Source organism: Triticum urartu, chromosome 4A (assembly GCF_056163025.1).
Source record: "Triticum urartu cultivar PI428250 chromosome 4A, HENAU_Tu73, whole genome shotgun sequence".
Lineage (NCBI taxonomy): Eukaryota > Viridiplantae > Streptophyta > Magnoliopsida > Poales > Poaceae > Triticum > Triticum urartu.
The window spans coordinates 345,140,677-345,212,765 of NC_141876.1; the positions used below are offsets into that span (position 1 = coordinate 345,140,677).

At 46.5% G+C, this 72,089-nt stretch overlaps 3 pseudogenes across 1 annotated transcript; 1 reads left to right on the forward strand and 2 right to left on the reverse strand.

Moving 5' to 3' along the window:
• The first annotated feature begins 19,232 nt into the window (after window positions 1-19,232).
• Window positions 19,233-22,446, forward strand: LOC147975800 (uncharacterized; annotated as a pseudogene).
• Window positions 22,447-27,442: 4,996 nt separating this feature from the next.
• LOC147975801 (uncharacterized) lies at window positions 27,443-28,259 on the reverse strand (annotated as a pseudogene).
• Window positions 28,260-28,419: 160 nt separating this feature from the next.
• On the reverse strand, window positions 28,420-32,425 carry LOC147975802 (uncharacterized; annotated as a pseudogene). The gene is made up of 5 exons (XR_015602077.1): window positions 32,305-32,425; window positions 32,159-32,223; window positions 32,010-32,060; window positions 28,923-30,831; window positions 28,420-28,832 (listed from the first exon to the last, which is right to left on the reverse strand). The product of XR_015602077.1 is annotated as an uncharacterized LOC147975802 (transcript).
• Window positions 32,426-72,089: the final 39,664 nt, after the last annotated feature.

Consider the following 72,089-nt stretch of genomic DNA (forward strand, 5'->3'; position numbering starts at 1 on the left):
TTTACGTTACTCTTACATGTGATTTACCTCTGTTATAAATCCTCGAGTACTGTGTGTGTCAGCATACCGATCCAGGGATGACACTTAAGCACAGAGACTTGACCCATTCGGGTCGGGTCGCTACAAGATGGTATCAGAGCACATGTTGACTGTAGGACGTGACCCTAGAAACTGGCAAGCCCATAACAAAGATTTTTCTCTACAACTTCCCCCTTTCAAAAAGATCTTTTACCTCTCTTCTCTTCTGAGCTTATTCAAAAATTCTCTTTAGTGAGACTATACCCTTTTCCCTTTTGACCACACGAAGGATTCCACTGATGAGACCACTCCAAGAAGTATAGGATATCAGACAAGTAAGACCATTCAGAATGAAGAGGATTTTACCATACAATATGATAATGGAAACTACAGCTGTTGAAGACTCTGAAGACTAGGAGAATTGGAGGCTCTGTAGAATTTCCAGATTTGTATGACCTAGGAAGGCTACCCTGATGGAACTTAACAGGGAAGTTGTCAATACCCGAGATCAAGGTGTGTTGGAGAAAGACCGGAGCATGTAGAGTTAAGAACTCAAGGATTTGTCAAGGAAAACCCTAAGGCAGGAGATATCAACTAGGGAATGATAGCTCACGGGAATGACAAGAGCAGAAACACGGTTATCCGTGATGTCATCGCCCGCTGATGCTATTGTCACCATGCTGAGTTAAGGATGCAGTTTTAACCTTAGCTGGTGTATCACCAGGATCTGGAGTAGTACATCAAGAAGTTTAAAATGGAGCTCCAGGAAGTCGTATTAGACAAGGAAGTATTTCATGAGGAACTCAGGATCCTGAAGATGAGAGTAGCCAAGCTGGAGGAGCTACAACCTCGAGATACCGGAGAATTGTCAAGAACTGAAGGACAGTAGGACCATGGTTCATGCCAAGGATAATGAAACCCAGAAGTTTGAAATGCAACTCCGGAATATTAAAGGATGTCACGAGAGATTTCACGTCAACAGAGATGATCTAGCAAAGGAACTTGAGAAAGACAAGCATGATCGGAAGAAGCCATTGGAGGCATGAACAAGGCTTGAAGAGTTTGGAGATGTTGAAGGTTTATTGACCTTTAGAAGACCAAACCCCTATTATATACCTACGTTAGATGCGACGTTTGTGAGCTGTCATTTGTTTGATGTTTTTCGACAGCCACAACAAAAATCTGTCTTTTCAAAACTTTTGTTTGTATTGTGTGTCCCTCTCCCTCTCTCTTATCTCACCCCAAAACCCATGGACCCAATAGAGGATGAATGGAGATGAGCTTGTATTTTCGGGACCAATGAGTCAGTTGGAGACAGACCGATGGATTCAGAACATGGAGGATCACATGGAGAATAACCCTATAGTTGGACATGATATGATCCAGCATGCTCTTCTGTGCTTTGAAAGAGGTGCTGCTACTTGGTGGAGGATGTACCAAACCATGAATGGATGGCAAGGAGTAACCACTTGGAAAGAATTTAAATTGACTTTGCCAAAGTCTCGGTTTGTGTCCCAGAAGTTGAAACCTTATGGAAAGGATATGAAGAAACATGGTGCATGCAAGATTTGTGGAGAAATCGGACACACCCATAAAGAACACAAGGATGAATGCCCTAATTGTGAAGGAAGTCACCCAGTTGAAGAATTCCCATATAGGCATATTACTTGTTTCTTGTGTGAAGGGATTTCCCACTATCCTACTCAGTGTCACATTTACCCCATGGTATGAAGGACCGTACAACAGAATAAAGAAGTAATGAAAGGAGCCCTTATGGAAAGTTTAGAAGAACTCGTGATGAAGGAAGATGTGGAGGACACACCTAAAAGGGACCCGAGTAAACCCTGCACTAAGTCTTGCTATTCATGTGGAGAAGAAGGACACATCTCCCAAAATTGTTTGAATGGGGATCTAGTAGAATTCCTGACAGAGGAAGTAGAATATGACCCACAAGAAATAGAAGCCATGATTGGCATGGTAAGGTCCAGGAAGAGAAGTAGATTGGATTCCAGGAAGGATCTGAGTCATGTCACTTGTTATAAGTGCAAGGAGTCAGGGCACTACCTCAACAGTTGCCCAAAAAGGAAACCTCGATACTTGTCAGAAGTAATATGTTTTAGTTGTAATGGAGCTGGGCACTTTGCCAGAGAATGCCCCAAGGAGAAGGAAACTTGCGCTAGATAGTTGAGTTTGCAACAAAAGAAATGGAGTAGTAGAAGTGAGAACATTTTATTTTATATTGAGGTGTTGAGTTGAGACATGTAATGGAGAAGCGAGAGATTGAAATCATTTGAGAATGAATAAAGTAGCATCGTTGGTACTGATATGGATTTTATGAGTTGTTACTCTATGAAGAAGGATTTTGACCATTTTTGAGGATAAGAGAAATATGGTCTATGGAAGGTTTGTGCATTTTAAGGGTGGTAGTACCCTGTAAGAACCATTGACCCCCGGAAAAGATAAGGATACTCCACTAAGTGGATTTCGGACAAAAATGAATACGAGTTTTGTCCCGATATGTGTGATGCCCCAAGAGTATGTGGGATGAAGTTGGAGACCGTCAGTTGTTTGGAACAAAGGTGATCAAAGGAGTCAGAAGAGAATGTTAAGTTGATTCGAGATAGACTGAAGGTAGCTCAGTCCAGGCAGAAGAGTTATGTAGACTCATAAACTCAAGGAGGTAGTCTATGAAATTGGAGACAGAGCATGTCTTCATGTGTTCCCTCTGCGAGGAGTTAAACGAATTGGAGTTAAGGTAAAAGTTAGCCCCGAGATTTGTAGGACCATACCAAGTTTTGGAGCGTATAAGAGAAGTGGCCTACAAGTTTGAGTTACCCGAAGGACTGTCATGAGTTCAAGATGTGTTTCACGTTTCCCAGTTGAAGAAGTGCCATGCAGAGATGGCCAATATTCCCTTGTAAGGACGCTTGACCGCGGAAAGGATAATGATGTTCCATGAAGTGGAATATGCACTTCATAAGTATAAGTTTTTATCTCGGTATGAGGGATATCCCATGAGGATGAAGAGAAGAATTACTATTAGATATAAAGGAGGTATGATGTTGGTAATATGGAGCAATGGCAACCCCATGACAAGTCTGAGTACTCACGTCTTGGTTTGGTGCCAATAGAAGGAAGGAAGACAGTACAATTGGATGGATTTAAGAATACTAGGAAGTTGGAACAATGATCAGTTGCCCGATGATAAGTTCAAGGACTACAAGTGATGAGATGGGCCATAACCCACAGGCCCCAGGACCTGCCAAGAAGCAAGCACATTCTTGCTGAAGGAAAAACCCTGGAAGTGGATATACCTTTGTCGACAGACGATTTTATAGGAGTTTATGCAAAACCTGAGAGTTGTGAAGGAACGATAGATGTTTGTCTGGCTTGCAGAATCAATGGATTACTCCGAACTTGGTTCGTCGACGAGAGAAATTCTGCAATGCTTGTGAGGATGACCGAGTGTTACAATGCGAGATTCGCTAAACCGTATACAACGTAATGATTTGGGTGCGGGATGGATTGATCACCATACCGACTTACTCTTATTGTTCGCCTTGCTATATGGAATGGTAAATCTGAGTGGCTTGCCTATAGTAGAGAGACGACGATATTAAACATTGTTAAACCTTAGAATGGTATAAGAATTTTTCCCTTGTACACGGCAGCTTTTGCCAACCGTAGGTTATACGGTGAGGATCACCCAGACCCATTTCCTGCAGGAGAAACCACAAATTGTTGACCACCATGAGATATCGATAGTTGTTTAGTTTTGGCGCCAGACCCGTTAGCTAAGAAGACCCAATCTCGGAATAACCTTACCAAGATGAAAGGACAGAAGAATTGAGGAAAAGGTTATGCCACTACCGGAAGAGCCGGATAAGGAATTATCCTGAAGATCTGAGAAGACCGACACTGTCAAGAATAAGGATGGAGTATATGAGTATTGATGGAACAGTAACCATGCTTCTAAGGGTGGTAGCACCCCAGACCCCGTGTGATGATCCATGGATTTTGAGGAGACCCCCAAACCCTAACCTATTTCTTTCTAGCCTCTCCGAATCTCGAGGACGAGATTCATTTGAAGGGTGGTAGGTTTGTAACATCCCAAAATTCTAAATTTTGGAATGTTATAATAAATAGATAGAATTAATTGATTGTTTGATTGATTGCGTGAAATTGAGTGAAATTCGAATCCTTTTTGAAAGTTAAATGAGAGGGAATAAAAGGACTTTCCCAAACTTTCATATTTGCTTTCTGATCTCCATGAATTCAAATTCTTTTCAAATACAAAACCCTTGAGTGAAGATGATATGACTTCTTCCATTTAAATTAAATGAAAGGGTATTTGAAAATAATTGGATTTCATTTGGAAATATTTCAATTCATAAACTTCATGCAGCTCAATGATTTTCATGAGAGAAGATAAAAGGACTTCTTCAAATTATATGAAATATGAGTTGGGAGTTTCAAAGAATTAAATTCAAAGTTCTTTTGAATTTATTTTCAATTTGGAGTTATTTGAGTTTTATTGAAATTATTTTTCTCCAAAAATAAAATATATGGAAATTAGGGTAACATGATTCCCTACAATAGAAAATTGGAGAAAAATTAATTTGAAATCATTTTGGTATTTTTAAAATGATTTTTGTTGGATTTTAATTGACCAGTAGCACTCTTTGAATTATTAGAATTTGTGTGTATTTTATTTAATGCTAGAAAAATGTGCACGTCGTAGAAAATCTTTTTCTGAAAATTTTGATATATAATATGCCTATATAAAGTTTTATTTTATTTTCGTTTTTCAGTTTATCGCATTCTTTTTAAAAAAAAAACTACGCGCGCGCCTGAAGCTAACTGTGGCCCACGTGCGCATCAAAGTACCAGCGGGCGCCCTAATTTTTTCTTTATCCTATATGGGCCAGGCCAGCCAGTCTTTTCAGCTTTTGTTTTCTTAGGCCCAATTTTCCAAAAAAAACTGCACCGCGCACGCTGCGGCCGGCCGAAGGCCTTTAGGCCCATCCGTCTCTTTTCTTCTCTGTTTCGTATATTTTCGTCTACGTTTAGTCCCACATTGCCTAGCCTTTGACCTCTAAACCTCTTTTTCACCAATAAATATAGACCCATAGAGCCTCCAAAAATCATCTGATTCGGGTTAAATCAATATTTTGGTTTGACTAGATTCATTTAGGAAAAATATATTTCTACTCTCCGGCGCGACTTCTAGAAATTTTCTCTTCTCTCCAAAGTCATCTTTTGTCTGCCTTATAAAGGTATCTTTCTTTATTTATTTTTCTTCTTATACTTTCGTAGTTTTTTATTTTTAGACTAATACGATAGAATAATTAGATTATCAATTAGTCTACGTATTTATACATTAGACCCTAGCCTGTATCTATTTTTTTTTCTTCCGTAAAACAACTTGGCCTTGATTTTTCAAATACCCATAACTTTTTACTCATTTGCCCAAATCCAACGAAACCAATGCCCACGTCTTCGTTATGATCTCCTCTATCCAGTAATCCAACCCAAACATGTTTTTGAAAATTTTAAAATTTGAATTAGATCATATTTGAATTCAAACTTCTTTTGATCATATCTTTTTATCCGTAACTCCGTTTGAGTTGATTCTTTTTGCAAATCGAAGCTCTTGACCTAAACATTCTAATAAGGCCAAATTCACATAATTTTGGTAATGTTAGAAATTGTTTTATGTTGCAAGAGTTATTTGCTTGGTTTTGATGTTTCCGAATCGTCTTCTTCGATCTTTCTGATCTTTTGAGTGATTGCTTATGTGTGGTTAGTATTGCTTGCTTACGATAGATTGACCGGAGTGTGACGAGTAGATCTATCAAGAGTTTTGAGTGTGAATCATCTTCATCAACATTGCAGGCAAGTTCACACTTTGATCATATCCCCTTCCATACCCAGTTTTTTTTGCATTAGATGAATCTTCACACATTGCATGATTAGGATCTAATTAAACTGTGGGATGGGAAGTAGATGAGGTAGTACCTATTGCCCTGTTATATCAAACCCTTGGGAGTTACTTCTGCGCGTTGCTTATATTGCCATGCTATGCTAGTAGACGTGGATTGGGTGAGTGATATCCATGACAGATGTGAGATTGTTAATTAATGGTTTATCTAAGGTGGCAACTTAAACACACATCTGGGTGGATTGAGCCACCTGGGGTTTCCAGGACTTGCCTGTTTTATTTTGGACCGCCACCCAGGCTCAAAGGGATCATGAGATTATTCATACTAGAAACTTCCGTGTGCAGCCACAAGCCATTATGGGCTCTGGCATAGTTGACTAAGTTGTGCGTACTCTTACAGTGGTAGACTAGCAGATGTAGGGGATGTAGGTGGTACGGTCTACCCGATCGTAAGGTGCTAGCGCTTCTGAAAGACTATGTCTCGGTCATCCGTCTTCTCAAACACCCTGTAGTGCGAGAAACCAAACAGAGGCGATCGAGTCTTGTGGGGAAAAGTGCGCAAACCTCTGCAGAGTGTATAAACTAATCATGATTAGCCGTGTCCCCGGTTATGGACATCTTGAGTATCTAGTTCTTGGATTATCCCGTTGATCTCATCACGTTACTTTAAATGAATATTGTTGGGTTTTAATGATGTTACTTAATTGGGATTGAGAATGCTGTCAACCATTCTCAATGTTTAACAACCACCATGATAGTAATTAATCTTATCCCTTTGCAGTAGGGAAAAATTGGCTTTACGCAAAAACCTTATAACCATAGAGCTTTTCCACCAGCCAAATATGCATGTAGTGATAGCCTTTATTCATCATTCTCTATGGTGTGAATTTGCCAGTACATTCAATGTACTGACCCTCTGTGGCTGCAACGTCTCATGTTGCAGGATTATCTTACGACGAGTAAGTGATACGTTATGGTTACGATTTCTACACTCAACTTTGCCGTTGGTGTTGATGGGAATCCACAACCTTGTTACTTCCGCTATTTTGGATTTGAGGTAATAGTATTTACGTTACTTTTACATGTGATTTACCTCTGTTATAAATCCTCGAGTACTGTGTGTCAGCATACCGATCCAGGGATGACACTTAAGCACAGAGACTTGACCCATTCGGGTCGGGTCGCTACATACAGAGATTCCACAGGAGGTCGTGTGATTACCTGGGATGATTTCCGCCGAGACTTTAAAGCTCACCACATTGCTCAAAGTGTTGCTGACAGTAAGCGCGAGGAGTTCCGCAATCTCAAGCAAGGCAGCATGTATGTTTACCAATACAACATCCTGTTTTAGAGGCTCGCTCGCTTCGCTAAACAAGACGTCCCTGATGAGAAGAACATGATTTATCAATTCAGAGGTGGCCTCAGAGAAGATCTAAAACTAGCTCTCGTGCTTTTTGAGCCGACCATGTATGATGAATTCTACAACATGGCATTAAAGCAAGAAGCTTCTCAGATCAAGTGTGATGCTTCTAAGAAGAGAGTCAGGGATGCAACTCAATCGCCTTCTTCAACTCAAGTGGCAGCTAAGCAACAGAAGTTCTGGCTGCCTCCTCCTCCTCCGTTCCGTCAGCCTTATTAGCAGAAGAGTAAAGGTGGCAATGGATCTTCCCACCCACCCAACCCATGCTATCATAACAAAGCTCCGTCTCATGCTCCAAGGTCAAGTGCTCCTTATCACCGTCCGCTCTCAGAGGTTACTTGCAAAAAGTGTCAGCAGAAAGGGCACTATGCAGACAAATGCTTCAACCAAAGGCGCCTTCCGCCTCCTCCTCCTGTGAGATCTGCCAGCAATGCAGCGGTCAAGCATAATCCCAAGCATGGCAAGGTCAAAATGATGAACGCGGCTCAGGCAGAGGACTCTTCAGAAGTGATCATTGGTAACCTTCCAGTTAACTCCATTCCTGCCAAAGTTCTCTTTGATACTGGTGCATCGCATTGTTTCATTTCAAAACCTTTTGCATCAAAGTATGAGTGTGATTATCAAGAATTGCCTAGAACTTTATCAATTGTGTCCCCGGGCAAGCAAATGTCAGCTAATATTTGCGTCCCGGATGTTTCTATCGAGATGGGCGACTACAAATTTCTGGCTTCTCCAATTGTTCTTAGTGACTCGGATATTGATCAAATTCTCAGGATGGACTGGCTTTCTAAGTACAAGGCTAAGCTTGATTGTGCTGCCAGGCAGATTCAATTGACACACTCGTCTGAGGATATGATCATCTATGCCGCTCATGACGAAACCATTCGGTTTTTTTCTCTCAATGAGAAGGGTGAGTTGAATGCCATCTCTTAGATTCCAGTCGTTTGTGAATATCAAGACGTCCTTCCAGAAGAGCTTCCAGGAATGCCTCCTCACTGGCCAGTTGAATTCGTCATCGATCTTGAGCCTGGCACGGAACCTGTTTGCAAACGTCCTTACAAGCTTGGACCAAAGGAATTGAAAGAATTGAAGAAACAGCTCGATGAACAAGAGCGTCTGGGTCTGATCAGACCGAGTTCTTCTCCATGGGGTTGTGGTGTTCTTTTTGTCCAGAAGAAGGATGGCACAGACCGAATTTTTGTGGACTACCGCCCATTGAACAAGAAGACAATAAAGAACAAGTACCCACTTCCCAATATCAATGAGATTTTCGAACAACTCAAAGGTGCTCAAGTTTTCTCCAAGCTTGACCTCTATATGGGTTATCATCAGATTCGCATTTGTGAACCAGATATCCCCAAGACAGCATTTAGAACAAGCTATGGTTCTTATGAATATACTGTCATGTCTTTCGGCCTTGTCAATGCTCCTCCAATGTTCTCTCGCATGATGAACTTCATATTCAACCCTTACACAAATGATTTCGTCTTGGTGTATCTCGATGATATTTTGGTCTTTTCTAAGAATAAGGAGGATCATGCCAAGCACTTGAGATTGGTGCTGGACAAACTCAGAGAACATCAATTCTATGCGAAGTTTTCGAAGTGTGAGTTTTGGCTTGATGAGGTTCTCTACCTTGGGCATATCATCTCCGCCAAAGGCATTGTGAATTGGGAACCGCCTTAGAATGTGAAGCAGCTCTGCAATTTCCTTGGGCTTGCAAGCTATTGTCGAAGATTCGTTGAGAATTTCTCTAAGACTGCAAAGCCTTTTTCCAACCTTCTCTAGAAGCACGTCAAGTATGTCTGGACGCCTAAATGTGACATCGCCTTCAACACCCTCAAAGAGAAGTTAATCATAGCTGATGTTTTGACTCCTCCTGATGAATCCAAACCATTCGAAGTTTTTTGTGATGCCTCCCTGCAAGGTCTCGGTGTTGTGTTAATGCAAGAGAAGAAAGTTGTGGCCTATACCTCTCACCAGTTGAAGCCCAACGAAAAGAACTACCCCACTCATGACCTCGAGCTGGCGGCAGTTGTCCATGCTCTTTTAACATGGAGACATCTCTTGTTGGGAAGAAAGTGGACATCTTCACTGATCATAAGAGCCTCAAGTACATCTTCACTCAACCCAACCTCAACCTCAGGCAGACTCGTTGGGTCAAAATGATTCAAGAGTATAATCCAAGTATTGAATATACTCCAGGCAAGGCCAATGTCATTGCAGACGTGTTGAGCAGGAAGGCTTACTGCAACAGCTTAATTCTCAAGCCCTTCCAACTGGACCTTTGTGAAGCTTTCCGCAAGCTTAATCTCCAAGTTGTTCCTCAAGGATTTCTGGCAAACCTCCAAGTCTCTCCTACTTTGGAAGATCAAATTCGTGAGGCACAACTTCTTGATGCAATGGTAAAGAAGGTGAAAAATGGGATTGCCAAGAGCCAACCCAAGTACAAGTGCTATCTCCTTGATGAGAAAGATACTCTATTCTTCGAGGATCGAATTGTGGTTCCTAAGGGTGATCTACGTAAAGTCATTATGAACGAGGCTCACAATTCCCTCCTATCCATTCATCCTGGAAGTACAAAGATGTACCATGACCTCAAGCAGTCGTATTGGTGGACTCGAATGAAGCGGGAAATTGCTCAGTTCATGAATGAATGTGATGTCTGCAGAAGAGTGAAAGCAGAACACCAATGGCCAGCTGGTCTCCTCCAACCTCTTGCCATTCCAGAATGGAAGTTTGACCATATTGAGATGGACTTCGTGACTGTTTTTCCCAAGTCCAAGCGTGGCAATGATGTTATCTTTGTTGTCATCGACAAGCTTACTAAAGTGGCTCATTTCCTTCCTATCAAATAATCTATCACAGTAGATCAGTTGGCAGAGCTATACACCTCCAGGATTGTCTCCTTGCACGGCATTCCGCAATTGATATCTTCAAATCGTGGAAGCTTCTTTACTTCTAAGTTCTAGGACTGCTTTCAGAAGGCCATGGGCACCAACATTCGCTTCAGCACAGCCTTCCACGTCAAACTAGTGGCCAAGTCGAGCGAGTAAATCAAATCCTTGAAGATATGCTCAGGACTTGTGTCATTTCCTTCGGTATGAAGTGGGAAGATTGTCTTCCATATGCCGAGTTCTCCTACAACAAAAGCTTCCAAGCGAGTTCGGGTAAGGCCCCATTCGAGATTCTCTATGGCAAAAAGTGTCGTACTCCTCTTAATTGGTTAGAGACTGGTGAACGCCAACTTCTTGGCAATGACTTGATCACAGAGGCTGAAGAAATGTGTAAATTTATTCGTGAAAATCTCAAAGCCGCGCAATCGCGCCAGAAGAGTTACTATGATAGTAAGCATCATGACTTGTATTTCGAGATCGGAGACCATGTCTACCTCCGCGTCTCTCCAATGAAAGGTACTCGTCGCTTCGATATCGAAGGGAAGCTTGCCCCTAGATACGTGGGTCCTCTCAAGATCATTGGCAAAAGAGGCGATCTTGCCTATCAACTTGAGCTTCCGTCCAAGTTTGCAAATGTGCACGACGTGTTTCACGTGTCTCAGCTTCGCAAGTGTTTCAAGACTCCTGACCGCACCATCAACGTCGAAGAGATTGATCTCCAAGAAGACATGTCTTATCATGAGCATCCCGTTGCTATTCTTGAGGAACTCGAGCGCAAGACTCGCAACAAGTCTATCAAATTCCTGAAAGTGACGTGGTCACACCATTCCAACTGAGAAGCCACCTGGGAACGCGAGGACCACCTCCATTCCGAATATCCGGAGTTCTTTCAGTCCTAGATCTCGGGATGAGATCTTTTCGTAGTGGTGGAGTGTTGTAACGCCCCGGATGTAACCTGCCATATTTGTACTCCAACTCTTACCATCATCGACTCTAAGTTATGAGTTTCCCTTCGTGGTTGGGTTTGTCTTCGTTTTGCATTTTGTCCATGTCATGCATTTCATATCATGTCATCATGTGCATCGCATTTGCATACATGTTCGTCTCATGCATCCGAGCATTTTCCCCGTTGTTCGTTTTGCAATCCGACACTCCTACGTCCTCCGGCGCCCCCTTTTGTCTCTTTTCTTGAGCGGGTGTTAAACGTTCTTGGAATGGACCGAGATTTGCCAAGCAGCCTTGGTACACCACCGGTAGACCGCCCGTCAAGTTTCGTGCCATTTGGAGTCCGTTTGATACTCCAACGGTTAATCGGGGAACCGTAAAGGCCTCGTGTGTGTTGCAGCCCAACACCCCTCTAAAGTGGCCCAATAACCCATACAAACCCCCTCCATCCTCTCGGCCGTTCAATCACGATCGCATGGTCGAAAACCGCACCTCATTTGGACACTCCCACCTCCTTCTAGGTATAAATATGTCCTCCCCGTCCAAAATCCAAGACGAAACCCTAACCTCGCTCCCTCTTCGCCGCCGGACACGTCCGGTCCGCACCGGACAAAATCCGCCGCTGCACCCACACCAACCAGGGGCTGCTATGTGGGCTCCGCCACCTCCCACCGCGGCGGCCCGCCTGGTCCATGGTCGGCCCTTCCGGCCCGCTCGCGCGCCGCCCATCGCGCCGCCTCCGTGCACGCCGCGCCTCCCAGCGCCGACCGCCGCCGCCGTGTTCCAGCGCCACCGCCTGCGCCGACGACCGTCCGCCGCCACCTGTCGCCGGGGCGCGCCGCCGTCGCCTCCTCGCGGGAAGCCGCATCTCAGCTCACCGGCGTCCCAGATCTGGAGCCCCACGCTTCCTCCGGAGCCGCCCCGCATCCTTCTCCGGCCACCGCGGCAAGTCTCCGACGAGCTCGCGCCCATCTCGACTTCTGTGCCAAGAAGAACCCTAGATCTAAGAATTTTTCAGAGGTTGTTTTCGTTGCTAAGTCCTTTCCCCTCATATTTTAATGCTATGTTCTTCATGCAATAATGTCATCACCGTAGCTCCGTTTCATGCACATAATATATCAAAATGTTCATCATGATGTGCTCTTCATTTTGTTCCATTGTGACATGTTTGTTTGAGTCCATCTTGATGCCCAAATCGTTGATGCAGGAGTGCTATAAATTGTTAGGTGCTGATTCTTATTAGAGTATGAGGATTTGTCTTTTTTTCTACATTTGTTGTGTGCTGCATATGGGCATGAGCTCTACATGTGTTTTGATCTATGTCATGCCATCTTTAAAGGGGTGTATGCCATGTATTGTTGTGATCTTTGTGGTGACTATCACAAGCATGCAAAGTAGCTCTCGTGATATTGCTGATTTTAGAGACTTAGAATTTCACTAAGTCATTGCTCTGCTATTATTTTTATGCCATGTATTCATGATGCTACACTGAGATCCATGCTTCTTTTGAGTATCTTCAGTAAGGATGATTTGGACATATGGTTGTGTTATATCCATCCATGTCCCTGTTTGCATTTATGGAGTGCCCTAGCATGACTTAATCTTGCTCTAATTTGCTATAAAATGTTCCTGGCAGATTGTTTACCTGTTAATCAATTTTGCCATGGTTGTTGTACTTGATCCAAGCATGCTAGAAACTTGTACTTGCCATGGTTAGCCTTATGATCGTATCTTCTTGCTGGTGCTATGCTTATCTTGTCATGCAATTCCTTGTGTTGAGTGAATCGAGCTCACAAAGATGCCTTCATAACTCTGTTTTGCCATGCTCAGTTTTCTGCTAAGTCTGAATCTGTTAACGAAACTTGCTATGTTTACATGGGTGCCATCATATTTTCTGTGCCCTTTGGGCTCATGGTCAATAAGGTACTTTTGTTCTATGCTTTGAGTAGATTCATGCCAGGCCTTGTTTTGGTATGATATGTTCCTGTAGCATGTTGTTATCTTGCTCTAAACATGTCTTCCTGATGTTAATTCCTGGCATGTTATTTTCACCAAGTCTGTGATGTTGATATCTTTTGCACTTTTGCCATGCTTGTTTGAACCTGCTATTGTGTGATTTAGCTGTAGCTCACTGTTCATATTTTGTCAAGCATCTTGAGTAGATCACTTCCATGTGTTTTTTTTGCTATGTTAGTGTGCAGTAGCTTAGTTTCTTGTTGCATTCTAGTTGGCATCGTGTTGTTAATCGCAGAATTGTGCCATTCTTGTTTTGCTTGCCATTTGCAAACCGTGCATCCGATTTCGGTGATCTTTATATCGATTTCGACCGAAATCAACTCATCTTTCCAGCGGCACACTTGGTTTGCCAAGTTGAGGCCTGGTTCAATCTTTCCCTTCCGAAGCATGCATATGCATTGCATATCACATTCCGCATGTCGTGTCATGTTTTGCATCATGTTGCTTGCGCATTGCACCGTGGTTGATTGTGGTTTCCATTGATTGTGTTTTTGCCTTGGGTAGAGCCGGGAGACGAGTACATGATCGAGGAACCCGTTGAGTATGCTTACGAGGGTCAAGCTTTCGTCAACTCGGAGAACTTTGCAGGCAAGATGACCATACCCTCGAAATCACTTCTATCTTTGCTTGCTAGTTGTTCGCTCTTTTGCTATGCGGCGATACCTACCACCTGCCATATCATGTCCCCCATATTGCCATGTCAAGCCTCTAACCCACCTTTCCTAGCAAACCGTTGTGTGGCTATATTACCGCTTTTGCTCAGCCCCTCTTATAACGTTGCTAGTTGCAGGTGAAGATGAAGTTTGTTCCATGTTGGAACATGGATATTGTTGGGATATCATTATTACCTCTTATTTACTTTAATGCATCTATATACTTGGTAAAGGGTGCAAGGCTCGGCCTTTTTCCTGGTGTTTTGTTCCACTCTTGCCGCCCTAGTTTCCGTCATACCGGTGTTATGTTCCTTGCTTTTGCGTTCCTTACGCGATTGGGTGTTATGGGAACCCCTTGACAGCTCGCTTTGAATAAAACTCCTCCAGCAAGGCCCAAACTTGGCTTTACCATTTGCCTACCTACCACCATATACCTTCCCTTGGGTTCTGCAAACTCAATGGTCATCTTTATTTTAAGCCCCCCCCCCCCGGGCCAGTGCTCTTCTGAGTGTTGGTCCCAACTAGAGTCCTTTGCAGCGCCACCTCGGGGAAACTTGAGGTTTGGTTTTAGTTGTACAAAGCGCTCATCCGGTGTGCCCAGAGAACGAGATACGTGCGACTCCTATCGGGATTTGTCGGCACATCGGGCGGCTTTGCTGGTCTTGTTTTACCATTGTTGAAATGTCTTGTAACCGGGATTCCGAGACTGATCGGGTCTTCTCGGAAGAAGGAATGTCCTTCGTTGACCGTGAGAGCTTTTGGTGGGCTAAGTTGGGCACCCCTGCAGGGTTTTGAACTTTCGAAAGTCGTGCCCGCGGTTATGGGCAGATGGGAATTTGTTAATGTCCGGTTGTAGAGAACATAACACTTAACTTAATTAAAATGAATCAACCGCGTGTGTAGCCGTGATTGTCTCTTTTCGGCGGAGTCCAGGAAGAGAACACGGTCTCGTGTTATACTTGAACGTAAGTAGCTTCAGGATCACTTCTTGATCATTATTAGCTTCTCGACCGTGCTTTGCTTCTCTTCTCGCTCTCTTTTGCGTAAGTGAGCCACATATATGCTAGTGCTTGCTGGAGCTCCACCTCACTACCCTTTTCCTTCCTTTAAGGTTAAATAATCTTGATCGCGAGGGTGTGAGATTGCTGAGTCCCGGTGACTCACAGATACTTCCAAAGCAGATGCAGGTGCCGATGATGCCAGTGCAGGGGACGCTACCGAACTCAAGTGGGAGTTCGACGAGGATTCGGGGCGTTACTATGGTTCGTTTCCGGATGATCAGTAGAGGAGCCCAGTTGGGGCGATCGGGGATCTAGCATTTGGGGTTGTCTTTTATTTATGTTGGTTCGTAGTCGGACCTTGATTGTATTCTGGATGATGTATGCTATATTAATGTATTGTGTGAAGTGGCAATTGTAAGCCAACTCTTTATCCCTTCCTTATTCAGTAAATGGGATGTGTAAAGATTACCCCTCTTGCGACATGCCTACCATGCGGTTATGCCTCTAAGTCATGCCCCGACAAGTGGGAGATATAGCCGCATCGTGGGTGTTACAAGTTGGTAATCGGACCCAGGTTCCCTGACTTAGGAGCCCCTTGCTTGATCGAATCGCTGACGTTGTTGAGTCTAGAAAAATGTTTTGAGTCTTATAGGATTATATATATCGGAGAGTAGGATTCTTTTTACTCCTCAGTGTTGACATAAATTTTGACCAAGATAAAATAAAATCCATGACCCACATAAAATATATATTCAAGACGGCAAAAATTCGTTTTATAATGAGAAGGGTCACTTAAAAATATAATCAGTATCTCAAAGTGACGATAGACAAAATAGGCATCTGATATATTTTTTTGTCGACAGTGCACACATTAAACCGACAATTTTAAAATACGACGAAACTCGTCAAGTTTTGAAGAAAATATGAAGAGCACATGGCTCACACACATGCGCGCTGCTACTAACGGCGAAAATAAAAAAATTTGTCATGAGGGATGCTAATATCGCCAAAATGGCGACTATATGATAAATGTTCGACTTTGTTCCATCAGCAAAATGAAACATTTAAACAACGCATAAAAAAATATTGTCCCGATGAAATATACGCAGTATACTTGGTCAAATATTCATCTGACTATAGACCTTGAGTTGCATAAAAAAATTAGCGTGCACACCCTAAATTTTAATAAGCCATTAGTAGCTAATCATGCTTAGCCCATAAAAAAAGGCCACAAATGCATGGCCGTACTCTCCATAAAGTTGACATGCATGCATGCGAACAGTGTGGGGAAGGCCCACATGTTACTTAAAAAGAAAAAGTGCCGGCCCATAATGACTAATCACGTAATGGAGCTAGCTATTGGTCAACCTTACGTGGATCAATTAGTAATCAATGGAATAAAAAAAGAAAACAGCCCATGTTCTCACTTTCCGCACGATCACACGATGTGAGACGTGGGTGGACACGCCCTATAGCCAACGAGCGTTGCTCCTTCCTAGCCACTATAAATACCAGGCAGATGCACTGCTCTAGGGTCGGTCCTGGATTCGTTTTCTCCCTAGTACTAAATCTCTCTCACACACAGCATATACAGAAAAGGAAGGAGGACGCAGGAGACTTTCTTGCTGAGGTTTGAAGATGAGATTCATGGCTCTTCCCTAGCCCCTGATTTGGCCATTGTGGTACAGACCAGGGAGCTTTCTTCTTCCCCCTCTCTCAAAACTCTAGCCCTTAGTTCGGCCATCGTGGTACAAATCAAGGAGCATGTTTCATCTCTCTAAAATTCTAGCCCTTCGTTCGGCCATCGTGGTACAAATCAAGGAGAATGTTTCATCTCTCCAAAATTCTCGTCCTTAGTCCGGCCATCGTGGTACAAATCAAGGAGCATGCTTCATCTCTCTAAAATTCTAGCCCTTGGTTCGTCCATTGTGGTACAAATCAAGGAGAATGTTTCATCTCTCCAAAATTCTCGTCCTTAGTCCGGCCATCGTGGTACAGACTAAGGTGCATGTTTAATCCATCTCAAATTTTTGTCCTTGGTTCGGCCATCGCGGTACAAACCAAGGGACATGTTATATACACCCCAAATTGTTGCCTTTGGTTCGGCCATCATGGTACAAATCAAGGAGCATGATATATCTATCCCAAACTTTCGCCTTCGGCTCGGCCATCGTGGTACGAGTCAAGGAACATGCATGGTTCTTGTAAGCACGGTTCCTTTAAAAGTTGCATGCGCTTCGTCCTATTGATCTCCGTCTTGGTTCGGTCCCTTTAGCGATACAATCCAAAATGAACGCCTCGTTCCTTGGTTTGGTCTCTATACATGGATACAAATCAAGAGAGTGTCATAGGTGCGAAAACTTCATAAAAAGTTGACTTAATTTGGTCATCATAAAAAAATGGATATGACTAAGTTGGAATGAAATCACGAATATGCTAAACTGAATTTGTTCTTGGCCGGTTACGCTACGGACTTTATGTGTTGTGTTAGTTGTAATACGAACAAGAATATACAAAATATTCCTTCACTTGGTTACGCTACACGAGGGCATTATCTTAATGCTACTTGGTGTTAGTAGTAATACGAGCAGGGCAAGACTTAATTAAAAATGTGTTCACGATACACACCTAGAAACCAAAATCATGCAAGATGAATTATAAAACATGTTGCATCATAAAAACCAATCTTACTTGGTTACGCTACACGCGGACATTATCTTAATGCTATGCGCTGTTAGCAGTAATACATGTGAGAGAGAAGTAAACAGAATATTCAGGCCACATATTTGGTCCAAAGTCAAATAAAATATGGCATGAAATTCGTCAAATATTTGGTCCAAAGTCAAATATTTGGTCCAAAGTCCAAAGTTAAAACTACACGTCATAAACCAATTTTACTTGGTTACGCTACACGCGGACAAGATATTCGTGTTACGCGGTGTTATTAGTAATACAAGTAAGACAAATCTAAATAAAACATCCATGCCACATATTTTGGCCAAAGTCATATAAAAGATGTTGCAAACAGGCTCCAATGCTATAAGAGCCTAAACTATTAGCATCGTCATAAATGGATATCACAAACTCACTTTACTTGGGTTACGCTACACACGAGCGCCAATGAAATGACGCTATGTGGAGTTAGTGCTAATACCATGTAAGGTACAAACATAAACAAAAATGATAGATGTCATATAACTCATGCAACCATAATGGCTCCACAAACCTTTGCTTGGTTACGCTGCATGCGGGCATTATCTTAGTGCCACGCGGTGTTAGTAGTAATACAGGTAAAGCAGAACTTAATAAAAAATAAGTTCACTCCACATCAACATATGCATACAAAATTCATGCAAAATACATGATAAGGCATATTTCATGTAGCCCACATAGGCTTTAAACAAATAAAAAATATCATAAACAAACTCCATTCGGGTCAAGCTATACGTGTGTGTCATATCATTGCACCGCGTGGTTAGTTTTGATACCGTGTGAAGTCAAAGTCAACAAAATATGGCACATATCATATGCACTATAAAAGCATCAAAATTGTGTCAGAAAGCTTCAGTCCATTACGCTACACACGGGCACCATATCAGTGTCGCGCGGTGATAGTAGTAATGTGATGATGCAAAACTTATTGAAATTGGCATGTCACATGTATCCATGCCACCAAAACCAAAGATGTCGTATAAAATTCCCAAAGAAAAATATATACATATCCTATATGCTAAACGTAGGATAAAACTAAGCCTAGTCAAACCAACCTTCATTCTGCACCATCATATAAATGAGGTTGACCACAATTAAACATGTTAGGAAAATATATACTCCAACATATCAAACATGAAATTATGGAGAAGTACTTGCATGAAAGCAAACTTCAAGTACCCAAGCAGGAGTGCATCGACGATCGCGAGGAGGAATTTTCTTGTAGCATATTGTAATAGGAATGTGTTGCAATCTTATGTAATAGATATGTTGGAATTCTTAATCAGGGGTTTTCTCTTCGGAGATGTAATTAACAGAATTTTTATGAAAATGTAAGAGTTCTGGAAATAAAGTACCTGCAATGTTTGATCCTATTTTTATTGTATGCATCTATCGTATTTAAATTATTAACTCTGTATCAATGACGTGGACGCGTGTCTCACACCCGCCATTTTCCCGTCATCAGATTTTGGCACGCCCGGTGGGACATATTTCTCCCCTCATCTTCGAATTCCAACATAGGATTGCAACATATGAATTTCCATAGTACATAAAGCATAAAACATTATGTACGCATATACAAAAAATAGATGAAGAAAACTAATATATGGTTTTCTTTATTTTCAAGGTATGGAGGGACAGGTCCAGCAATTTGTCACTCTCCGCTTTGGTGACCTCTGGCTGGATGTGCCAATTGGTCCGCTTGTGGCTGCAGTTAGCAAGAGTTTGGAAACAACAGCTGCATCCCCAGCTAAGCAAGAAGAAAAGGAAGTCTCCTCTGCACTGAAGGAGGGGTTTACTCCTGTGCTCACAAAGTCAGCAAAGAGAAGGATGCGTGCAGCTGCAAGAGAATCTAAGGATCAGCATGTACGCGAAGCTTCTTCATCTAGTTTAGTTCCTCCTGGTTTCACAAAGATGTCACCTACCAAGGTCATAAGCCATGAGGTACCAGCAAAGGTTGTTCGCATGACACCCGAAGAGTGGCCCGTTCTTGCAAAACGGACAGGATCACTAAAGGCGGCATCGCCAAAACAATCTGCTTCAACTACGTCGACCAAAGTCGCAGTGCCCCTTACACCTTCAAAACTTAGGGTGGGCGCACACGAAGGGTCAGGAGAAAGCTCACATAAGCTAACCCAAGCAATGTAGGGGCAGCACAAAGGGCTTGCTCCGCGGACAAAGGAAAGGGTGTAATGGCTAAGGACACTGAATCTTCCTCACATGAAGGACCGGCTCGCCCAAGAAACCAATTGCGTGTTGATGCACCTAAATTTATCCCCACCATGGGCTATAATCCCATCGGACCATGCCTAGTGGGAGAGCCAAGCAATAGACGCTCGCTCCAGTGGCAGGGGGTGTTTGTCACTTCAGATGACTTCCAAGATGGTCATGTGGATCCAACTGCTACAATATCAGATCCTTTGTCCTCATCAGTGCCAGCACCAAGACCATCATTTGAAGGCTCAGTTGATCTAGCACGTCGTCGTCGACGGCAGAGGGCTCACCATGCATGGCTTGATTTCCCAGTGGCAACTGATGCAAACATAACCAATCAACAGCGGAAGCAAGTGGCATATCCCATCAGAAATAGAGAAAGGAAGATCAATGCAAGGATCCGTGGGGGGAGCCATGCTAGCTTCCATGCCATCATGACACAGAATGTTTGCCAAGCTTTGAAGGAAATACTTCCAGGATGCTCTATCTCTGCTGATAATGTTGGTGGCGCCATCATGCGGCGTGTAGAAACTCTATCGAAGTGGCCAGAATATGAAGAATTTGTGAAGGAAGATCCACGACGACAAGAGTATGTGAAGCAGGTTGCTCATGCACGCAAAAAGCGGGCTGCCCTGAAACAAAGAGAGATGGTAGTACGAGCCGATTCGGGTTATAGCAGAATACAAGGAAGAAATTATCCATCAACAAGCCAAGTCAGTGGAGGAAATAGGGCAAAACAAATGGCAAGTACAAAAAACAAGACTACCAGAACTCTCGCTCCATGGCCAACTCGTAAGAAGGTCTCAGGCAATTCATTTGAAGTATTCAACGCAATGCCAGTTGGTGTTAAAGGGGTGACAGACAATAGTAGGGAGACCTCCTCAGCATCAATACACTTCAAGAGGAAGAAGGCACGTAAGACTGTTGTAGAAGGTCCTCACCGCACGACACGGAGCCAGAAGGGTTCAGATCATGAAGAACTTGGGTTAAGCAATGGGGGGTCTTACAATCCCCTATCAGATAGCACTCCTTGTCCTTCTGAGAATGAGATAGAACTTCACCATGGTGCAAAGCATACAGAACAAGTCCTAGCTGCGAATGAAACTCGTCCCGTTGAGGAGCAATTAGCCAACCTTACGGCAGCACTTCAGCAAAAGGAAGACGAGCTAGCAGCCCTTCAAATTCATATGAGCAATAGCCAGAGCAAAGGAAATGAAGGGGATGGTGGCGCAAGTGCTAGCAGCCAACATGGAGGAGTAGGGCTTAACCTTGAGGCGATCCAAAGAATGATCGCTGAAGGGGTAAAGTCGCAATTAATGCAAACTCAGTACTCGATGCGGCCAGGGTATGTTAAGTCGTACCCACCTGATGTGGACCTAGTTCCTTTCCCAACAAATTATAGGCAGCCGCAGTTTAGTAAGTTCAACGGGGGTGGATCTCCCCATGAGCACATAGCACACTTTCTTGCTGCTTGTCAGGATACAGCTAACAACGGAGCACTTCTCCTTAGGCAATTTGTACAGACATTGTCTGGGCCTGCCTTCACTTGGTACAGCAAGTTGCCTCCAAGCTCTATAAAACCGTGGGAACAAATGCAAAACTCATTCCTCGAGAGGTTTTATAGCACGCAGAGGACGGTGGGCATAACTGAGTTGACCCAAACTGAACAAGGGTTCAACGAGAGGGTGGCTGATTTCATAAATAGATGGAGAAACCTAAGTCTTCATTGCCCACAGCCAATCACTGAGCTAGAAGCAGTGCTCATGTGCATGAACAATCTCCGCTCAGAAGTGGTTGTCCAGTTAAAAGGAGTGAGGCCCCTCAAGTTTGAAGAGTTAGCTTCAAAATCCACGGATATAGAAAATTTTATGCAGCTTGTCGCTCGTCGAACAAAAACGACATTCAACAAGCCTATATACAAAGGTGGTCAGCATGAAAAGTTGTCGATGAAACCCAAGTCTGCACAAGCCATGGAGACAATGACGGTAAAACCTCAATCCCAGCCCAGAAGAGCACCTATAGGGAATCAAGGGCAGCGAGATGCACAGGTCAGTAGGAGGCCAACTCTCAGCGAGCGACAAACACAGGGAGTATTCTTTTCCGGTAGAAGAAATTGATGACCTTTTTAATGGTTTAAAGAAGTTGAGTCTTATAGAACTTCCCAAGCCTAAAAGGCCAGAAGAAGCTTCAAAATTTCATGACCCAAATTTTTGTCACTACCATCGCATTTTGGGCCATACACTCAAAGATTGCTTTGTTGTGAAGAATATCATACAGAATATGATCGATGAGGGGACCATTGATACTGATCTCCTCAAAAGCTTAAAGAAAGGAAAGAAGATGGCTACAGCAAATGTTGTCACTCTTCAAGATAGCTCGGTGAGTTGCGCATCTTCAAATATGAGGCCAACTTATGATGATATGATTTTTACATCAGGATATGAATTTACCCCAATTATCTCTTCAGGCTTCCTCCCAAACCTCGGCCATAGGACCACGTCCCAAGGTCAGCGTAAAAGAGAGGCTCACGTTCCCTGCAGCCGTGATGGATGGCCCAGTGTACCAGCTTCTCAAGAACCCCAAGACTGGAGGGAACAGCGGCCAAAACGCCGTGTACTACCCCAAGTGATGGAAGATGTCGCTCCTCTGCGCTTCGTACCAAAGAAATATCAGCATCTGGTGAAGCGCATGAAGGTCCCTCCTGGTGAAGAATTCAACGTTCTCACTATAGGTGTGTTTGAGGATGATAGCGAGTCTCTTCACTTCCCCGAAGAAGATGCGCCAGAAGTGGATCAGGTCCACCTTAGATCAGGTCGCCAGTTAGCTGACCCACATCCTCCACCTAGAAAGGAGCCTAGGAACAAAGATGTAACTGAGAATGAGACAATTGATCCGCCTTCTAAGGTGTCGGTCAAGTATGATGTAATCTCTCATTTGAAGAAAATACCAGCTATGCTTTTTGTGTATGATGCTTTGTCTCTTTCCTCGGATTTACGTAAGGCACTAGTTACAGCATTGTCATTTCCTGAAGATTATAGAGTGGAAGTCTCACAGACTGAAGCCCAATTAAATGATGTGTTAAATATTACATTCACGGATGAGGACATGTTGTTAGGAGCAAAGAAGCATAACAGACTTGCCAACAAATCGCATAATGATAGATGGTGGATCCGCCATAAATTTGTTGCCTCTGCGTACTTTGAAAAGGATTGGATATTCCCCTAAGGATTTGAGTCGGTCAAATGTGGTCATTCACGGTTTTAACCAGTCAGGTCAATAGGCCATGGGTACCATTTCCTTGATACTAAAAATGGAAGCATTATCTACATACGTGAGATTCCATGTGATTGATGCAGCAACATCTTACAATGCACTATTGGGCCGACCATGGTTGCATGAAAATCAGGTTGTGCCATCTACACTCCATCAGTGTGTCAAGTACAAAGAGCAATATGGAGAAACAATAAGAATATTTGCAGATAAGAGACCATTCACCGTAGTTGAATCTTTTTACGCCGATGCTAAATTCTACTTTGAGCCTGTTGAAAAAGTACACAAGCCAAGGCCTGTAGTAGTACCTAAATCAAATATGGTAAAAAAATGCTACAGAATCCTCATCTGGCCGAAAGATTTATCAGTATATACCAAGTGACCAAAGGAAAGAGGGTGACCCAATATTCCGTGTCATCGATAAATCATCTGTTAAAAGAGGTACCAAAATGCCTATCATAAGTTCAAAGAGAAGAAAGAGGAATATCATAAGTTCCTTTCTGCGAAGTCGCATGATAAAGAGAAGTCGCATGATTGTGAAAATAAAAATAAAAATGTGGTTCATATCACCTTGGAAAATAAAGATGATGAGTCATTGCCTATTTCTCTGTACGATAACCGAGTTTTGTATATGATGCAGAGAATGGGATATGATACTCTCACTGGCCCGTCATTGTGCGATGGCCGAGGGCAGCGAGCGCCATTTAAAAAGGCGTTGTCCTGAGAACAACTCGAAGCTCTACATGAGGGCCAGCCTTTGAAAGAAAAAAGACATGGGCTGGGCTATGAGGTTTGCATGACCTCGACACATGGGCTGGGCTATGAGGTCGGCATGACCTCAACTGAATTTGTAGACCCAACTGAGGCATCCCCACAAATGGAGGATGGTAATCAACAAACTATTGATGACTTGGAAGAAATAAATATTGGGACAGTCGAGGATCCGCGACCAATTTTTATTGGCGCACGTCTGTCCAAAGAGAAGAAAGAGGAATATCATAAGTTCCTTTCTGCGAACAAAGATGTCTTCGCCTGGACTTATGAGGAAATGCCAGGCTTGGATCCGTAAGTGGTGGTGCATCGACTTGCCGTGCAAGACGATGTTCCCCCAGTGAAACAAACACAAAGGAGATTTCGACCCGAGCTACTCCCCAAGATAGAAGCTGAGGTCGACAAACTCATAGCCGCTGGATTCATTAGGGAAGTCAAATATCCTAAGTGGCTTTCCAATATTGTACCAGTCAAAAGAAGAATGGTCAAATCCGTGTGTGTGTAGACTTTAGGGACTTAAATAAAGCATGCCCTAAAGATGATTTTCCTATACCTATATCTGAAATACTCGTTGATGCTACCATGAATCATGAAATATTTTCTTTTATGGATGGATATTCTGGATATAATCAAATAAAAATGGCGCCAGAAGATGAAGAGCTAATAGCTTTCAGGACACCCAAAGGCATATTCTGTTATAAGGTCATGCCATTTGGATTAAAAAATGCAGGGGCGACATATCAGCGAGCCATGACCACATTTTTAGATGGGTTGTTATATGTAATCGTTGAATGTTATATAGATGACATAGTAGTAAATTCAAAACGTGAAGAGGACCATATGAAACATCTTCCAATGGTTTTCGAGTGTCTGAGGGAACATAACTGGGACATTAAAAAATACCTTATACACCCACCTATCCTGGGTGCACCAGTTAAGGAACGTCCTCTGATCCTATATACGGCAGCCATGCCTATGTCGTTGGGAGCTCTTTTAGCACAGAATAATGAGTCCGGAAAGGAAATGTCCCTATATTACCTTAGTCGCACCCTCGTGGGGGCTGAGTGCAACTATCCGGACATGGAAAAAATATGTCTCGCATTGGTGTTTGCAGCACAAAAATTGCGCCATTACATGTTAGAGCATACTATACACCTCGTATCGAGAGCTGACCCTCTCAGGTAGATCTTAAATAGAATGGTGCTTTCAGGTAGACTGGCTAAGTGAGCGATGTTTTTGTCGCAATTTGATATAAAGTTTGTGCCACAAAAGGCCATGAAGGGGCAGGCGTTAGCTAACTTCCTAGCCACACATCCAATACCCGATGATTTCCCCATAGATGATGACTTGCCAGATGAAGAGGTGTTCACCACATCATTTGCTAGTACATGTTGGCAAATGTACTTCGATGGCGCATGTCGACGATCAGGGGCAGGTGCTGGAGTCATCTTTGTGACGCCAAGCGAAGGGATAATCCCGTACTCGTTCACCCTATCTTCAGCGGTTTCAAATAATTTGGCTGAATATGAGGCTTTGATAATTGGGCTTGAATTAGCTCCGAATATGGGGTTAGATTCACTCACTGTTTATGGTGACTCTCAGTTAGTGATCAACCAACTACTGGGAACTTACATGGTAAAGAAAGAAGAATTAAGGCCTTACTTCCAACGAGCCAAAGTGCTCATGTCCATGTTTGCTGATCTAAATATTCAGCATGTTATAATAAGTCAGAATGAAATGGCTGACGCCTTAGCAGGTTTAGCTGCTAGTATGTCATTAACTTCACATCAAATGATGGACGTTCGTGTTGAAGAATGCAGAATCCTACCTATACTCGCCGAGGAGGAGGAGACGACGACGTCGGTTGCAATGACTGCAGATGTCTACGAGATTGAAGTTGGAGACTGGCGAAGCCCTTTCCTGGAATACTTGCTCCATGGATATTTACCTCTAGACTCGGCAGAAAGGTCAAGAGTTTAGAAAAGGTTAGTTCACTATACATGTATAAATGATACCCTATATAGGCGTTCCTTCGATGGCATCCTCCTCCGTTGTCTAGCACGGAATGAAATTGTGGAAGCCTTAAATGAAGTGCACGCCAGGGTGTGTGGGGCGCATCAATCTGGCCCTAAGTTATATTATCAACTGCGACATCTTGGTTACTATTGGTCTACCATGTTTGACGACGCCATGAAATTTGCAAAAAGATGCTACGAGTGCCAGGTACATGGTAATTTCATACACCAACCCCATGAGTCGTTGCATCCCACAAATATTGCATGGCCGTTTGAAATGTGGGGAATGGACATAGTAGGACCATAAATTTATCCTGGCTGCCACCGATTACTTCTCTAAGTGGGCCGAGCTTATACCATTAAAAGAGGATAAGGGAGAACACGTGGAACAATTCATAAGAACACAACTCATATATCGCTTTGGAGTTCCTTCTCGTATCATGTCTGATAACGGAGGGCCGTTCAAAAATAAACATGTTGATAAGTTATGTTCGAAATTCAAGATAATTCATAACTATTCCACGGCTTATAATCCAGCAGCTAATGGACAAGCAGAAGCTTTTAATAAGACCCTCTGCAAATTGTTAAAGAAAGTCGTGTCAAGAAATAAGCGTGAGTGGCATGAAAAACTTCTTGAGGCCTTGTGGGCTTATAGAACCACGACACGTACACCAACTGAGATGACACCATACTCCCTTGTGTTTGGAGGAGAAGCAGTTCTACCATTAGAAGTACAAATTACTTCACTTGGAGTGGCTATTCAAGAGAAACTTTCGGAAGAGGAGGCCATAAAATTACGCATCGGTGAACTCGAAATCCTTGAGGGGAAACGCCTTCAAGCATTACAAAATTTGGAAGCTTATCAGGCTAGAATGTCTCGTGCCTTTGACAAGCGCGTTAAAAGGAGATCATTCAAGCAAGGAGACCTAGTGCTCGCCGTCATTCGTCCAATGAATGTTACACGACAGATGGGAGGAAAGTTCGAGCCAAAATGGGAGGGTCCCTACATCATAAAAGAGGTCTACTCTAGTGGTGCATACAGGATAATTTCCCCTGACGGCGAGTATTGCCCACCACCGATAAATGGAAAATTCCTTAAGCGCTACTATGCTTGAGTAAAAAAAATGACACTCCATACCCTCATGAGTGTAAACTGGGGCACAAACAAAAAGACTCCAACGACTTACGAGTATAAACTGTGATGGAAAAACAATCGAATCATCATGCTTACTTCATACCCTCATGAGTGTAAACTGGGGCACACAAAAAAAAGATACTCCAACAACTTACGAGTATAAACTGTGATGAAAAAAAGGGATCATCCAAAATACTCCACACCCTTACGAGTATAAACTGGGGCACAAAAAAAACTCCAATGACTTACGAGTATAAACTGTGACGTAAAAAAAGAGGGTAATAAAAAATGTATAAACATCAAGCAGGCTCCAGATTTCATCATAAGCTTAAACGTCGTACAAAAATGGTACGTACATGCATTTATATAAAAAAATAGAATAAAAAATAAGGCTTCAGGCCATACACAACGATAGTGTAAATAAATAAGGATGCTTCAACGTCAAAGCTGGCGTACTAGCACATCATGCATAAAATTCGGAGTTCCCAGGTGAATAAACAAATTACTGCTACATTTGAAGTGAAACTAAGTATTGAGCCTAAAATGATTCAAAGGGAAACGATAAATTGAAACGGCTAAATAAAAAAAACTAAGCGAAGTCTAGGCCTTCTCAAGGAGCTCGCCAGTTCTGCAGGCTGTTCAACAACTGACTTGCTTCAATCTTTAATTTTGCCGTCTTTTGTTCAAATTTAGCAAGCCTTGTACGCTTGCCGGCGTTGGTGTCCTGTAGACTCTTCACCAAGTCCTTCAGTTTAGATTGGTGAGCATTATGTGCTTGTCGGCGCTGTTCCCTCTCTAGTTTAAGCTTCTGCAAACTGGCGGTAGCCTCCTCAAGCTGCACCTTAAGCGCCGCTTCCTGCACCTCCATTTCAGCACACTTCTTGTCTAGGTTAGATAAGTCCCCAATCGCAGCCTTGGAAACTTCATGATCGGACTTAATTTTAAGCTCGACTTCAGCAGCAGCATGTTCATCTCGCTCGGATCCCTTTGTGAGCTCAGTCTGGCCAACCTGCAATTTCTTGGAAAGGTCAATAAGCCCGACCAACATGGCATGCACCTTAGCTACCTCAGGTACTTGCGTGGGCAGCGTCTGAGAAACGCTCTCAAGCATGATGTGTCGCTTGGGATCACCAAGGGTAGAGTCGTTCAGTCCTTCGAGGGCTTGTTTCACCACAGTATCTGTGGCATCTATAAATGTGTCTTTGACAAAGCTGCAGTCCATCTGTGCGCCTTCCCTGATACAACCGTCATTACAGGGTCTTGCGAATGGTAACTTTCTTGTTCGCAACCTAAAAAAATAAGTGAAGAGTCGTGAAAATTTGATGATAATGATGGTTCGTAGATACGGCAAATTAAATAAATGCATAAGTAAATAAACTACCAGGTAAAGTTGACAAGAAATCAAGAGCACTAGGGGTAGGGAGCACAGTTTCAGCCACACCAGGGCTGGAGGGTAGACGACTTGTGCCACACTCGCCAAAGGTACAATCCTCGACGGATAAATCGAAGAGGTCACCAAGGCCATGGTCCTTTTCTCCTGTGAGAACATGGCTAAAATCTTCATCACTAACAAAGTTACTGAATTCAACATCTAAGGACGGACCATCCAATGTTATTGGTTCAGAAAAATTGGATGCTTGGGCCAAATCAAGTTTACGCATCAAAGGCAGCCTTGCTTCCTGTTCCACATGAGACGGTGTAGATTGTCTGCGTCTCTTTCCGCTAGCGGATGGGGTAGTGTCTGAGATATCATTATCCACTGATAGCGGATGAGCGGAGGAGCCCAGCTATGGCATTCTGTTTCAGTACATTACCTCGCCGTAGCTGCAAAAAAAACCAAAAAGATAACTCAAGTTAGTACTAAATAGTACGTGAGACATAATGGAATATGGACACACATGTGTTTGAGCTCACCTCTTTAGACTTCACCGGTTGAGCAGCAACAACATCATTTAAATAATTGTAGAGGACCAGTCTCCATTGATCTGTAATAGGCGTTTTTGCCTTCTCAAGGGACTGAACATGTTGGTCACGGTGCTCCATAGATACTCTCCTCACCACCATAAAATCTTTATCAGACAATGGGCGAGGCCTGATATTGTGTTGTAGTGCACGCTTATTTTTTATCCTTACATCATAAGGGGTCTTCCTAGTCATGTTGCCATTGCAAAGTTGGTCCAGAATGTCGGCGAAAGGCTTTAGAAATTTTTTCCACCAATTAGCCCATGCTACAGAGGAGTTCCCAACTCGATCATCGTCAGGAAAATAGTGGAATTCTTCAGGGGCCAAGGATAATAGGTGTGACCAAAAAGCATAGGCAATTCCAATTTCGTCTTGAGTATACAGGCTCGCTAGAGGAGAAAAGGGTACAACTTGGTCAAGACGAAACTGTCGTTCCACTCGATCCGGGTGATATGGTTCAGCTATACACACATCGGCGGTGATAGTACCACGCCTCCACGGCAGCATGCCTCGACGAATAGAAATTAAGAAAGCCCTCTTGGGTTTGAACACACCTTCCATAGTGAGAGAATAGGAGTTCCAAACAATATTCTTAGAGTCACCGAGGAAAGTTGTGCCTCTTTAGGAGTAAAATGACGTGGCGTCTTAAACATGGTGTTCACCATATTAGGTTGTACCGCCAAAATTCTGAAGCTCAGGAAATTTGGCGTTTTTGCTCTGTTTCCATAGGGTTTCTTGAGGTACACGCCCATCCATCCAGCAAGGTAGTGAACCGGCCAAATCCTATGTATGAATGAGGGGCCAATCGGATGAGTACAAATCCGCCGAAGTGAGTAATAAAGGGAGCAAAGAGCAGGTGGGCCCAAAGAGATGCGTCGTCCTAGGGAAATCCATGCCGCCATCACTAATACCCCAGGGCGAATATATGGCCCACCACCAACAACGACGTAGCGGCAAAGCCATATGGCAAGGAAAGCCGCGGTGTACACGCGCTAGTCTTCTAAGCTCTTGGTAGCAAAGGAGTTTACTCCACTATTGTGAAAGAAATCACACCATTCCTTGAAACCTACTTTGCCACCCACAGCAAGCTTGGTCCAAATTTCTAGGAGCCGAGGCAGGAAGTTGGGGTACAAAAGAGTCGAAGGATCCAACTCATCAGCTAGGGGAACATATTCTTCATAAGGTTCACCATCAAGGGGCAACCCCGCAATCTGATGCATATCAAGAAGTGTGACTGTACGCTCGCCAGACGAGAACAAAAACGTGTTGGTGTTGGGAGAAGGGGAGACAAAATAGTCGCCTAAAGAGCAATAAATGGCTCCATAGACATAATCCACACCTTCCTCACTCCCCTTCAGATGGGTATGCTATTTCTTCAAGACATTAGTACCCCATTCAAGATACCCAAGAGGCATTGGAGCTAATTCAACCTCATGATTCTTCCAGCCTAAACCTTTGGATATCATATGTGTCCCAAGGGTTGAAGCTTCATCAAGTCTGGGCCCAGGTGCAGGAGGTTGATAACAACGAGCTGAGAAAGATGGCCCTGCCGTCCATCCACGTGGTCCAAGCTCAGGATGGCCGTGTGGTACGCCTAACTTCGTAATCACTGGATTGGCTAGCTCACTAGTATCAGGTTCAAATAGGTGTTTTTTGGCCAACTGTGATAAAGGCATTCTACATGATTCAGACGAAGATGGTGTCGTGGCTTCCTCCATCTATATGCAAGGAAAATATGCATGTCGATATACGTATGAAATTACAGGAAGTTAAGAATAGTACATGAAAGTGCAAGATTAAATATCATACCAAGGTGGAAGAGATGATCCCGAGGTACGCAGTCTGCAACGAGAGATAGTATCTACAATAAAAAACATTTCAATATTTGAATTTGATGCATAAAAAAAAGGGAATATGAGAAACACGAAACAGGCGCGCCTGATTGAAAATATTCCTCATCCCCCAAAAAACAGTAACATCGCCGTCGAACGACGGACCAAGCCCATATATAGGCTTGCCAGAACACCGACGGTGATCGAGTCATCAAACTCATACATATATGGCAAATAAAAAAAAATCACCGTCGAACGACGGACCAAGCCCATATATAGGCTTGCCGGAACGCCGCCGGTGATCGAAAATCACTGTCGAACGACAGACCAAGCCCATATATATGCTTTCCGGAACGCCGACGGTGATCGAGTCATCAAACTCATACATATATGGCAAATAAAAAAACCACTGTCGAACGACGGACCAAGCCCATATATAGGCTTGCCCGAACGCCGACGATGATCAAATCATCAAACTCATACATATATGGCAAATAAAAAAAATCACCGTCGAACGACGGACCAAGCCCATATATAGGCTTGTCGGAACGCCGACGATGATCGAATCATCAAACTCATACATATATGGCAAATAAAAAAAATCATCACCGTCGAACGACGGACCAAGCCCATATATAGGCTTGCCGGAACACCGACGGTGATCGAAAATCACCGTCGAACGACGGACCAAGCCCATATATATGCTTGCCGGAACGCCGACGGTGATCGAGTCATCAAACTCATATATATATATATATGGCAAATATAAAAAATCACCGTCGAACGCCGGACCAAGCCCATATATAGGCTTGCCGGAACGCCGACGATGATCAAATCATCAAACTCATACATATATGGCAATAAAAAAATCACCGTCGAACGACGGACCAAGTCCACATATAGGCTTCTCGGAACGCCGACAGTGAGCGATTCATTATTTCATGCATATATAAAAAAATCACGAGTTGAACGACGGACCAAGCCTAAATAGCCTTCCCGGAATGCCAAATGCGAGATCAAAATTCCGATGAACAAGTAGATATGGATCAAAAACATCCGGCAACTAGGACCATATATATCAACTCACAAGATATAGGGCCTTGTACAACTCTGCATGCGTTCAAAGCGTTATATCCTGGACACTTCTAGTAATGGGAGAGATGCACAACAAACAAACGTAATCAGATAATTTGGAAAAGCAGATTACCTAAGAAAGATTCGATCCAAACCGTATCCTAGTGTCCCTGTCTCTCTGCACCTATATGATGAGAAAATGGAATAGTGATTAAAAGCAGCACCCAAGATGTTAAAGGATAGATCGTTCCTTGATAATGACAGGATAAAAAGGAGGCATACCGAAGCTGGACGAATCAACACTTGCCTAAGCGGAAGTGCATCTCATGAGGGATTGAGAAAATAGTCTGCCACAACGGAAACAGTCCGCCAATCAGACAAACGAAATCTAGATGCAACAACGCAAGGGAAACAGAAGGCCGAGGCACCTGGGATTACGGCCGGCCGGATGGAATTAGACCTCGTCTCCAACGTCTTCTAGTTGGTCCAAGAAAAAGAGAAGAAAGAGGCTGGCGTTTAAGAGAGTTGAGGGAGTCTGTTAGCCGGATGACGTTTGTTGGCCGGATAGCCTCGAGTGTGTCCTGGTTTCTAGCTCCCACGGTTGCGGAATAGACTAGCACCATGTGGGGTAAAAAAAAGGGAAAGAGTTGCATATCCACACGTAGCTGGTATACGATTGACTAAAATCATAAACCCATATACTCAAAGAAAGCGCTTTAAACAAAATATGTATAGCCAAGTTTCGAGCACTGGGCCCGAGTCAAAAAAAAAAATTCGAACCCAGACCTCGAGGGGCATATGTTGACATAAATTTTGACCAAGATAAAATAAAATCCATGACCCACATAAAATATATATTCAAAACGGCAAAAATCCGTTTTATAATGAGAAGGATCACTTAAAAAATATAATCAATATCTCAAAGTGACGATAGACAAAATAGGCGTCTGATATTTATTTTTTTGTCGACAGTGCACACATTAAACTGACAATTTTAAAATACGACGAAACTCGTCAAGTTTTGAAGAAAATATGGAGAGCACATGGCTCGCACACATGCGCGCTGCTACTAACGGCGAAAATAAAAAAAATTGTCATGAGGGATGCTAATATCGCCAAAATGGCGACTATATGATAAATGTTCGACTTTGTTCCATCGGCAAAATGAAATATTTAAACAACGCATAAAAAATATTGTCCCGATGAAATATACGCAGTATACTTGGTCAAATATTCATCTGATTATAGACCTTGAGTTGCATAAAAAAATTAGCGTGCACACCCTAAATTTTAATAAGCCATTAGTAGCTAATCATGCTTAGCCCATAAAAAAGGCCACAAATGCATAGCCGTACTCTCCATAAAGTTGACATGCATGCATGCAAACAGTGTGGGGAAGGCCCACATGTTACTTAAAAAGAAAAAGTGCTAGCCCATAATGACTAATCACGTAATGGAGCTAGCTATTGGTCAACCTTACGTGGATCAATTAGTAATCAATGGAATAAAAAAAGAAAACAGCCCACGTTCTCACGTTCCGCACGATCACACGATATGAGACGTGGGTGGGCGCGCCCTACAGCCAACGAGCGCTGCTCCTTTCTAGCCACTATAAATACCAGGCAGATGCACTGCTCTAGGGTCGGTCCTGGATTCGTTTTCTTCCCAGTACTAAATCTCTCTCACATACAACATATACAGAAAAGGAAGGAGGACGCAGGAGACTTGCTTGCTGAGGTTTGAAGGTGAGATTCATGGCTCTTCCCTAGCCCCTGATTTGGCCATTGTGGTACAGATCAGGGAGCTTTCTTCTTCCCCCTCTCTTAAAACTCTAGCCCTTAGTTCGGCCATCGTGGTACAAATCAAGGAGCATGTTTCATCTCTCTAAAATTCTAGCCCTTGGTTCGGCCATCGTGGTACAAATCAAGGAGAATGTTTCATCTCTCCAAAATTCTCGTCCTTAGTCCGGCCATCGTGGTACAAATCAAGGAGCATGTTTCATCTCTCTAAAATTCTAGCCCTTGGTTCGGCCATCGTGGTACAAAATAAGGAGAATGTTTCATCTCTCCAAAATTCTCGTCCTTAGTCCGGCCGTCGTGGTACAGACTAAGGTGCATGTTTAATCCATCTCAAATTTTTGTCCTTGGTTCGGCCATCGCGGTACAAACCAAGGGACATGTTATATACACCCCAAATTGTTGCCTTTGGTTCGGCCATCATGGTACAAATCAAGGAGCATGATATATCTATCCCAAACTTTCGCCTTCGGCTCGGCCATCGCGGTACGAGTCAAGGAACATGCATAGTTCTTGTAAGCACGGTTCCTTTAAAAGTTGCATGTGCTTCGTCCTATTGATCTCCGTCTTGGTTCGGTCCCTTTAGCAATACAATCCAAGATGAACGCTTCGTTCCTTGATTTGGTCTCTATACATGGATACAAATCAAGAGAGTGTCATAGGTGCAAAAACCTCATAAAAAGTTGACTTAATTTGGTCATCATAAAAATAATGGATATGACTAAGTTGGAATGAAATCACGAATATGCTAAACTGAATTTGTTCTTGGCCGGTTACGCTACGGACCTTATGTGTCGCGTTAGTTGTAATACGAACAAGAATATACAAAATATTCCTTCACTTGGTTACGCTACACGAGGGCATTATCTTAATGCTACTTAGTGTTAGTAGTACTACGAGCAGGGCAAGACTTAATTAAAAAATGTGTTCACGATACACACCTAGAAACCAAAATCATGAAAGATGAATTATAAAACATGTTGCATCATAAAAATCAATCTTACTTGGTTACGCTACACGCGGACATTATCTTAATGCTACGCGCTGTTAGTAGTAATACAAGTAAGACAAATCTAAATAAAACATCAATGCCACATATTTTGGACAAAGTCATATAAAGGATATTGCAAACATGCTCCAATGCTATAAGAGCCTAAACTATTAGCATCGTCATAAATGGATATCACAAACTCACTTTACTTGGGTTACGCTACACACGAGCGCCAATGAAATGACGCTATGTGGAGTTAGTGCTAATACCATGTAAGGTACAAACATAAACAAAAATGATAGATGTCATATAACTCATGCAACCATAATGGCTCCATAAACCTTTGCTTGGTTACGCTGCATGCGGGCATTATCTTAGTGCCACGCGGTGTTAGTAGTAATACAGGTAAAGCAGAACTTAATAAAAAATAAGTTCACTCCACATCCACATATGCATACAAAATTCATGCAAAATACATGATAAGGCATATTTCATGTAGCCCACATAGGCTTTAAACAAATAAAAAATATCATAAACAAACTCCATTCGGGTCAAGCTATACGTGTGTGTCATATCATTGCACCGCGTGGTTAGTTTTGATACCGTGTGAAGTCAATGTCAACAAAATATGGCACATATCATATGCACTATAATAAGCATCAAAATTGTGTCAGAAAGCTTTAGTCCATTACGCTACACACGGGCACCATATCAGTGTCGTGCGGTGATAGTAGTAATGTGATGATGCAAAACTTATTAAAATTGGCATGTCACATGTATCCATGCCACCAAAACCAAAGATGTCGTATAAAATTCCCAAAGAAAAATATATACGTATCCTATATGCCAAACGTAGGATAAAACTAAGCCTAGTCAAAAGCAACCTTCATTCTGCACCATCATATAAATGAGGTTGACCACAATTAAACATGTTAGGAAAATATATACTCCAACATATCAAGCATGGAATTATGGAGAAGTACTTGCATGAAAGCAAACTTCAAGTACCCAAGCAGGAGTGCATCGACGATCGCGAGGAGGAATTTTCTTGTAGCATATTGTAATAGGAATGTGTTGCAATCTTATGTAATAGATATTTTGGAATTCTTAATCAGGGGTTTTCTCTTCGGAGATGTAATTAACAGAATTTTTATGTAATGTAAGAGTTCTGGAAATAAATTACTTGCAATGTTTGATCCTATTTTTATTGTATGCATCTACGTATTTAAATTATTAACTCTGTATCAATGACGTGGACGCGTGTCTCACGCCCGCCATTTTCCCGTCATCCCTCAGTCCCTTTGTCGCTCTGGTGTGGCCTCCTAACGTAGAGTTTTGACTCTTCTCTTCTCAAATTTCATGAAAAAAATTAGGATCACGCGGGTATCTTGGAATCGTTCCAATGGTTTTGTGATGAGAACATTGTTCTTGGTGCCTCCTGACATTTAGGGGTTATGGCAGTGTCTCGGGGAGTTGAGCTCCGAGGTGTTGTCATCACAATTTTATCGTTGTAGTTCTGGAATACTTGAGTTCGCCGACATCAAAAATCTACTTTATGCAGTTTTTGGTGAGATAACCTCGACGCCACCCAGTACTGGGCCGGGAGTTTGGGAGTATTGCCATAACTCCTATAATGAATGCTTTTCGAAGGTTGAGGTAAATGATTTTCGAAGGTTTCTTGGTTATGTGTTGAAGGATGGATACAGCTGGATGTAGGATTTGCTAGTTTAGGGTGAGATATTATGCTTCCCCTGTATCCCCAACACCTGATTGTATAACCAGAAAGTTTCGGGAGTTTTATAGGTGGGAATTTATGTAGCTCTAGTATTTCTTCCCGCGGGTATTTGGTTTGTGATTGGGTAATCCTTACCAATTATTTGTTCATATCCGTACCTTGTTGATTTTATTAATCTACCTGTTGTCTAAGTGGCTTCTCAACTTATGGAAGTGTGATGATTTACTTTGGAATTCATTCGTTCATTCTTGTTCGAATGTTAAGGCAACATGTTGCAATTTTAATCCATTGATTCAGCTTGAATATATGTCTTTCAAGATGCTAATGGATGTCAACCTCTTCAGGATGGCTCCTCCAACGCGTCAGAATCCGGAACCTCCGCCACCACCTCCACCTCCGGAGGCATGGCAAGCTGTCATGGCCACCACCAACGCCAACACTCAGATACTTTTGCAACTCTTGCAAGAGCGCAATCAAGGAAATCAAGGCCAAGGCAACAATCAAGCTCAGTTTGCTACCCTCAATCAGTTCCTCGCAAACCAGTCAAAGTCCTTCAGTAACTGTGTCGAGCCCACAGACGCCGACGACTGGCTCGTGGATATCTGCAAACATTTTGAGTGTAGCAATGTCAGGCCTGATGACTTTGTCAAGTTTCTTCATTTCAACTCAAAGACCAAGCTGCTGAGTGGTATGAACAATACAGAGATTCCACAGGAGGTCATGTGATTACCTGGTATGATTTCCGCTGAGACTTCAAAGCTCACCACATTCCTCAAAGTGTTGTTGACAGTAAGCGCGAGGAGTTCCGCAATATCAAGCAAGGCAGCATGTCTGTTTACCAATACAACATCCTGTTTCAGAGGATCGCTCGCTTCGCTAAGCAAGACGTCCCTGATGAGAAGAGCATGATTTATCAATTCAGAGGTGGCCTCAGAGAAGATCTGCAACTAGCTCTCGTGCTTTTTGAGCCGACCAAGTATGATGAATTCTACAACATGGCATTAAAGCAAGAAGCTGCTCAACTCAAGTGCGATGCTTCTAAGAAGAGAGTCAGGGATGCAACTCAATCGTCTTCTTCAACTCAAGTGGCATCTAAGCAACAGAAGTTCTGGTTGCCTCCTCATCCTCCGTTCCGTCAGCCTTATCATAAGAAGAGTAAAGGTGGCAAAGGATCTTCCCACCCACCCAACCCAGGCTATCAGAACAAAGCTCCGTCTCATGCTCCAAGGTCAATTGCTCCCTATCACCGTCCGCTCTCAGAGGTTACCTGCAACAAGTGTCAGCGGAAAGGGCACTATGCAAACAAATGCTTCAACCAAAGGCGCCTTTCGCCTCCTCCTCCTGTGAGATCTGCCAGCAACGCAGTGGTCAAGCATAATCCCAAGCATGACAAGGTCAACATGATGAACATAGCTCAGGCAGAGGACTCTTCAGAAGTGATCATGGGTAACCTTCTAGTTAACTCCATTCCTGCCAAAGTTCTCTTTGATACTGGTGCATCGCATTATTTTGTTTCAAAACCTTTTGCATCAAAGTATGAGTGTGATTATCAAGAATTTCCTAGAACTTTATCAATTGTGTCCCCGGGCAAGGAAATGTCAGCTAATATTTGCGTCCCGGATGTTTCTATTGAGATGGACGACTACAAATTTCTGGCTTCTCCAATTGTTCTTGGTGACTCGGATATTGATCTAATTCTCGGGATGGACTGGCTTTCTAAGCACAAGGCTAAACTTGATTGTGCTGCCAGGCATATTCAATTGACACACTCGTCTGAGGATGTGATCATCTATGCCGCTCGTGATGAAACCATTCGGTTGTTTTCTCTCAATGAGAAGGGTGAGTTGAATGCCATCTCTTAGATTCCAGTCGTTTGTGAATATCAAGACGTCCTTCCAGAAGAGCTTCCAGGAATGCCTCCTCACTGGCCAGTTGAATTCGTCATCGATCTTGAGCCTGGCACGGAACCTATTTGCAAACGTCCTTACAAGCTTGGACCAAAGGAATTGAAAGAATTGAAGAAACAACTCGATGAACAAGAGCGTCTGGGTCTGATCAGACCGAGTTCTTCTCCATGGGGTTGTGGTGTTCTTTTTGTCGAGAAGAAGGATGCATGGACCGACTTTGTGTCGACCACCGCCCATTGAACAAGAAGACAATAAAGAACAAGTACCCACTTCCAAATATCAATGAGCTTTTCGAACAACTCAAAGGTGCTCAAGTTTTCTCCAAGCTTGACCTCCATATGGGTTATCATCAGATTCGCATTCGTGAACAAGATATCCCCAAGATAGCATTCAGAACAAGCTATGGTTCTTATGAATATACTATCATGTCTTTCGTCCTTGTCAATGCTCCTCCAATGTTCTCTCGCATGATGAACTTCATCTTCAACCCTTACACAAATGATTTCGCCTTGGTGTATCTCCATGATATTTTGGTCTTTTCTAAGAACAAGGAAGATCATGCCAAGCACTTGAGATTGGTGCTGGACAAACTCAGAGAACATCAATTCTATGCGAAGTTTTAAAGTGCGAGTTTTGGATCGATGAGGTTCTCTACCTTGGGCATATAATCTCCGCCAAAGGCATAGCTGTTAATCCTGAGAAGGTGTCTGCAATTGTGAATTGGGAACCGCCTCAGAATGTGAAGCAGCTCCGCAGTTTCCTTGGGCTTGCAAGCTATTGTCGAAGATTCGTTGAGAATTTCTTTAAGATTGCAAAGCCTCTTTCCAACCTTCTCCAGAAGCACGTCAAGTATGTCTGGATGCCTGAATGTGACATCGCCTTCAACACCCTCAAAGAGAAGTTAGTCGCAGCTCGTGTTTTTGACTCCTCCTGATGAATCCAAACCATTCGAAGTTTCCTGTGATGTCTCCCTGCAAGGTCTCGGTGTTGTGTTAATGCAAGAGAAGAAAGTTATGGCCTATACCTCTCGCCAGTTGAAGCCCAACGAAAAGAACTACACCACTCATGACCTCGAGCTGGCGGTAGTTGTCCATGCTCTTTTAACATGGAGACATCTCTTATTGGGAAGGAAAGTGGACATCTTCACTGATCATAAGAGCCTCAAGTACATCTTCACTCAACCCAACCTCAACCTCAGGCAGACTCTTGGGTCTAAATGCTTCAAGAGTATAATCCGAGTATTGAATATACTCCAGGCAAGGCCAATGTCATTGCAGACGCGTTGAGCAGGAAGGCTTACTGCAACAGCTTAATTCTCAAGCCCTTCCAACCGGAACTTTCTGAAGCTTTCCGCAAGCTTAATCTCCAAGTTGTTCCTCAAGGATTTCTGGCAAACCTCCAAGTCTCTCCTATGTTGGAAGATCAAATTTTTGAGGCACAACTTCTTGATGCAATGGTGAAGAAGGTGAAAAATGGGATTGCCAATTGCCAACCCAAGTACAAGTGCTATCGCCTTGATTAGAAAGATACTCTATTCTTCGAGGATCGAATTGTGGTTCCTAAGGGTGATCTACGTAAAGTCATTATGAATGAGGCTCACAATTCCCTCCTATCCATTCATCCTGGAAGTACAAAGATGTACCATGACCTCAAGCAGTCGTATTGGTGGACTCGAATGAAGCGCGAAATTGCTTAGTTCATGAATGAATGTGATGTCTGCAGAAGAGTGAAAGCAGAACACTAACGGCTAGCTGATCTCCTCCAACCTCTTGCCATTCCAGAATGGAAGTTTGACCATATTGAGATGGACTTCGTGACTGGTTTTCCCAAGTCCAAGCGTGGCAATGATGCTATCTTTATTGTCATCGACAAGCTTACTAAAGTGGCTCATTTCCTTCCCTAGGAGGAGAACCCTGGATGGGGGCGCAGCCCCTCCCCTCCCCCTATATATCGGGGGATTTTGGGGCTGCCAGAGACATGACTCTCCCTCTCTCTTGACGCAGCCCTACACATCTCCCTCCTTGTCTCTCACAGTGCTTGGTGAAGCCCTGCTGGAGTGCCACGCTCCTCCACCACCACCACGCCGTCGTTCTGTTGCTAGACGGAGTCTTCCCCAACCTCTCCCTCTCTCCTTGCTGGATCAAGGCACGGGTGACATCACCGGGCTGCACGTGTGTTGAACGCGGAGGCACCGTTGTTCGGTGCTTGGATAGGATTCGACCGTGATCTGAATCACTTCGTGTATGACTCCACCGACCGCATTCTTGCAACGTTTCCGTTTTGCGATCTTCAAGGGTATGAATATGCACTCCCCTCTCTCTCGTTGCTAGTCTCTCCATAGATTGATCTTGGTGATGTGAAGAAATTTTTTAATTTCTGCAACGATCCCCAACACGGCTTTCGAAAGTTTAAGCCCTACAGGGGCGTCCCTCTCTCACGATCAACAAAGGATATTCCTTCTCCCGGAACAACCCGATCAGACTCGGAATCCCGGTTACAAGATGTTTAGACAATTGTAAAACAAGACCAGCAAGACTGCCCGAATGTGCCGACAAATCCTGATAGGAGCTGCACATATCTCGTTCTCAGGGCACACCAGATGAACACTACGTACAGCTAAAACCAGCCCTCAGGTTTCCTCAGGTGGCGCTGCAAGTGGTTCTAGGTTGGACCAACACTCGGAGGAGAACTGGCCCGGGGGGTAAAATAAGATGACCCTCGGGCTCCGAAAACCCAAGGGAAAAAGGCTTAGGTTGTTAGGCAAATGTAAAACCAAGGTTGGGCCTTGCTCGAGGAGTTTTATTCAAACGAACTGTCGAGGGGGTCCCATAACCCCAACCGCTTTAGAAACGCAAAATCAAGGAACATAACACCAGTATGACGGAAACTAGGGCGGCAAGAGTGGAACAAAACACCAGCCATAAGGCCGAGCCTTCCACCCTTTACCAAGTATATAGATGCATTAATTAAACAATAGATATAGTGACATCCCAACATATCCATGTTCCAACAAGGAGCAAACTTCACCTGCAACTAGCAACGCTATAAGAAGGGCTGAGCAAAAGCGGTAACTTAGCCAAACAACGGTTTTCTAGGATGGTTGAAAAAGGTTAGAGGCTATCATGGAAATTTGGGAGGCTTGATAAACAAGTGGTAGGTAGCGCGACATAGTGATAGAGAGAACATCTAGCAAGTAAAGATAGAAGTGATATCGAGGGTATGGTCATCTTGCCTGAGACCCCGCAAGGAGAACGAGTCTGTGAAGAAGACAAACGGATGGAGCCGAACGAATACTCACAACTCCGGAACAAAACCGAAGCTAACGAGAGAAGCAACCTGGAAAGAAGCAAGCAACATAGTAAACAACCATCACATAAACTATTAAATGTTGTTAAACATGGCAAGACGTTAAGCATATGAAAACTACACATTTAAGCAAGTTTAAATGAGGCCGGAAACAACAACAACAATTCCGGAAAATCCTCATATGCATATTTTGAATTAGCTACTGTTCTGCCCTAAACATAATTCTAGAGTTGTTAAACATGCAAAGTAAGTACACCATGTTAATCTATGCATTTTTCTGCCCCATTTACATATAAAGTTTATTTAAATCCGAGCTACGGTTATTTAGTTATGAAATAAATCATTTTAGCATGGCATATGAGCAAATTTAATCAAACATCACGTTTAAACATTTTAAACATGGATGGAAGTTGCAAATTATGAACCTAGACAAAATTATAACCATTTTACATGTTTACATCATTTTAATCTGATGCACTATTTGTGAGTTATTAAATGCATGGAGTTTAGGGGCTATTCTGCAAATCTGTTTTTTCTGTGGATAATAGGTAAAATCGCAAACAGGGAAAAAACTACACTGGGACGAATCTAGCTGGCCCAACAATGCACAGGACAGGGGCTGGGCGCGTGCTCACCCATGGGCCTTGGCCCGGCCGATGGAGAGAGGCCGAAAAGGGGCGCGCTGGGCCGGCCTGCCTATGGCCCACGCAGGCGCTGGAGCTGGGCCAGGGGCGCTGCATCTGGGCCTGGTGCGGCCTCGGTCAACGCAGGCAGGAGGGCGTGGCGAGGCTACCCTAAATGAGGCAGGACGACGACGGTGGTTTAGCGCGACTCCGGCGAGGTCCAAGGCGCGGGACGGGTGGATCCGAAGTGGTAGAGGCCGGATCTGGCTCCAGGGACCCATTCCCAGCGACAACGAGGGCTGGTGAAGCTCTAACGAGCTCTAGGCCCTCTCTGGCTAGAGCGGTGGCGACGGGTCCCTGTGGGGAAAAGGAGGGAGCGAGGTGACGGGGGACCGAGGGGAGGAAGGAGGAGAAGGGCCGCGGCGGCGCACTGCTCACCGGCGGCGGGGATCCGGCGTGGCGGGGTTCTGGTGAGGCGGCGGCGATGCTAGGCGCTAGAGGCGCTGCTTGGGAGCCGGGCAGCGCGAGCAGGGAGGCTCGGGGCAACTCGCAGCGCTTGGCCCGGTTTGCCCAGCGGCAGGCCGCGGATGGGCCTCGGGCGGGCCTGGCGGCGGAGTGGAGGGGCTGGGGACAAATGGCGGCAGGGGAGTGGTGGAGGGCGGCCCTGGGGATGAGTTGGCGCGCGCTGGTTTGCTGAAGGGGCGTGGCGGCGCTGCCAAGTGGTGGGTGATGAAGCTATGTACCTAGGGTAGGGTCATGGATCTTTCCGACATACCCTCCCCAAGGACATCTCTACAAAGAATCAGAAGCAGTCGAAGAGAAACCATCATCCACTCGACCATGAAGATGTGCTCACTCGACCACCTTGAAGACACTCGACCACCTTGAAGACATTCGACCACCAGAGGATGAGAAGCCATCCACTCTGTAATGGTCAGGACATAAACCGTAGCTTTATGGACATTTACACCACTTTATTGCAGACGTTACCAGTAACGCTCCTCCTTTATGTACATTGAATCCTATGTAACGGAGGAGAGCTGGGGTCCTGGCGCACTCTATATAAGCCACCCCCCTCCTCTGGGACAAGGGTTCGCACTTTCTGTAATTCACACACATATATATTCAGTCGACCACTCCAGGGCTCCGAGACGTAGGGCTGTTACTTCCTCCCAGAAGGGCCTGAACTCGTAAACTCATGTATACAACTCCTCCATAGCTAGGATCTTGCCTCTACATTCCTACCCCCCTATTCTACTGTCAGTCTTAGAACCACGACAGTTGGCGCCCACCTTGGGGCAGGTGTCTTAGCGACTTATTGGAGAAGTTGCAATTTTTCCGATCCCCTTCATCATGGTTCCAGGCGGAGATTTGGCTGAGGGCCGCGAGATCTGTCTCGGCGCACTCGTGTTTGTCGCCGACGACTCCGCTTGGCTTTAGGAGGCACCACTCGACGCCGACGCGCCCCCTGCCCGCGGGGCGGTGCATTTTCGCGCGTGCGTCCGCGGCGTCCTCCTGTGGCAACCGTCGACCCAATACCAGTTGACTCTAGCAGCTTTCCCCCTCCCTGCGACCTGCCGGAGCAAGCGCACCGGTCGATCGAGGCTTCAGCGGTGGGTGAAGCATGCGGTGGCCCGCCAATCGGCCACCCCTCAAGTCACGACAATCGAGCCCGACGAATCTCTCTACGGCCTGTTCGATCTGTCGACTGGCTCCGTAGAGACCGCATCCGAGTGCGGCAGCAGTGACTCAGCGGCGGAAGTCCTGATGGTTAATGGACCACGCAGTCCTCCTGGCTTCAACCGTGAAGACGGAGGTGACGGGAACGGCGATCCGTCGCACGTTCAGGAGGAGTACCGCCCCGAACCTCTCTCTTCGCAGTAGAGGGAAGAACTTCATCGCCGGAACATGGATGCCCTGCATACTCCTATAGTTGGAGAAACCCCCGAGGCCCAGGCCTTGGAGCAGGCGCGCTTGGCCAATCTGGCTGAGCGCACTCGACTGGAGAACCTCCAGCGCGCACTCGACGATCGCGCTCGACAACGTGCTCCTGAGGCCAGTCGACGCCAACTTTTTCCACCTCCAACTCAGGTATACCGAACCCTGATCCAGAATCTAGCTGCTGCTGCCCGGATAGCGGAGTCGATCCAACCCTCCCAGTCAGAAGCTGGTCGAGGTCTGGTGCAGATCTGAGCCTTGCTCCGGGTGGCGGGAGAGCAGAATACGGTTGTATCTCAGTCGCGGGATAGGATCCACAGCAGATCCGTGATGGAAGACACAGTTCAGTCGGCCCATAGCCTAAGATCGCCTCCGAGGCGTGAGGGACGTGGGGATCGACGAGATCAGTACAGAAACCGAGAGCAGTATGATCGCTGAGTCGATCGTGATGATCGCCGTCGAGTGCCAATGCCTCCCCCGAGGAGCGGGTCGTACGTGCCTTGGCAGCATGAAGACAGACGCCCTCACAGTGTTGGACGAGGTATTCCAATCGATCCCAAGGAGCCAGCTTTGATGCGAGATCTATTCATGTTGGGGATATTACTACTGGGCGTAAACCGGCCTATCTGGGCCGGGTTAACTTCATTAGTAGTTAAGTATGTTAAAGCCCATGAAGGTAGATGAGGGCTCAAGACCCATAATCGGTTGAGAGCCTGTAGCCATAAACCGGTGTCAATATGTAACTTGTATTGTAAGCTAGGAATAAGTAGAGACCAAACCGGACACATCTATGAGCCGGTGTTGGGACTCTGTAAACCGACGGGCGTCACCCATGTATATAACGGGACGACCCGGCGGCGGTTCAAGGACGACAGACAACAACTCGAGACAAAGGCGAAGCTTGTTTGCTCCCTAGTTATCGAAACACCCATCAATTCCATCACAACTAGACGTAGGCTTTTACATTCATCGAAGGGGCCGAACTAGTATAAACTCTCTTGCGTCCTTGTGTCCGTTTTAACCCCTTCAAGCTAACCCGTCGCGATGGCTCCACGACTAAGTCCTTTCTCTAGGACATCTGCCGTGACAAAACCACGATAGTTGGCGCCCACCGTGGGGCTATTGCACGATGGTTTCCGGTTCTTGGAGGGCCGCTTTGAAGGACTCGAGGGCTACGCTGTAGGCCGGATGACTAAGAGTCATCGCGGCAAGCTCTACATCGACGACGCAGGCTGGGTCCCCGAGGCCGGCTCAATTGAGTACGGGTACCGAGTCCCCTTTGGTAGCATTCATGTTTTCATTGGCAAGATCGGTGAACCGGGCCCTGAGCCGGACATCTGCACCGACCTCGTCGAGACGGCTCAGCGTGCGCAATCCGCCCGGGTTAAACCGGCCATGAAGCGTGCCTTCGTGGGAGTGATCCATGGAGGAAGTTATGAGGATGGATCGGAGTTTCGCGGGGCGACTGTCGTTTGTTCCGGTGACGAATCTTCGACCGGAGAAACCGAATCTCTTTATCATCTACAAGATGGCCGGATTGAGAGCTGTTCCGATGGCGACAGTATTGCGGACCCCTCTGTCTGCCTAACCGGGTTGGAATATTCATGACCGGAACACAAGCAGCGCTTCATTCTTTGACAGCCGCGGCAATGATCTCCGGTTCAGCAGCGGTGACGGCTGCCGGGGCAGGAGGCCCTGTGCGCCCGCCGGCTCAGGTTCTATCAGAACTATTTGATGCGTTGGCTGTGCTTATGGCGGAAGTTAATCTGCCAGATCAGGACATTCACAACACGGAGATTGCAAAGGTAAAGGAACAAATCACCCAGGCCAAGACGGATCTGGCGGCTGAGGACACCAGGATGGCCGCAGAGCGGGCCGCTTTAGACGCACAGGCCTACAGGCTTATGTTGGACCAGAGAGCGTCGCATGAAGTTATGAGGAGGAAACATTGATCCCGCTTACCTCCGGTTTTCGAGGCCAGAGACCTTTTCAACACTCCAGGACCAAGAGCCGGCAATCCGCTGGAGGGGAACCGGGCAGAAGCCCCTGGGACCGGTGCACCAGTTCAGCCTCGTCAGATGGACCCGCCTCGTCAAAACACCGTTATACCTCAGGATGCTTTAACACCTCCGGGTCACTACTCCAACCCAATGGACAATCTTGTTGCCGCTGCTGCACGGCTGGAGGCCATTCCAATTGAAGGTGACTCGCCGCAGGCAGTAGAGACGCGACGGGTCAAGGAACTTCTGAGGATAGCTTTGGCCCAACAGGAAGCGTACTCGTACAGCCGCGACTGGATCCACTCGACCCCCCGTCCATGCCGGAGCTATAGAAGACATATGGATGAACCAGCAGTGTCGAGTAATGAACGACGTGGAGCACCCCGTGGCAACAACCCGACGGGTGGTGCTGATGACGCTCAGGAAGTGGTGAACTGGGCCCGAGCGTGCAGGGAGGCCAAGTTAGCCGCACAGCATCAGGCTCGGCAGCTCACGCCGGTTCGTCCAACCATCTCGATCGAACCTGGTGTTACTTCTAGTTCTTTGGGGGTGCCTTGCCTTATCCCCGCTTTACGCAACGTGCGCCTGCCCAAGGATTTCAAAGGCCCGCGCAAGGTACCAAATTACACGGCAGATCAACCTCCAGAGACATGGGTGGAGAGCTATGAGATGGCCATGGAGATGCTTGATGTGGATGACACGGCGTGTGCGAAATACTTCACCATGATGCTTGAAGGAACGGCCCGTACTTGGTTAAAAAGCTTGCCAGCTAATTCTATCAGTTCATGGGCCCAATTACGAGCCCGGTTTACCAGCAATTTCAAGGATACCTATAAACAGCCTATGTCGATAGTGGACTTAGCTGCATGCGTCCAGGAGGAAGGAGAATCAACGACTCATTGGGTGCGCCGGGTTTCACAAGTGTTGCACTCCTCAGACCGCATCAACGCTGACACCGCAGTATTAACCCTGGAAGGCAACTGCCGGTTTGGGCCCCTGAAGTTGAAATTGGGACGGATGAAGCGTCATTGCACCGACATGGGGACCCTCATGGCCGCTTTGGTAAAATATGCTGATTCTGATAGTACCAAGGATCCCGAATCTAATGATGACAAGACAGGGAAAGGGAAGAAGAATAGCAGCTCAAAAGGTCAGCAGCATCACTGGGTAGGCAATGGCGGAGGAGGCAAGCGTAAAGCGGATGGTAACATGGATTTTGTGGCTAATACCAACGCACAGGACAATGGCCAACGACGCAAGGGTAGGCCAAAAAATCGTAGTGGAGCGCCCAACCCTAACCCAAACCGCCTAAACTTCTGCTAAGCCAGCCCTGTCCAAGACATGGGATGAAGGAGGAGCCAGCAAACCACCTTTGGAAGGATTGCTTTATTATGCAGGAGTTCAAATTTTTTAATAATTTCCGGTATGATCACGGATCTGGCGGTGGCTTAGGGTCCGGGCTGGGTTACAGTGGAGGAAGTTCCGGTTCAGGATTTAATGGTAATCCGGGCGGACATAATGGTCAAAATAGTCAGAACAACTAGGGTGGTTACAACCAACAGCAGCAACAGTCAGGTTACCAGAGCAACCCAAAGCAGTTGAGTAGTGGGCAGTACCATGTCTTTACCACTAGCTTGGACAACCGAGACTGGAAGGTTCAGAGGCGGGCAGTCAACTCTGTTGAACCGGCCATACCCCGTTATCTACGTTGGTCTGAACAACCAATCATATGGAGCAGAGAGGATCACCCACCCCAGGTCGATAATCCGGGTCAGTTGGCTCTGGTGGTGGCGCCTCAGGTGGGAGGTTATAAGTTCACCAAGGTGCTCATGGATGGAGGGAGCAGCATTAACATCCTGTACTATGAGACCTTCCGTCGTATGGGACTAACAGATAAAAATCTCAAACCGTCTAATACAGTATTCCATGGTGTAGTGCCTGGCAGATCAGCATATCCCGTTGGTAAGATAGCTCTCTAAGTGGCCTTTGGGGATGATCATGATTCCAGGTTGGAGACATTGACGTTTGAAGTGGTGAAAATCCAAAGTCCATATCATGCCCTGTTTGGGCGACCGGCATACGCCAAGTTTATGGCTCGGCCCTGTTATGTGTATTTGCAGCTCAAGATGCCGGGTCACAAGGGGACAATAACGGTTCACGGAAGCCGCAAAATCGCTTTGGAATGCGAGGAAGGAGATGCGGCTTATGCAGAGTCGGTTTGTGCCACCGAGGAGTTGAAGTACTATAAAGACAATGTTGATCCGGCGGACATGACTCCGTTGAAGAAGCCAACTAAGGAGCATGATCCGGCCCTGTAGTTCAAATCGGCAGCAGAAACTAAGCTTCTTGACTTCGTACCTGGCGATTCGTCCAAGCAGTTCAGCATCAGTGCCAACTTGGATCCGAAATAGGAAAGCGCGCTCATCGAGTTCATCCGTGAGAATCGGGACATTTTTGCATGGAAGCCCTCCAACATGCCAGGTGTACCGAGGCAACTCGTTGAGCACACACTTAATGTGGATCCTCAATATAAACCGGTGAAACAGTTCCTCCGCCGGTTTAACGAAGAAAGACGCAAGGCGATTGGAGAAGAGGTAGCCAGGCTCTTAGCAGCTGGCTTTATTGTTGAAGTTTTTCACCCCGAGTGGCTTGCCAATCCGGTGCTGGTCCTCAAGAAAAACGGCACCTGGCGCATGTGTGTGGATTACACAGATCTTAATAAAGCTTGTCCAGCAGATCCTTTTGCCCTCCCCCGTATTGATCAAATTATTGATGCCATGGCGGGTTGTGAGCGTTTAAGTTTTTTGGATGCGTATTCTGGCTATCATCAGATCAAAATGGCAGTTAATGACCAGGAGAAGACATCATTTATAACTCCCTTTGGAGCCTTCTGCTATGTGTATATGCCCTTCGGGCTCAAGAGTGCCCAGGCAACTTACCAACGGTGTGTACAAAATTGTCTTCACAAGCAGATTGGCTGTAACATACATGCTTACGTGGATGATATCATGGTTAAATCCAGGGAGAAGGAGACTCTGATTGATGATTTGAAGGGAACCTTTGATAACCTGAGAACATACAAGATGATGCTTAATCTGGACAAGTGTGTCTTTGGTGTACCGGTGGGCAAGCTATTGGGTTTTCTAGTGTCCAACAGGGGAATTGAGGCTAATCCGGAGAAGATCATGGCTATCACCTCACTGGCTAAACCGAAGTGTATCAACGATGTTCAACGCCTGGCAGGCCGGATTGCTGTGCTAAGCCGGTTTATCAGTCGCCTGGGTGAGAAGGCAATCCCTTTGTATCAGATGTTGAAAAAGATGGATCAGTTTATCTGGAGTTCTGCTGCTAATGAAGCATTTGAGGACTTAAAGCGGCAATTTGCCAATCCGCCTATGCTCGCCGCTCCTGTTGACAAGGAGCCGTTACTGCTATATGTTGCTGCTAATGTTCGGGCGGTCAGCGTAGCTATTGTGGTGGAGCGAAAAGAGGCAGGTAAGGAGCATCTGGTTCAACGTCCGGTCTATTATATCAGCGAGGTGCTCATTGAGTCCAAGCAAAGGTATCCGCATTGGCAGAAGCTGATGTATGGAGTTTTTATGGCAAGCCGGAAGCTTAAACAATATTTCCAAGGGCACTCAATTACGGTAGTCAGTTCTGCTCCTTTGGGAGATATCATCCAGAACCGGGAAGCAACTGGCCGGATTGCAAAGTGGGCCATAGAGCTGGGGCCGTACGGTTTGAAGTATGTGCCTCGGACAGCGGTTAAGTCTCAAGCACTTGTTGATTTCATCAATGATTGGACGGAAATGCAAGCACCTGAAGAAAAGCCGGATCATACGTATTGGACCATCCATTTTGACGGATCTAGACAGTTGGAAGGCTCGGGGGCTGGAGTCGTATTAACTTCCCCACGAGGAGATAAGTTTTGTTATGTTCTCCGTTTAATGTTCCCTTGTACTAACAATGCAGCTGAGTATGAAGCCTTGCTCCATGGTCTCCGGATGGCTAAGGAGATGAATCTAAGTCGAGTTAAGTGCTTCAGTGACTCGGACCTTGTGGCTCAGCAAGTGTCTGGCACTTGGGATTCCAAGGACCCACTCATGGCAGCATATCGTCGTGAGGTGGATATTGTTGCAGGTTATTTCAGAGGCTATCAGGTGGACCTTGTGGACCGGTGGAAAAATGAAGCGGCGGACGCTTTAAGCCGGCTGGGCTCTCAGCGCAAACCGGTCCCGCCTAATGTTTTCCTGGATGTGCTGCACAACCCGTCGGTGAAGATCCCTGGTGAAGAGGATTTGGCTATTCCTAATCCGGAGGCTCAATTGGTGGCAGTTCTTCATGTTATTCCGGATTGGACGCTTCCTTACCTGGCGTACAAGAACCGGGGCGAGTTGCCAGAGGATGAGATTCTGGCCCGGCAGATAATCCGGCGATCCAAGTCCATGGCTATCATCAACGGCGAGTTGCATCATTGCAGTGTATCAGGAGCTTTTCGACGTTGCGTGTCTCCTGAAGAAGGCCGGGAAATTTTGCGTGAGATCCACAAAGGAGATTGTGGTCACCACGCCGGTTCAAAGTCTCTGGTGGCTAAAGCGTTTCGCCATGGCTTCTATTGGCTAACTGCTCATGCTGATGCGGAGGATCTGGTCAGACGATGTGATGGTTGCCAAAGGTTTTCAAGACGTGCTCATGTACCGGCTCAAGAATTGAGAATGATTCCAATTACTTGGCCGTTTGCGACTTGGGGGATGGATATGGTTGGGCCTTTCAAAAGGTCCAAAGATAAGAAGACCCACCTCCTGGTGGCGGTTGACAAGTTTACAAAGTGGGTGGAGGCAGAACCTGTTAGCAAGTGTGATGCGGCCACGACGGTTCAGTTCATCAAAAAGGTGATTTTCCGGTTTGGCTTTCCGCACAGTATTATCACAGATAATGGTACCAATTTGTCCAAAGGTACTATGAAGGAGTTCTACGAACGGGAGCACATCCGGCTCGACGTTTCATCAGTGGCACATCCATAGTCCAATGGTCAAGCAGAAAGAGCTAATCAAGAGATCTTGAGAGGCATCAAGCCCCGGCTCATGGTTCCTTTGCAGAGAACGCCGGGTTGTTGGGTAGAAGAATTACCATCTGTGTTATGGAGCATCAATACAACACCCAACAGATCAATAGGATACACACCGTTCTTCATGGTTTATGGAGCGGAGGCGGTTCTCCCCAGTGATATCCGTCATGATTCACCTCGTGTCACGGCTTATATTGAAGCGGACAACGAGACAGCACGGCAAGATGCTTTGGACCGGTTGGATGAAGAGCGTGACATCGCAGCCGCCCGATCGGCGATTTACCAGCAGGATCTTCGTCGTTATCACAGTCGCCGGGTCAGAACCAGAGCCTTTCAGGAAGGAGATTTGGTGCTTCGGCTCATCCAAGATCAGACCGATATGCATAAGCTATCCCCACCTTGGGAGGGGCCTTTCGTGGTCAACAAGAATCTGCACAACAGGTCGTACTATCTGATCGATATTCGAGAACATAAGGACTCACGTACATCAGAGGAGGAGACTAACAGGCCGTGGAATATAGCTCATCTTCGGCCTTACTATACCTGAGCCATTGGCTATACTTATGTACATATTAAGACAATGTATATATTATGATTAAATATAATAAACCGGAACCTCAGCTAAAGCGGGGTATCTGTTTCTTTTACATCATGTGAGGTTACATGGAGTTGCTCTAAAGCGGCCTCTGGTTTACCCCTTGAGTTCGCTTTGCTAAAAGCATCATGTTATATCACTTGGAGGATTGGTCATGTCCGAACCAATACCATGCCTCTTGATAGGCGAGAGCCACTAGATCACTTGGGGACTTGGTCATGTCTGAACCAGTCATGCCTTGATCAGCCTAAGGCCACAGAATCACTTGGGGGCTTGGTCGAACCCGAACCATGACCACGCCATTTGGTCGGCATAAATGCCACAGAATCACTTGGGGACCTGGCTGACTAGAACCATAGTTACACCTAACGGGAGCTTGGTCGTGTTTGGCCATGGTAACGCCATTTGATCAGCTTAAATAAATCTTTTTTGGCAAACGTTTTTGTCGTTGCTTTTGCTTCACACTTTTCTTTAAAGGGGGGTTTTTGCTTTCCATTGTGTTTTTTAAACCGACAAAGTTTTTTAACCAATCAATTGACGGAACATAGTTCACGTCAATCCGGAGACTATTTGTCCGGTTTGATCCTTGTTGTTAACATCCTTTTATGGAGTAACACGGTGTTTATTATAACCCGGCACGGTTTACATGGTAACCAGCGTCATATATATATACAGGAGCTGTTATTTCCTCCAACAGTGTGGGTTTGCAAAACTCCGCTTCAAGGTTGGCCAAGCCAACTTCACACTCAACGATGGCAGGTATTATGTATCTCAAAAATTTGATCATATACTTAAAATTTTATTTTGGATGTTTTGATTTCATATATACAGACATCATATTCCGCCTGACGGTACAACCGCGGTGGCACTTGACGGATTTCTTATTTCAGAAAGTGTTTTGGAAAGTTCATTACCACAGGAAGAACAAGTTATGCACGAAGGCATATCAACATCAAAGGTATCAACTAGCCTATTACAAGGCAACATGGTGCCCATAATAACATAATTGTTTTTCACAAAGGAGAGGCAGTTTTAAAACTGGCTTCCGGTTTAATCTTGGCCACCAGCCTGGCCTGATGGTTGTGGGTCATCCTGCGCCACTTCAGCTTCCATTTCTCTACCCAGTGGCTGGAAATCCACAGTTGTCCAGTCGATTCCCATTAATGCTTGAAAAACAGCTTCATCATGGATCAGCAATGACGGGTCAATATCGGGAGCGTAAGTATGCTTACGAATTGGAGGGATCAGATTTTCCGATTCATGGATTGGTGCAGCTATTCGCTTGTTCTGACTGTCATATTGGGCTTGATAATGAGACAAGTCTGCTTCCTCAGCCAGTTGACAAGCTAGCGGACGTACCTCCCGGTTTATTGCTCGCAAATCCACTTCACCAAATTCTGACCCGTCTTCCTTCAAGCTGGGATAGCCCTGAGCCGCTTCAATAGGATCAAAATCCGGCACCCGGGCTTTTGCCCGGATTAAGGCGTTGATTGCACCGGTTCGAGCAGCAGATTTCTTTAGCTCTTCAACCCGGGTAGGAAGCACTGACAGTTTCATCAGAGTATCTTGAATCAAAGTGGGCGCCGGTTTGTTATGAGACGCGGTACAGATGATCCGCTGGGCACCAGTATACAATTGTTCAACCAATGTATAGGCGGCTTTCAATTTCTTCCGCACATCTGACTCCAAGTGACCAATGTGTGTCCCTGAAATACCATAAAGGGTTAATAAACCGGTGACTCTATAAGAAGGCAGAGCCAATTCAGAAGGCAAGCTGGCTTACCAAAGATAGCAGTGGTCATGGCATGAACGTGCCGCTTATGCTGGTCAGTTCATCCGTCACTGGTTTTAGTGCAGCCTCGGCATCCTCTGCTCGTTTGATCAAAGCGGACTTTTCAGTGGCCCAATCCGCCCGTTTCTTCTTGAAGTTCTCCTTAAGTTATTCCATGGCGCTTAAAGCACTGGCCAATTCCTCTTTTGCTTTGGAGGTTTCAGCCTATTGGGTTTTCAGGTTTTCTTGAAGATCGATGACTTGGTATTCTTTCGTCTTCAGCTCCGCCTGCAGGCATACAGATATATGTTTCAACAAATCGGTAGAAGGATTCAAGTACCAACCACATAACAAGTTATGCGCTTAGCACTTGGGGGCTAATGCATATTCGATCTTCATCTTTCAATTGTTTACAAAGTCCCAAGATCAATACAAGCATTCAACTTGGCACTTGGGGGCTAATGGCTATTTGATCATATATATTCTGATGCGGCAGTTTCAATTACTTAAAGTACCGGTTTAACTACGCTAAGTTGAATTGGCCCTTGGGGGCTACATCAGCAAATTTCAAAGCATCAAGATTTATATTATTAAGTCCCGGTTTGAAAGAATATTTCAAACCGGCCCTTGGGGGCTAGGAGAGTCAGCAAGAATGGAAGCATACAAGCAGGAAGGAGCATATGGAAGTTACCTCATATTTATCTTTCATCATATTAACCAGACCGGCTTCATAGTCACGGCTGGTATACAGCCGGTTCAGATAGCCAGAATGGATATCTTGGGCGTTCAGAGCAGCGTAAGTCATCAGATCAGCGTTCCACCTGCCTTTGCCAAAAGTAGCAAATTCTTCCTTGGCAGAATGTTTGGATAAAGCGGCAGGATTGCTTGGCTCAGTATGGCCAGTGCCAGTAATGACAACCTCATCATCCTTGGTACCGCCGGTTTGCACTAGAGCTGTTGGCTTGTCAGTAGGTTTTGCTGGACCGGTGGAGCTTTCAATCCGGATGGAACCTGTGGGCTGATGGATAGGACCTAAGGTATCAGTAGGTCTCTCTTCAGCAATAAGATCATCGTCTGGCTACGGTGGATCATTGGGAATATCCTTAGGAATAGCCGCTTCAAGATTGGGTGTCTTGCCTGGTTCAAGAATGACATCTTCTTCGACCGCTTTGTCCAGGCGGGCCTTCTTGCTTGGCCTAGGTTTGGCCCTGAGAAGAATAAAAAAATTAAATACAACATATGTTCTAAGGCAATGTACTGCAAACATCACAATAAGTATAGCTTACCCAAGCACTGTTTTGAGCGGTGGGAGCTGAGTAGCCGATGACTCGCCAGAAGATTAGTGGGAAGTAACCTGGTAATCGGAGTCAGACGGATTAAGAGGTTGAGGAAAGCAGCCCGCTTTAGGACAAGCACTGACAAGCAAATTAGAGACCTTGGAATGGCGTTTCCGAACCGGACTGTTCGGTAAACCGGCGGAGGTAACTACCTGGCCGCTGTGCCGGGTGGTGCGGCGAGCTTCGTGTTGTTGGGTCTTCATAAGAAGTTTAGGATACAAATAAGCAAGAGGATGAGAAAATTTAACTTTCCGGTTTGCCTGACGGATTTTTTGTGAAGGCAAAGTTTCTGAATCGGAAGAGAGAATAATTACCTCTGCAACATCCGCGTGGCTGGCTTCGGCATCATCCTGACAAATATCATCATCAATAAGACGCTTGAAAAATAAACCAAGTGAGTCAAGCTCTACCTCAAAGTACGGATTATCCACCACATCATCAGGGGCTGGATTAGAAGATGCAGTGGTTCTTTTCCTGTGGGCAGTCTTCTTCACAGCTTTAGTCTTTTGCCGGGTTGCTCTTTCCGGTTTGTCTGGTTTTTCTGGTTTCTCCTGCGGCAGTTTTTTGCTCCAAAACGGATCATCGCCCTGATTATGCAGACACTGATATTAAAAACAATGACCAGACATATCAATAACAGATTCAGCAAAGAGAAAAATCAAAGTCTTACAGCTGGCGGTTTGTTGGTGGCACAGAAGGGAAGCAGGCCGGTTCTAGCGCAGACGTGTTTCGGTTCATTCAGTATCTTATGCACAGCCTCTGTGATTTCTTCACCGGAGAGCTGGAGTTTTGAATGTCGCAGTGGGTCATCAACACTGTCAGTATACTCGCACATCAAACCAGAGCACTGACTAAGGGGCAGTATGCTCCATGATATCCAACAGCGAGCGAGATCAACCCCTGTTAAACCGTTGGCCATTAAGGCTTTGAGATTTGACAGCTGGGGAGCATATTTGCTTCTCTCCTGGGCAGTCAATCTTTGAGGAAAAGGGTGTGTATTGCTGAGCCGCTCCGGACGAAAGCCAGGCAAGGGATTTTCACCAGCAGGGGAGGTGTCTTTGCAGTAGAACCATGTCTAATTGCACTCCTTGGGGTGACTGTGCAGCTTGGCGTGAGGGTATGTGACCTCTTTCCTTTTCTGAATCGCCATGCCACCCAACGTCGTATTAGAGCCATCAGTAAACTTAGTACGACGGTTTAGATGGAAAAGATCTCTGAACAATTCCACTGTGGGCTCCTCTTGAAAGAACACCTCACAGAGCACTTGGAAGTGGCACATATTTGTAACAGAGTTGGGGCCAGTGTCTTGCGGATGGAGTTGGAAATCGGCTAAAACATCCCGGTAAAATTTAGAACCGGGCGGTTTAAAGCCCCGGGCTAAGTGATCTACGAAAACAACAACCTCTCCTTCTCGAGGTGTGGGAGGGCATTCTTTGCCAGGAGCCCTCCAATGGATGGTATCTTTGCTTCCTAAGGCACCAATCAGGACTAAATCGTCCAGTTGATCCTCTGTGACGCGAGAAGGAACCCAATTGCACTCATATACTTGCTTAGCCATGATGGAATCTACAAGGTAGAAGATCCCGGTTCAAAAATGCATTTGATCAAGGTACGTTGGTATGGGCACTGTTAAACCGGAGACAGAACTATCTGAACCGGAGTTTCATGAAGCAACCAACGTCTGGCGGTTCAACAAGGGGACTAATGGTATATACCGGTTTGTCAATTTTTTCTACAAAGTTAAACCGCCTGGTCTAAGCATTGAACAGTCAAGACTGCAGATGAGTAAATACACAAAAACAGATTTCACAAGATTATACTACAGCTTTGGATCTGGAACATGTTTATAAAGGAGATAAATATTCAAGGCCCAAAAGGAGCAGTGCCGAATCAATAAGCGAAGGTACGGATAAGATCTATGGTCTTAATATGCGAAAGTGAAAATGGAGGATAAAAACTACTGCTACACAGAGCGAAGATTCACAGATTCGTCTAAGGATCTATCATATGAACAAGAAGCAAGCGATGAATGCTAGAGAACATGGAAACCCTAGAACAGATCTATGATGAAAAGGATAGAAGACCTACCGGAGCTGAGGAAGAAGCGGAAGGTCGCCACGGTGCTCTGGTACGCTTAGGGTGATGCAGCGGCCAAAGTTGGTGCAGAGGTCGACGGCGGTGGCGGAGCTTCGAAGCTGGGCGACGCGAGGAAGATGAAGCAGAAGGGCACGAAGTGGAAAAAGAAATGACCCTTTGGTCCAATTTATAAAGCAAGGGACATGGGTCAGGCGCGAAAATCAAGGGGCCGCAAGTTTGGAAACAGAGCTGTCGCCTCGATTATCGCAGATCTATTAAACAAGAAGGTATCATGGATAGTTTCTTTATGACACATGACGTCACGCCGGTTTACAGCAATAAGAGAAGATGACATCACGGCGGTTCACCAAACTACAAGAAGATGTTGAAGATGAAGTTTTTGCTAAGGATTGACATGAACCTGTTCAAATCAATCTGGGGCCTAATGTTGGGGATATTACTATTGGGCGTAAACCGGCCTATCTGGGCCGGGTTAACTTCATCAGTAGTTAAGTATGTTAAAGCCCATGAAGGTAGATGAGGGCTCAAGACCCATAATCGGTTGAGAGCCTGTAGCCGTAAACCGGCGTCAATATGTAACTTGTATTGTAAGCTAGGAATAAGTAGAGACCAAACCGGACACATCTATGAGCCGGTGTTGGGACTCTGTAAACCGATGGGCGTCACCCATGTATATAAGGGGACGACCCGGCGGCGGTTCAAGGACGACAGACAACAACTCGAGACATAGGCGAAGCTTGTTTGCTCCCTAGTCATCGAAACACCCATCAATTCCATCACAACTAGACGTAGGCTTTTACCTTCATCGAAGGGGACGAACTAGTATAAACTCTCTTGCGTCCTTGTGTCCGCTTTAACCCCTTCAAGCTAACCCGTCGCGATGGCTCCACGACTAAGTCCTTTCTCTAGGACATCTGTCGTGACAAAACCACGACAATTCTCGTGCAGGGCTTGGTCGACAGAAACAGAGCTCACCGAGAGGGCCATGATGGAGGTCCACAAACCAGCAACAGGGTGCATGTCTCTGGTCCAGAGTGCTTCAGCAGAGCCATCAGAGCTGCGGTGATTACCCCCAACTTCAGGTTGGCGTCTGGAGTTAGTAAGTTCACCGGAGAGTCCAAGCCTGACACTTGGCTTGAAGACTACCGAGTGGCTGTCCAGATTGGTGGCGGCAATGATGAAGTGGCCATGAAACACCTTCCTCTGATGTTGGAGGGCTCAGCTAGAGCATGGTTGAATCAGTTAGCGCCTGGCAGCATCTATACTTGGGAAGATCTCGCCCGAGTGTTTGTCAGAATATTCGAGGGCACTTGCAAACGGCCAGCAGGTTTGATAGAGTTACAGTGTTGTGTACAAAAGCCGAATGAAACTTTGAGGGATTATATCCAGAGATGGATCACCCTGCACCACACAGTAGAAGATGTATCAGATCATCACGCAATTTGTGCCTTTAAGGAAGGCGTCAGGTATCGGGAGTTGAATATGAAATTCAGCCGGACAGTAAATATGACTCTGGCTTGGATGATGGAAATTGCCACCAAGTATGCCAATGGTGAACAGAAGAGCGACTCTGGAGTGGCAAGCACAAAGCAGTCGCCCATGAAGCCAGAGGAGGAAACTCCGGTCGGAAACAGAAGCGCAAGGCCGAGCCAGCTTCTCCGGGTGAAGCCTTGGCTGTGGTTCAAGTAAAGTTCAAGGGGAAGCACAAAGGGCCGTGGAACCCCAAGAAAGTAAAAGATCAAGATGGAAATGATGTGTTGGATCTGCCGTGCCATATCCACACCAAAAAAGATGAATAAGGTAATTTCATTTACCCGAAGCACACCACTCGGCAGTGTCAGCTCCTAATCCAGCAATTCCGAGAGAAACAGCCTAAGGAAAAGGAGAAGGAGGCAGACAAGGCTGAGGATGAGGAAGAGGATGATGATGGTTATCCCCACGTGAATTCCACTCTGATGATTTTTGTTGACGTTGAGAGCAAAAGTCGATTGAAAGTCATCAACAGGGAAGTGAACATGCTCGCTCCGGCGACACCTAGTTACTTGAAGTGGTCGCAGACTGCCATTACATTCGACCAGTCTGATCATCCGGCGCACATCGCCACCCCTGGGAGGCAAGCACTGGTGGTTGACCCGGTGGTCGAAGGCACTCGACTGACAAAGGTCCTGATGGACGGTGGCAGTGGCCTGAACATACTGTATGCAGAAACGTTGAAGGGAATGGGCATTCCGATGTCCAGACTTAGTGAAAGCCATATGAGTTTCCGTGGGGTCATTCTAGGCAAGAAGGCTGCATCCCTCGGTCAGATAGCACTCGACGTGGTTTTCGGTGATTCTAAAAATTACTGCAAAGAAAAGTTGACGTTTGAAGTTGTGGATTTCCAGAGTGCTTATCATGTGATTCTAGGCAGGCCAGCTTATGCACGATTTATGGCTCGACCATGTTACGTGTACCTCAAACTGAAGATGCCTAGTCCCAGAGGAGTGATCACTATCTCTGGTAATCGGATGAAGGCAGAAGAGTGCTTCCAGAAGGGCTCAAAGATTGCCGATGCCCATATGGCCGTGGTAGAATTGCAAGAATACCAGAAAAATGCAGATCCGAGTGAGTTGTTGCGAGCCAAGAAACCAACCACAGATTCAGCATTCCAGTCGTCTGGTGAAACGAAATCGGTTCACATTCACCCGACAGATCCCAATGCTGCTCCGACTCACATTTCAACCTCACTCGGCTCCAAATAGGAAGAAGCGCTCATCCAGTTCCTCCGTGAGAACTGGGACATATTTGCATGGAAGCCTTCTGACATGCCGGGTGTTCCCAGGGATCTGGCTGAGCATCGTTTGCGAGTCGACCCGAAGGTGAAACCAGTCAAAGAGCATCTTCGATGGTCCGCCGTCCAGAAAAGAAAGGCAATCGGGGAAGAGGTGGCTCGCCTTTTGGCAGCTGAGTTTATCAGAGAGATTTACCACTTCGAGTGGTTAGCCAATGTTGTCATGGTCCCAAAGAAAGACGACTCACTTCGCATGTGCATTGATTTCAAGCATATCAATCGGGCCTTCCCGAAAGATCACTTTCCTCTCCCTCGCATCAACCAGATAGTCGACTCGACTGCAGGGTGCGAGCGTTTATCCTTTTTGGACGCCTACTCCGGGTACCACCAGATCCGTCTGTACGGGCCCGACGAAATAAAGATAGCTTTGATCACCCCATTTGGGTGCTTCTGTTATGTCACAATGCCATTCGGTTTGAAGAACGCCGGAGCTACATTCATGCGGATGATTCAGAAGTGCCTGCTCACTCAGATCAGTCGGAATGTGGAAGCATACATGGATGACATTGTGGTCAAGTCAAGTAAAGGTTCTGACCTACTGACTGACCTTGCTGAAACCTTTGCCAACCTCAGAAGGTACGATATCAAGCTCAATCCATCAAAGTGCACGTTTGGAGTCCCAGGCGGAAAGTTACTCGGTTTTCTTGTTTCTGAACGAGGAATCGATGCTAACCCAGAGAAAGTAGGCACTATACTCCGATGAAATGCCCTGTGCATGTGCATGATGTCCAGAAGCTTACTGGTTGCTTGGCCGCCCTGGGTCGATTCATTTCTCGCCCCGGTGAAAAGGCGCTGCCTCTTTACCGACTGATGAAGAAATCAGACAAGTTCGAGTGGACCCCAGAAGCTGATGCAGCGTTTGCAGAGCTAAAAGCCCTGCTTTCCACCCAGTCGGTGCTTGCTACTCCAATCAGCAAAGAGCGTCTACTGCTTTATATAACAGCCACTGGACAAGTCGTCAGTACAGTACTTATGGTCGAGCGGGAAGAAGAAGGAAAAGCTTATAAGGTTCAATGCCTAGTTTATTATATTTCTGAAGTCTTGACCCCGTCAAAGCAGAGATATCCTCATTATCAGAAGCTTGTATATGGGATTTACATGAACACGAAGAAGGTTGCACACTATTTCTTGGATCACTCTGTTACAGTCATCAGCGATGCTCCATTGTCAGAGATTCTGCACAACAGAGATGCAACTGGTCGAGTGGCCAAGTGGGCGATTGAACTCCTTCCCTTGGATATCAAGTTTGAGGCAAAGAAAGCTATCAAGTCCCAATCAATAGCAGATTTCCTCGCCGAGTGGATCGAACAGCAACTGCCGGCTCAAGTTCACTCTGAGCACTGGACAATGTTCTTTGACGGATCTAAGATGCTGAACGATTCTGGTGCTGGAGTAGTTCTGGTATCCCCCCGAGGAGACAAGCTAATATATGTCCTCCAGATTCACTTTGATTCTTCAAACAATGAAGCAGAATATGAAGCACTCCTGTATGGGTTGCGCATGGCCATCTCATTCGGCGTCCGTCGCCTCATGGTCAATGGCGACTCAGATTTGGTAGTTAATCAAGTGATGAAGGAGTGGGACGTCAGAAGCCCAACCATGACTGGTTATAGCAACACGGTGAGAAAGCTTGAGAAGAAGTTTGAGGGGTTAGAACTCCACCACATACCCCGACTGAAAAATCAAGCAGCCGACGATTTGGCAAATATAGGTTCCAAGAGAGAAGCCATCCCCAGCAATGTGTTTTTGGAGCATATTCACTCGCCGACAGTTCAGGAAGATCCTTTTACTGAAGAGCCCTCGCAACCTAAGAGCGCCACAGATCCGACTGAAGTTGAGGTCCCAGCCGTGGTCGACCTGATCATGGAGGTTCTGGCCATTACTCCCGACTGGATGGTTCCCTACATTGCGTACATCCTCAGGAAAGAACTCCCAGAGGATGAAGAAGAGGCTCGACAGATCGTTCGTCGATCCAAGGCCTTTACTGTGATAAGAGGGCAGCTATTCAGGGAAAGCGTGACTGGAGTCGGTCGGAAATGCATAACACCAGAAGAAGGTCGAATGATCCTTAATGACATCCACTCGGGGACCTGTTGTCATCATGCGTCCTCCCGGGCCATCGTGGCTAAAGCATACCGAGCTGGATTCTATTGGCCACGAGCAAATGAAATGGCAAAAGATATAGTCGACAGATGTGAAGGCTGCCAGTTTTACTCCGACATGTCTCACAAGCCAGCGTCAGCCCTGAAGACCATCCCCCTCATCTGGCCCTTTGCTGTTTGGGGACTGGATATGGTTGGACCACTGAAAACTGGCAGGAGCGGCTTCACTCATGTGCTTGTTGCAGTCGACAAGTTTACCAAATGGATCGATGCTAAACCTATGAAGAACCTTGATGCTAGCACCGCTGTCAGTTTTGTCAGAGAATTGACATTCAGATATGGAGTCCCACACAGCATCATCACGGACAACGGATCAAACTTCGATTCTGATGAGTTCAGAGCTTTCTGCGCCTCTCAGGGCACTCGAGTCGACTATGCTTCTGTCGCTCACCCACAGTCGAACGGACAAGCAGAAAGAGCCAATGGCCTAATTCTCAAAGGGATGAAACCCCGACTGATGCATGATCTCAAACACGCAGCAGGCGCTTGGGTTGATGAACTTCCGTCAGTTCTGTGGGGATTAAGGACAACTCCTAATCGGTCGACCGGACAAACTCCTTTCTTCTTAGTCTATGGAGCCGAAGCTGTCCTGCCAAGTGACCTGCTCCACAATGCACCCCGAGTCGAGCTCTTCTCCGAAGAGGAAGCAGAGCAGGCCCGGCAAGATTCAGTCGATCTCCTAGAGGAGGAAAGAGAGATGGCCTTGATCTGCTCGACCATCTATCAGCAAGACTTGCGTCGATTCCACGCCAGAAATGTGAGGGGTCGAGCCTTTCAAGAAGGAGACCTGGTTCTTCGAGTGGATCAACAGAAACCACACAAGCTTGCTCCGACTTGGGAGGGCCCCTTCATCATCACCAAAGTTCTCCACAATGGAGCATACCATCTTTACAGCATTGAGCATCAGAAAGACGAGCCACGGGCTTGGAACGCGGAGCTGCTTCGCCCCTTTTATACTTAAGCACTCGTTCAAATAAAATGTAATAAGAAACACCATTGTAATTTGTTTATCAAATACAAGAACTTATGGTCCTATCATTCGATTGTTGTTGTTCTTATTTACTTCTGAAATCCCCTAGTGGGTGGGCTTAGTCGCGAATCCGTTTCGCCTAAGTTCGAAAGAAAATCCTACCGAATGGAGAGCAATCCTTCCACTCGGGGGCTTAGCTGCAGTCCAGTACTCGCCTAAGTTCTCTCATTAGGAGGCTTAGCTGCAGTCCAGTACTCGCTTAAGTTTGAAAAAATCCTACCGAGTGGAGAGCAATCCTCCCACTCGGAGGCTTAGCTGCAGTCCAACACTCGCCTAAGTTCTCTCGCTAGGAGGCTTAGCTGCAGTCCGGTACTCGCCTAAGTTTGAAAAAATCCTACCGAGTGGAGAGCAATCCTCCCACTCGGGGGCTTAGCTGCAGTCCAATACTCGCCTAAGTTCTCTCACTAGGAAGCTTAGCTGCAGTCCGGTACTCGCCTAAGTTTGAAAAAATCCTACCGAGTGGAGAGCAATCCTCCCACTCGGGGGCTTAGCTGCAGTCCAGTACTCGCCTAAGTTCTCTCACTAGGAAGCTTAGCTGTAGTCCGATACTCGCCTAAGTTTGAAAAAATCCTACCGAGTGGAGAGCAATCTTCCCACTCGGGGGCTTAGCTGTTGTCCAGTCCTCGCCTAAGTTTGAAACATGCCCCTATCCGCAAGGACGATGAGGTGCAGGTCGACTGCAACATTCTCCTTCGGAGCTGCGGCACAAATACAACGTCCAGTCCATCCCTATCCGCAAGGATGACGAGGTGCAGGTCGACTGCAACCTTCTCCTTCGGAGCTGCGACACAAATACAACGTCCGGTCCATCCCTATCCGCAAGGACGATGAGGTGCAGGTCGACTGCAACCTTCTCCTTCGGAGCTACGGCACAAATACAACGTCTGGTCCATCCCTATCCACAAGGACGACGAGGTGCAGGTTGACTGCAACCTTCTCCTTCGGAGTTGCGGCACAAATACAACGTCCGGTCCATCCCTATCCGCAAGGACGACGAGGTGCAGGTCGACTGCAACCTTCTCCATTGGAGCTGCGGCACAAATACAATGTCCGCTCCATCCCTATCTGCAAGGACGACGAAGCGTAGGTCGACTGGAGCCGCCACCTCAGAGTTGCGTCTCCAGCGCAAAGACTATTCCAAGCAGTGAGCAAAGTCCATTCGAGGACAAACACAAGCACATTCAGAAATAAACCAAATTCAGATAAATCCTAAAAGTTCCAAGCAGCAAATCAAAAGTACTCGGGCATCAAGCCCGAAGGAGTTCAACGGTTACAGCAATCACTCGGCATTCCGAGGCAAATTTAAAGTGTATTCAAGTTTCATGAGTCTGTTCACTCGGCCGGAGGAGGGCTGGTAGGCTCCACGAATGAGTCCAGTTCGATCCCATCAGCGATCCGAGTGGCGGCAGCGATGAAAGTCTCCATGAAGGACTGGATGTCATGCTTTTTGGTGTTAGCAACTTTGATCGCAGCCAACTTATCTTTAGGAGCCTCCTTGCAATGGACTCGCACCAAGGACAGCGCAACGTCAGCACCGCACTAGGCAGAGGATTTCTTCCATTCTTGCACTCAGTCAGGGATGTCGTTCAGTCGAGTCATTAGGGATTCCAAGTCATTCTGAAGCGTCGCCCCTAGCCAAAGCGATGAGTCGATTCGAGAGACAACCTCCTTCAGGCACGCGAGGTAGCTTGTGGCGCTGGCAATACGGGACTCCAGTCGGAGCACGTTCATCGCAGTTTCATCGCAGACTAGGGAGGCGATACGGTCTAGACCCGTCTCGACCCTTCCAGTTTCTTCGTCGAAGTCTTGGCAGAGTTCTGCAGCAAAAAATTAGTCAATCGACCGAGCAAGATCCAATCGCAAGCATCAACACAGTTGGGTTAAAAGAAATACCTCCCAGCGCGAGATAAAGCTTCTTGGCAAGAGTCCTTAGATAAGCTTCTGTGTCATTCCTCTTGCGGATTGCAGACTCCAACTTTTCATTCAGGATGACCTTGTCCTTCTTCAGACTGGTCACTTCGCGGTTAGCTTCATTAAGACAAGATTTCAGTTTGTTCACCTCTCCTTCCAGCGTTCTGATTGAAGCAAGCTTCTGGTCTGCGAGAGCGGTTTGTCTTGGGCTGCTTTTTGCGCGGCGGCGAGGTCCGAGTCCTTCTTCTCCAAAGCCAACTTCATTTTTCTCTGCAAAAGAAGCAATCGAATCAAAGAAGAGATCAAAGAGATATATTGAAAGTCAATCGACAATCAGTTACCTTCCATACCAGCGGCCTCGTCTTGAGCTTTTTTCAGATTTTGCTGGGCCAATTCCAAGTCTAGGTTGAGTTGCCTCTGCTTCTCCGCAAGTTTAGCAAACTTGGAAATAAGAGTACAAGACTTCTGCAGAAGAGAAAAAATGGATCAATCAATAAAATCGAAGGTGGTTCACTTCCGAGTGAATAAAACCTAAAGAAGTTTATTTAGACCCCAGCCGACTGCACATAGTCGACTGCGGTCTCAGGGGCTACACCCAGCGGGTGCACTTGGCGTGCCCTCGCTGACTAAGACTCAACTCGTCCGGTCCGCCCGGACCAAAAAAACAACTCAGACCCTAGTCGACTGCCAGCAGTTGACCGTGGTCTCGGGGACTACACCCAGTGGGTGCACTTAGCGTGCCCTCACCGGTTCTGATCCCACTCGCCCAGACCGAGTGGAAGAGCGAAACTACCAAAAACAACAAAACACCCAGTGGGTGCTCTAATTCGACGCAAACAATAGCAGATTATGCAGAAGAAGATTTCTTTTCGAGCAACACTTCCTCACAGAACAAAAACGGTCGAAAAGTCTACTCACCTGGTCATTGGCCCGAAGGGCCGCACTGGCGTCGTAGGCAGCCTGGCTGTTCTCGTGCACTATCTTCACCCGCTCCATCATCATGTCAGCCTGTCGGATGGCTTCCGTAGACGCTTCCGACTGGTTGTCCGGGACGGGGTAGCTGGTGAAAAACTGAGCAGACGACCCAGGTGCGGCGGCTTGGAGCTCCGTGGCGTGGAGTTGGACAGTTGAAGGAATCACAGGTGCAGTCGACGGCGCGGGAGGCCCACTCGACAAGGGTGCAATGAAGGTCACAGAGGCCCTTCCCGCATCTTCAGGTTGATGGACGGGAGGTGTTGTAGTTGGTTCTTGCCGAGCCATCCTGCCAGCTGCTACCTTCTTGCTCTTCCTGGGCTTAAGAGCCACATCTTCGTCGTCATCTAGAAGATCAATGACGTTGGGCGGAGCTGCAAGGCAAATCATTCGACGCCAAGTGAACCACTCGAATGCAGTCGACCAAAGAATCAAGAACAAAATCACAAGAGTTTATACCTGGGTTGGAGGTTACCACATCTTCCATTTCCTCATCCCGGTACTGGAAAGAAGAGGTTCCTAACGTAGCAGCACTGCAAAGACCCGCATTCAATTGGTTACGTCTGGTTAATCGAGTCGACAAAAGAGACAAGTCAGATGGTTACCTGGAGATAGTAGGAACGGTCACTTTGATCCTGGGCAAAGCTTTTGGCAGTTTGGAAGAGGTGGCTTTCGGCGCTTTCGGCACTGGAGGAGACGCAACTTTGGACTGCCTTGAAGCCTTCTCAGTCGGCGTTGGGGAAGACGTCCTGGGGCGCTTCGAGAACTGACCAATCGGCGCGGCCGTCAAGTCCGGAGCGCTTGCCGGGTCGTGAGCGTGCTTGGATCTCCTCTCCCTGCAAGGAGGAGAGTCGACTTCTTCGTCATCAGTCAATTTGTCGCTCTCCTCATCCTCCTCGGCTTCCGAATGCTCCTCGCCGCTCTCGCCACCGCTCCCTTCTTCCTCGGCCTCTTGGTCTTGCACTCCGTTGGGCATTGAGTACATGTCGATGAGGCCCTGAAAGGACAATGATCAAAAGGAATTCAATCGACCATAAACAAGATATCACTCGGTGAATCGGAAAGATACTTGATAAGACAGAATTATACCTGCTCTGGCTGATGCGAGTTGTCGAATGGAATCACCCTCCTAGACCCCCGGGGGTTGTCTTTGTTGCTGGTGATCCCCATCAACCACTTCTCCAAGGTATCCTCGCTGACGTCCTCTAGGTGGATCCGAGTGGAATCCTCGAGCCCAGAGTACATCCACATCGGATGATCACGCGCCTGAAGAGGTTGGATGCGTCGACCGAGAAAGACCTCCAGCAGGTCCATCCCAGTCACCCCATCGCGGACAAGCTGGACGACCCGTTCGACCAGCACCTTGACCTGCACCTTCTCTTCTAGAACTACCTTCAGGGGGGCGGGCTTCTCCACTCGAGCCAAGGAAAAGGGAGGAAGTCCAGTCGACTGACCCGGGGTCGGCTGATCCTTACAATAGAACCAAGTCGACTGCCAGCCCCAGACCGAGTCAGGAAGAATCATGGCTGGGAAAGTACTTTTTCTCCTCATTTGGATCCCTAGACCCCCGCACATCTGGATCACTTGTGTCTTCTCGTCACTCGACTTGTCCTTTTTGACTGACTGGGAGCGGCAGGTGAAGATGTGTTTGAAAAGACCCCAGTGCAGTCGACAACCCAAGAAGTTTTCACACATCGACACGAAAGCGGCCAGATACACTATGGTGTTTGGAGTGAAATGGTGGAGTTGAGCCCCAAAGAAGTTCAAAAAACCCCGGAAGAAAGGATGGGGAGGCAGTGAGAATCCGCGATCTATGTGGGTGGCGAGGAGAACACACTCACCCTCCCTTGGCTGCGGCTCGGTTTCGTTCCCCGGGAGCCTTGCCGACTTATGGGGGATCAGTCCCACCTCCACCAGGTCGTCGAGATCGTCCTGGGTGATGGTTGAGCGGATCCAGTCGCCCTGGATCCAGCTCGCCGGCAGGCCAGATCTCAACGAGGATCCGCCCCGGCTGGTCCGCTTGCCCTTCTCCTTCGCTGTCGCCTTCTTCGCGCGTTCCAGCGCCACCGTCCTCTCCTTCCCCATGGCGATGGGTCGAGCTCGAGCAAAGGTCTGGCGACGAGGGCGGGAGCGAGCATGGCGGAGAGATTGGGAGAAGAAGAAGAGAGAATGGGAGCGCGCGGGGCAGAGGCCTGGTCCAGGGCCTTTTATAAGGTCGTCACCCGAGTGACTGACTGGTGGACCCAGGTGATCCAAACAAATCCTGCAACAGTCGCGCGCGCAGTACGTGGCGAAAAAGGTGGCGCGGGGGTCGAGGAGACTTGCCTAATCCGTCCCGATAACCTCGGTTCCGTCCGTCTAGCGCACTTCCCAAAATTCAAATCCCGCGAGATCCGCGGAGAGCAGAACAACCTGTCAGACTGAAGACAAACATCCTCCGCATCATCATTCGGAATTCTACCGTGAAAATTCACTTGACAAAAACCAAGAATGGACCAAGGCGACTGAGAAAGGGGTCGACGTCGTCACCTCAACTCATTGTTCCAGAACAGGATATACTCATAGCACAAAGAATGGGTCAGAAGTGTTCCCAGCTCCTTCCCCACTCAAACCCTGATCCATTCAGGGGCTAATGATGAAGCTATGTACCTAGGGTAGGGTCATGGATCTGTCCGACATACCCTCCCCAAGGACATCTCTACAAAGAATCAGAAGCAGTCGAAGAGAAACCATCATCCACTCGACCATGAAGATGTGCTCACTCGACCACCTTGAAGACACTCGACCACCTTGAAGACATTCGACCACCACAGGATGAGAAGCCCTCCACTCTATAACGGTCAGGACATAAACCGTATCTTTATGGACATTTACACCACTTTATTGCAGACGTTACCAGTAACGCTCCTCCTTTATGTACATTGAATCCTATGTAACGGAGGGGAGCTGGGGTCCTGGCGCACTCTATATAAACCACCCCCTCCTCTGGGACAAGGGTTCGTACTTTCTATAATTCACACACATATATTCAGTCGACCGCTCCAGGGCTCCGAGACATAGGGCTGTTACTTCCTCCGAGAAGGGCCTGAACTCGTAAACTCGTGTGTACAACTCCTCCATAGCTAGGATCTTGCCTCTACATTCCTACCCCCCTATTCTACTGTCAGTCTTAGAACCACGACAGCGGGCAGAGGTTTGGCCAGCGCGGAATGCAAGGCGGACGGTAGAGGCTGCGGCAGGAGGTAGGAGAAGGGGTCTAGGTTGCCCAAAATGGACTAGGGGTGCCCATATATAGCAAATGTGCTAGGGTTTGGCGGTTAGGAGGGGTTTTCGAAGACTCCGATCGCGATCCGATGGATCCGATCAAGAGGGGGAGTTAAGCAGGCCTAGGTGGGCTGTTAAGAGAAGGTTGGACTATGATGAGAGGGAAGAGGTGCAGCCCGGCTGTCGTGGTTCTAACTCTGACAGTGATGTAGGGGGGTGAGTATGGAGAGGCGAGATCCTAGCTATTGGGAAGTTGTTACACGCGAGGTTTACGAGTTCAGGCCCTTCCCGGAGGAAGTAATAGCCCTACGTCTCGGAGCCAGGAGGCGATCGACTGGATTATGCGTGTATAGATTACAGGGGTGCGAACCCTTCCTACTGAGGAGGGGGTGGCTTATATAGAGTTCTCCGGCCCCCTCCTGCCCTCAGTAATGCAGGGTTTAAAGTACATTTAAGATGGGGCGTTACTGGTAACGCCTCTAATAAAGTGCTGTAATGACCATGAAGACTACTTAACAGCTGACCGTTTGCCTACGGAGTGACTGTAGATCTCCTGGCAGTCGAGTGAATAGCTTCATGGTCGAGTGGTAGCTTCTTGGTCGAGTGTCTTGAACCCGTCGAGTGGAGTACCTTCAAGTCGATTGATGGGTGATTTCTTCTAGGGATGTCCTTGGGTAGGACTCTTTGGGACGGGTCCGTGCTCCTACCCCAGGTACACACCTTCATCATTAGCCCCCGAATGGATCGAGGTTAGAGTGGGGGAAGAGTTGGGGATCCTTTCCGACCGGTTCTTCGGGGCTGTAAGAGTGCCTCGCTCAGGGTCAGTTGTCGCGGACGACGTCACCAACCTCTTTCAGTCGCCTTGATCCATTCCAAGCCCTTCGTCGAGTGAATATCCTTGCTTGCGACATGCCGAGTGTTGGTACGAGCGGGATACTCTGTTTTTGGCAAGCGGTTCTGCGGCCCGTGGATCTCACGGGATTTGGATTTTGGGAAGCGCGCGGGACAGGAGCAGCCGTAGTAATCGGAAGTGATAAAGCGGAAACTCCTCGATCCTCGCGTTGCCTTTTTCGCCACGTACTGCGCGCGCGTCTGTTGCGGGATTTGACTGGGCTGCCTGGGCGTACCAGTCAGCCACTCGGGAGCGGCCCCTTATAAGTTGTCGGCTCGGGGTTTCCAAGCCGCGCGCTTCTCTTCTGCTTCCTTCTTTCTTTATTCCTCTCTCCCTTCGCCAGCCCTCCTGCGACCCTCGGCCGTACCCTAGCGTCGTTAGCCCGTGCGAGACCTCGCCGGCGACGATGGTGAAGGGCAAGACCACTGCTTTGGAGCGCGCGAAGAAGGCGGCGGCGGCGGGGAAATGAAAGAAGTCTTCGCGAGGTGGATCTTTCTCCCGGACCACCCTGCCCAAGGGTTGGATTCAGGGCGATTGGATGCCATCGGTGCTCCGGCAGGAAGATCTCGACGACATGGTCGAGGGAGGAGCCATTCCCCACGAGGCTGCGCGTCTCCCGGGGAGGGAGATCGAGCCGCAACCCCGCGACGGTGAGTGCATGCTCCTCGCCACCCACATCGACCGAGGGTTTTCTCTGCCCCCCCATCCATTCTTCTGGAGCTTCTTGAATTTCTTCGGAGCGCAGATCCATCATTTTACCCCCAATTCCATAGTCTACCTTTCCGTGTTCATTTCCATGTGCGAGGCCTTCCTGGGTTGCCGTCCGCATTGGGGGCTTTTCAAGCATATCTTTACTTGCCGCTCTCAGTCGGTGAAGAAGGCCAAGTCGAGTGACGAGAAGACGCAAGTCATCCAGTTGTGCGGGGGTCTGGCGATCCAGACGAGGGGGAAGAGTTGTTTCCCCTCTATCACCTTCCCGGAGTCGGTCCGCGGCTGGCAGTCGACCTGGTTCTACTGCCAGGACCAGGCGACCCCCGGACAGTCGACCGGTCTTCCTCCTTTTTCACTCGACCGAGCCGAGAAGCCTATCTCTCTGAAAGTCACGCCGGAGGAAAGTGCCCAAGTCAAGGTATTGGCGGGTCGAGTGGTTGAACTTGTCCGTGAGGGGGTGACTGGGATGGACTTGTTAGAGGTCTTTCTCCAGAGGCGCATCCAACCGCTCCAGGCACGAGACCATCCGATGTGGCTGTATTCTGGCCTTGACGACACCACTCGGATCCACCTGGAGGAGGTCACCGATGAGATGCTGGAGGGGTGGCTGTCAAGCATCACGGGGAACAAAAACAACCCCCGAGGAGCCAGAAGGGTGATTCCACTCGACAACTCATATGAAGTGGATCAGGTATGTCTTTGTGTCGGATATCTGGCCTTCTATATTAGTCTTCTTTGTGTAAGTCGACTGACTTTCGTCCTGTCCGTTGTCCTCCAGGCTACCACTGAGATGTACTCGACGCCCAACGGGGCACAAGGGCCGACCGAGGAAGGTGAGGGGAGCGGAGGCGAGAGCGGGGACGACCAGGTCGAGTGGGAGTCCGACGGTGAGGGAGAGGAGGGCGACGACATCTTCTCCAGTGAAGAGGAGGAGGAGGCTGAACCCTCCCGCCCGGAGGGACGGTCCAAGCTCGCCCACGATCCAGCGCAGGAACGTGGCAAGGCGGCCGCTCCTGTTGGGCAGTCGTCGAAACGCCCTCGGACTTCTTCTCCTCCGCTGACCGGGAAGGCTCCCAAGCACCCACGAACGGCGCCATCTAAGCCGCCCAAGGCCTTGCCCAAGATGAAGATAGATGTTCCCACCATTTCGGGGTAACAACAACACTTGCTTTCCTTTGTCGACTATGGACGGATCCTTGGTCGATTCACTGGGCCAACTGACTAACTTTCGAGATTTGCAGTGGTGCAACTTCTGAGGTCTCCGCCAGGAACGACGA